Source organism: Arachis stenosperma, chromosome 10 (assembly GCF_014773155.1).
Source record: "Arachis stenosperma cultivar V10309 chromosome 10, arast.V10309.gnm1.PFL2, whole genome shotgun sequence".
Taxonomy (NCBI): Eukaryota; Viridiplantae; Streptophyta; class Magnoliopsida; order Fabales; family Fabaceae; genus Arachis; species Arachis stenosperma.
The window spans coordinates 11,392,658-11,464,746 of record NC_080386.1 but is presented as its reverse complement, the minus strand read 5'-3'; the positions used below and the strand labels follow the sequence as shown (position 1 = coordinate 11,464,746).

General features: G+C 36.1%; 5 protein-coding genes across 5 annotated transcripts; 4 read left to right on the top strand and 1 right to left on the bottom strand.

Annotated features, from left to right (window-relative positions):
- Positions 1–33,798: 33,798 nt before the first annotated feature.
- On the top strand, positions 33,799–35,131 carry LOC130956758 (uncharacterized). Its single transcript, XM_057883751.1, has 3 exons — positions 33,799–33,862; positions 34,102–34,242; positions 34,473–35,131. The coding sequence occupies exons 1-3, from the start codon at positions 33,799–33,801 to the stop codon at positions 35,129–35,131; spliced, it is 864 nt and encodes a 287-aa protein (XP_057739734.1).
- A 120-nt stretch (positions 35,132–35,251) lies between these two features.
- Positions 35,252–36,151, top strand: LOC130956757 (uncharacterized). The gene is made up of 2 exons (XM_057883750.1): positions 35,252–35,682; positions 35,887–36,151. Exons 1-2 carry the CDS (start codon positions 35,252–35,254, stop codon positions 36,149–36,151), a joined length of 696 nt encoding a protein of 231 aa, XP_057739733.1.
- Positions 36,152–46,487: 10,336 nt separating this feature from the next.
- Positions 46,488–50,290, top strand: LOC130957969 (glycosyl hydrolase 5 family protein-like). Its single transcript, XM_057884839.1, has 4 exons — positions 46,488–46,965; positions 47,423–47,670; positions 48,653–49,173; positions 49,771–50,290. The coding sequence occupies exons 1-4, from the start codon at positions 46,546–46,548 to the stop codon at positions 50,265–50,267; spliced, it is 1,686 nt and encodes a 561-aa protein (XP_057740822.1). The 5' UTR covers positions 46,488–46,545; the 3' UTR covers positions 50,268–50,290.
- Positions 50,291–62,070: 11,780 nt separating this feature from the next.
- LOC130956755 (uncharacterized) lies at positions 62,071–63,497 on the bottom strand. Its single transcript, XM_057883747.1, has 2 exons — positions 62,552–63,497; positions 62,071–62,447 (listed from the first exon to the last, which is right to left on the bottom strand). The coding sequence occupies exons 1-2, from the start codon at positions 63,495–63,497 to the stop codon at positions 62,071–62,073; spliced, it is 1,323 nt and encodes a 440-aa protein (XP_057739730.1).
- A 1,038-nt stretch (positions 63,498–64,535) lies between these two features.
- On the top strand, positions 64,536–67,568 carry LOC130956068 (prohibitin-1, mitochondrial-like). Its single transcript, XM_057883093.1, has 6 exons — positions 64,536–64,612; positions 64,891–65,127; positions 65,431–65,547; positions 66,004–66,174; positions 66,599–66,811; positions 67,147–67,568. Exons 2-6 carry the CDS (start codon positions 64,942–64,944, stop codon positions 67,336–67,338), a joined length of 879 nt encoding a protein of 292 aa, XP_057739076.1. The 5' UTR covers positions 64,536–64,612; positions 64,891–64,941; the 3' UTR covers positions 67,339–67,568.
- Positions 67,569–72,089: the final 4,521 nt, after the last annotated feature.

Below are 72,089 nucleotides of genomic sequence, written 5' to 3'. Positions count from 1 at the left end.
ATCCATCTCAACATCTTCATCTCTGCCACACTCAGCTTATGTTCGTGCTCCCCTTTAGCCGCCCAACACTCCGTACCATACAGCATAGCCGGTCTTATAGCGGTGTGATAGAATTTACCTTTAAGTTTTAAAGGCACTTTTTTGTCGCATATAAAACCAGATGCACTCCGCCATTTTGACCAACCTGCTTGGATCCTATGATTTACATCCTGTTCAATCTCTCCATTATCCTGTATGATACACCCAAGATACTTAAAACTTTTAATTTTTTCTAGGATATTTTCTCCAATCTTCACCTCTATATTGGGGTTTTTCCTTCTCAGACTGAACTTACATTCCATATATTTCGTCTTGCTACGGCTTATGCGCAGACCATACACTTCTAAAGCTTCTCTCCATAACTTCAACTTCTTATTTAGGTCTTTCCTTGACTCTCCCATAAGGACGATATCATCGGCAAAAAGCATGCACCATGGCACAGGCTCTTGGATGTGCTCTGTGAATACTTTCAAGACTAATATGAAAAGGTATGGACTTAAGGATGATCCCTGGTGTAATCCTATACCAATAGGAAATTCCTCCGTCACACCATCTTGAGTCTTCACACTAGTTGTGGCCCCATCATATATGTCTTTAGTTGTCCGAATATACGCGATCCTTACTCTCCTCTTTTCTAAAACCTTCCATAAGACCCTCCTTGGTACCTTATCATACGTTTTTTCCAAATCAATAAACAACATATGTAGATCCCTTTTATTACTACGATACCTCTCCATCATCCTTCTTAATAGGTATATCGCTTCAGTGGTAGATCTTCTTGGCATAAATCCAAATTGGTTCTCTGTTACTTGTGTCTCTTTTTTCAACCTCCGTTCTATCACCCTTTCCCATAACTTCATAGTATGACTCATAAGCTTAATCCCTCTATAGTTTTTGCAACTTTGTATATCTCCCTTATTCTTGTAGATAGGTAGCAAGGTGCTATTTCTCCACTCATCAGGCATCTTCTTTGACATATATATATATAAATTTTTTAAGTTTGTCTATGCTCTCTCTATATGTTTTTCTGAGACGAGTTTCAGTCCCCGGTCCGTTTTATCGTGCTTTTTGTCATGAACTTGGTGATTTCATGATGTTTAAGGATAACCATGGAAATGAGTTTCACGTCATGTTAGACAAGGTTGGTAACAATGCTTTTTTTTTCCAAGGGATTTCGTTCCATGGTTGCCGCATACAACATAAGGCATGGAGCTTGGTTGCGCGCCTACTATGAAGGTGATGGCACTCTATGCACCTCTATAAGGAACCTTGACGTATCCCGCATTGTGTATCCAAGGCCACATTCTCAAAGCAACTTCACTGCTTCAGCAGTCAGTAGTGTTAATCATCACCGTACACGCGACCTTTCTCGTGATGTGATCCATACGGGCGACGTTATACCTCCATTTTCCATTGAATACACCCCTCCAACTTCTCTTGTTCGTAGCAATGCCTTCGGCAGTCTACAATACTCAACCAACAGCCTGGGTTGTTCTGTGTATTTTGCCTCGACAACTTCACAAGCGAGTCTGGTGGGCCAAGTTGATCTCGGTTCGCAGAGTCGATCGCTTAGTCCGCCCGTTGCAGGAGGTAACAACCAAATTTTTTTATATTATCGAATGGTGTTGGGATTTTCTCTCTCCCTCAAATTTTTGTTTTTTTTTTAAATCGGTCCAATGGGTATCTAAGCATTAGAAGTTTCTGATCATGTTTTTAGCTGCAGATGCTGGCAACTTCTCCGAGTGGATTCGTCGTTAGATTTGTTTTCGATCTTGCCTTGTGACCGAGGATGCTTCTACCCATGCATAATCCAAGTTTCAAGTTTAAACTCAACTCTTCGCTTTTTCTTCATTCATACTTTGGCATGTTGCCGATCGTCTTTTGTTTCTTTTCTTTTATTAATTTATCCCTGGACGTGTGGGCCAGTACGTTTTAAGCCTTTGTAGTTCCAGTCAGGCTTATGGATAACTATGCTTTATGTTTTATAATTTCTTATATATGTATCTTATCTATCTAATATATATTATATTATATTATATTATTTATAATTATCATACACTTCATACACTATACTATATAAATTAGTATCGTATTAGTTTCATGTGCACCAATTTTGCGTCGACCATCTCGATGCTGATAAACATAAATTTATATGCGTGGATAACAATATTCATATACATCATTGTAGAAATTGTAGAAATATATTTAATAATGCGAATAATGTACGCTCCTAATTTCATTATTAATTCAGCTTACGTCTCCTGATGATACATTGATTGATATTCATTGATAATTGATGTTGATATTGTTAATTGATAAATCATAATTTATAACTTACATTACAACGAAGCTAATCAATAATAAAATCAACATATCTACATTCCATACTATTCAATTATTATTATATTATTATATATTATTATATTATAAAATCATATCATATATGTCATATTCTCTATTCTTTATAATCATTATATACTTTTTTACAATAAACTATTCTATATTCTATATATATATATATATATATATACTATTTTCTATTTTCTATACATATACATGTATACATATATACATATACTATATACTTTATTTCTAAATAACTATTACTATTACTTGATTATATTACTATTAGTATATTAGTATATATTAGTATATATGTAATGTAATATACATACATACATATATATATATATATATATATATATATATATATAATTATAATGAACATTATACATTATACACCATTTTAATCTATTCAACACTATACATTATACACTATACTTAAATTAATTTTATTACCTACACACCTTAACAGCTGTTTTCATTCAATTATTGCATCTACTACTCTGACTTTGTCGTTATTCTCTCTTATTCCCTTTAACCGAAAAAAGAGAACTATCCAATTCCTTCTCCCTTCAAATTTGCTTCTTCATCTGTTAGCTGTTCTAGCTCATTTGCTCGCATGGTGGATATGTTTTAACAAAAGGTGAGTTGGCTAATCATTTGTTTTGCATGTTAAAGATCTTGTCGTGGTTATCATCAGCCAAGCAAGCTTATTTTGTTTTGTTTCCGGTCCTTTCCATTCTTTTTCCCACGAGATTGGTGCTCCTTTTAAAATAGTTTCTTATGCAGTATCCCACAAACATAATTTCAGTCTTGCTGGGTTACTTCTGCTTGCCTGCTTGATACTGGGTATGTTGGTAATCTCTACCTTTGCTTTGAAAGAATTCATTCCTTCATTTTCTTTGTTGTTTGTGACTGACACTATTTTGCTGGCTAATGGAGTCATTGCTCTTTCCGCTGCAGCCTGTTTTATGTTTCAGGGAACATGTCTAACTTATTCCTCTTAGTAGTTGTACGCAAATGTATTTTTTGTTGTGTGGACTCCTGCTTGGTGCGTCTTTTTCTTCCGTCACATAAGCGTATGATTCAGAACTTATGATATGTGATTGATGAAAAAATTATTGTAGTAACCATAAATTTTACTTTCAGGCCACGGTTGCTCTTCCCTGATTTTTTACAGTGAATTTCGGTCTGAACTGCCAGATGAGGTTGATTTGTCAATTTCTTCGGCCGTCGGTTCACCATGCTGCTCCACAAGACTCCTTCTCTTTGCCTAATAGTGGGAGGGTTTCCTCAATTAATTAATGCCTTTACCATTAAGGAAAGATGCTGGTTCTTTATGGCCTATATTGGTGATGCTGAGTTTGTTATTTTCCATGTGCTAAATGCAAATGCACATTTCCCGGATGCCAGAGTATCCTTTGACTACCCTTTTGCTGTAGATGAACTATTAGGAAATATTAGCAATGTTGCCGCTTATTTTGTGCCCGCTTTGCCTGATGACGAGGATTTGTTGCTACTAGATTCAATCCACTCTAATTTGCCTTCAATAATATATCCCAAGGGTGATACATACACCATCCAGTTTGCATCAACCATACAAAATTTGCCCATGCTTTCATTAATTCTGGAAATTTGTTTAACTTTTGTTACTGGTTTTGTTGCCAAACCTCTTGACTATCGCGCCTTTGCTTCAATGCTTGGTCATTATTCAATTGCCTATTGATGCGTGAGCATCTTTTCTAGCTTTTCCTAGTGAATTTGCACTTAAATTGTTGAGTTTAATCAAGAATTAATTATCTTTTAGCCACTATAGATGCTACTTTGAGTCTTGTGCAATTCTGTTTATTTTAGGTAGCATCCAGCTGGATTTGATGGAGTTTCTGCAGCACAAGAATTAAAGGAGAAAACCAGCGAGAAGCGATGCGTGCGCGTACTTGACGCGTACGCGTGATTTGGAGGTTTCCATGGCGACGCGTGAGCGTGGATGACGCGTACGCGTGATTTGAAGATTTGCACGGTGACGCGTACGGTGATTGACACGTACGCGTGACACGCGAAGGAGACCATCGACGCGTACGTATGACTGACGCGTATGCGTGACATGCGCCATGTGCAGAAAATGCTATGGGCGATTTTTGGGCTACTTTTGACCCAGTTTTCAGCCCAGAAAGTACAGATCAGAGGCTGCAGAGTGAAGGAATCAAGTAGTCTCCATCCATCAATTGAAGACTTGTTGATTACCATAATTAATGCTAATTTAAATTTGAATTCTATTTTAAAATAGGAAAAGATATTTTTTAGTTTTAAAAATTAGGATTTAAATTTATTAGGATTAGATATAAAAGGGGGATTCCATTCTGAACTTCTAATTCTACCTGATTCCATTCACATTCCAACAGATTGGAACTCTGTACTTTTACCTGAATCCTTATTTTCTCTCTGAACCATGAGCAACTAAACCTCCTCTGTTAAGGTTAGGAGCTCTGTCTATTGTATGGATTGATACTATTATTTTTCTATCTTAATTCATGGTTTGATTTATATTTCAATAATTGTTTTCGTTCTTTATTTTATGAATTTGGGTGGAACGGAAGTATGACCCATGTTCTAATTGAGTTCTTGTATAACTTGGAAAATCTCTTTACTTGAACAACAGCTTGAAAACATATTATCCTAAATTTCTAATTGTTTGTATTTAACGGGATACATGAGATATAATCTCCTTATTTTGGATAATTAGGATTCTTGTGGCATATAAACTGGAATTTGATCATCACCCTCTAATTGAAATTAACTGACCAAGGAATTGGCAGTTGATAAATTTTAGAGGAGACTAGAAAGGTCTAAGGAATTAGGGTCTAGTCACATATAGTTTGCCATAAATTAAATCTTGCATGATTAAAATAGTTAATAAGAAAAATCAATTAGGAAAATAGATAACTCTGAAGACTTAACTGTTTTCTCCCATATTTTATTTTCAACTTATTTACTTGCGTGCCTACCTTCTGATATTTTCAACTTAAACCTTTTGAACATCCAAACACTCTTTTCTGCTTGCCTAACTAAGTAAATTAATCAACCATTATTGCTTGATCCATCAATCCTCGTGGGATCAACCCTCACTCACCTGAGGTATTACTTGGTACGACCCGGTGCACTTGCCGGTTAGTCTGTGGTTAGAAATTCGCAACCACCTACCCCGGAGCACTTCACAGCTTGCTACCAAACCGTGAGGTTATTATTGTCAACAAAATAATTTCAAAATACCAAGCTGACGAGTATATTCTGGTAAGGATTTATTCAGTCATTTCTTGTCTCCGTGTTTGGTTGATGTGGGTTTTCGTCCTTGATGTTTACATCTACGTCATCACAACATCTTACTCACTCTTAGACCATTTTTTCTCATTTGTTTTGTAGACCCTTCCGATCAGTTTTGTTCAAAGGGCTTTTGGGATTAAACCTGATCAAGTCGACGTTGTCGATGATGCTGGTGTGTGTTACAAGATCGATGTTCGCTCCAAGCTAAGTCGGCCCCGAGAGTGCTATTTTGGTAGGGGCTGGTGGCCTTTTAGTCAGCACCACATGCTGCTAATGGGAAGCACCATTAGGCTAATGATTTATTCGCTTAAGAACTGGCGTGTGCATTGTCATGTCCTATGTATTTGATGCTTTGTTCCCTGAAGCCGAAAACTATGCTTCCACCATCAAATATCGAACTTGGTGTTTCAGCAATGTGTCATATTTATTTTCAGATGTGCTGCTGGTTAACTCATTAACTTAGACAACTTTAGATTTAGTGACCGGATATAGCTAAGATCAATTTTATTCATATCTAGTCAAAAGTGCTTTCATTCTTTAATATACTCTTGGACAATGCTATCTATATAATCGGATGTGATTCTGCTGCGTTAATCGTGGGAAAAATTTGACTTTTTGTTACACAGTCATAAAATAGGCATCGTGTTGTATCTATATATAGCCTTTAGGGTCGCACTATTACACTTTTTGGTTTATCAGAAACGCCTCCCCATTATGGTTTCGGAAAAATTAGGTCTATAATACTCTTCACAACTTTTGATTCCTTTAAGTAATATATATCCATCTTGCATTAAAGAAATTTTTTTCATAAAATCACTTATGACAAGTCATATGCTAGTTTTACAAGCATCTTTCATTAGTTTCATTAGGTTTTATGCACTTTCTTACACAATAAGTAAGTGATTGTAGTGGAATTTCATGGTTATTTTGAATCAATCAAACATCATTTATTTTACACAAAATCATAAGATTTATAATAGAATTAATTGATTTCATGAATGATGCAAAGATCTTGTAATTTTAGTGACACTTTGATTGGTTGTTTGGTTGCTTGTAGGTGAAGAAATGAGGAAAAAAGGGGAGCAATCAGGGAAGCGTTACGTTCACAAAGAGAACGCCACGCTCACTAGCAAACATGGCTAGCGTTCACTTTGGAAGTGAACGTGGCATTCACTTTCTCACCTTTCTCGTGTTTTTCAGCTTGGAGAGGGGAAGCTCGTGCCATCCAGCTCTCAAGGAACAAACGTAGCGCTCAACCAAGGGAGCGCTAGGCAGCACTTAGCAAGTGAACTTAGCGTTCACTAAGGCAGCGCCAAGGGAAAATGCACCAAAGGGGGGTGCTTGAAGAATGAACTCAGCGCTCAGTAAGGGAGTGCTAGAGGAGTGCGCACCAAAGCGCTCAACCAAAGAGCTAGCGTTCATCAAGGAAGCATGGCATTCAATAAGTGAACGCTAGGAAGGCAATTGGTGCACGTGAAGGGAGCACCCAAGGAGTGAACGCACCGTTCACTAAGCCAACTGAATGCTCCACTGGGAGTGTCACTGATGAGCAGATATTTTATACACTTTTTGGTAGTATTTTTATATAGTTTTTAGCATGTTTTATTCACTTTTTGTTATATTTTTTTTCATTTTTATTCAAAAATCACATTTCTGGACTTCACTATGAGTTTGGGTATTTTTCTGTAATTTTAGATATTTTCTGGATGAAATTGAGGGACCTGAGCAAAAATCTGATTCAGAGGCTGAGAAAGGACTGCAGATGCTGTTGGATTTTGACCCTCCTGCACTCGGAATAAATTTTCTGGAGCTAAAGAAGCCCAATTGGCACGCCCTCAATTTCGTTGAAAATTAGATATCTTGGGCTTTCCAGCAATGTATAATAGTCCATACTTTGCTCGAGATTTGATGGCCCAAACTGGCGTTTAAACGCCCACCAGAGACCCTTTTCTGGAGTAAAACGCCAGAACTGGCACAAAAGCTGGAGTTAAACTCCCAAACTGGCACCAAAGCTGGCATTTAACTCCAAGAACGTCCTATGCACGTGAAAGCTTCAAAGCTCAGCCCAAACACTCACCACGTGGGCCTTGGAAGTGAATTTCTGCACTATCTGCACTTAGTTACTCATTTTCTGTAAACCTAGGTTACTAGTCTAGTATAAAAACTACTTTTAGAGATTCAATTTGCACCTTATGACATTTTTACATTCCTTATTGTACCTTTGACGGCATGAGCCTCTAAACCCCATGGTTGGGGGTGAGGAGCTCTGTTGTGTCTCGATGAATTAATGTAATTGCTACTGTTTCTATTCAATCACGCTTGTTTCTGTTCTAAGATATTCACTCGTACTTCAATATGATGAATGTGATGATTTGTGACACTCATAATCATTCTCACAATTATGAACGTGTGCCTGACAACCACTTCCGTTCTATCTGAGCTCAACGTAGTCATTGGGTGACAGCTTGAGTGTGTATCTTTTGAACTCCTGATTCACGAGTTTGATTGCCTCTCCTGACAACAGAGCATTCAAATCCATGAGACCAGAATCTTCGTGGTAAAGGCTAGAATTAATTGGCGGCATTCTTGAGATCAGGAAAGTCTAAACCTTGTCTGTGGTATTCCGAGTAGGATCTGGTAAGGGATGATTGTGATGAGATTCAAACTCACGAATGTTGGGCGCAGTGACAGTGTGCAAAAGGATGAAGGCATCCTATTCCGACACAAGTGAGAACCGACAGATGATTAGCCCCGCGGTGAAAGCCGTAGCCGGACCTTTTTCACTGCGAGGACGGATGGTAGCCATTGACAACGGTGATCCACCAACATAAAGCTCACCATAGGAGGAGCCAGGCGTGTTTGAAGAAGATAGCAGTAGGAACGCCGAAATTCAGAGGGCAGAGCATCTACGAAACCTCAACCTGTTCTCCATTATCACTGAATAACAAGTATCATTTATTTCATGTTCTTTTATTTTATTACAAACAAAACTCTTTTTATTATTAATCTCCTGACTAGGAGTTACAAGATAACCATAGCTTGCTTCAAGCTGGCAATCTCCGTGGGATCGACCCTTACTCACGTAAGGTATTACTTGGACGACCCAGTGCACTTGCTGGTTAGTTGTACGAGTTGTGAAAAGTATGATTCACAATTCCGTGCACCAAGTTTTTGGCGCTGTTGCCGGGGATTGTTCGAGTTTGGACAACTGAAAGTTCATCCTGTTACTTAGATTAGGAAAAATTTATATTTTTGGTTTAGAGTCACTAGAATTGCATCTTATATTTTCCTTTCAAAAATCTTTCAAAAATATTATTTTTCTTTATTAATTTTTAATTTTTTCTTTGAGTCTTTTATTTGAGTTTAGTTTCATATTTTACGTTTGGTGTCAATTGCATGTTTTTATTTTCCTTCAAATTTTCGAATTGCATGTTCTTATCTTTCTTCATATTTTTCATTACTTGTTCTTGTTTATTTTTCTTGTTTGATCTTTAGTTCTTCTTGTTCTGTGTCTTTTCTTATTTTTCTTGTGCATTTTCAAATTATCAGTATTCAAAATATTATATATATCAAAGTCCTTTTTCAAAAACACATTAAATTTCTAACTTAGTTGGTTAGAGCGTTGTGCTTATGTTCTTGGTAATTTGGTATATTCCTTTCAAAAATTTTTCAAAAATAATTTTTCTTTGATTAAATTTTGTATCAAACTTTTAAGTTTGGTGTTCTCTTGTTAATTTTCTTTAATTTTCGAAAATTTATTTTTAGTTTTCTAAAAATTTTAAGTTTGGTGTTCCTTTTTACGTTCTTGAGTCTTCTTTGGGTTTTGATCTTAAAAATTTTAAGTTTGGTGTTCCTTGGTGTTTTTCCCTCCAAATTTTCGAAAACAAGGAGCATTAGATCTAAAAATTTTAAGTCTTGTGTCTTCTGTGTATTTTTCCCTTTCCTCATTAAATTCAAAAATATCTTTTCTCTTTATTTTAATTGAATTTTCGGATTTTTTTAAATTCAAATTTTTATTTTAAAATTTTTACTCTATCTTATCTTAGTTTTTAAAATTTCAAAATTCAAATCTTTTTCAAAACCTTATCTTATCTTTTCTAATCTCAATTTTTAAAATCATACCTTTTTCAAATCTTTTATTTTATTTTATTTTATTTTATTTTATTTTCTTACAAGTATCTTTAATTTTAAGACATATCTTTTTCAAAACTTTCTAACCACTTTCTCTCTCCTCAATTTTCGAAAATCATATCCAAAATTTTTCAAATCTTTTTAATTGATTAATCATTTCAGTTTTCGAATTTATTTTCCTTCTCTTTTAGTTTTTGAAACTTATATTCTGTTTTCCAATTATTTTATTTTATTTCCCTTTAATTCGATTTATCATAAAAAAATAACAAACAAAAATATATTTTATTTGCAATCCACATCATCTCCCTTTCTCCATCATGGACCTAAGTTAAGATGAACAGTCCAGAAGGACTCTGGGGTCATATGCTAACCCCACTACTGCTTCATATGGGGGTAGTATCTGTATACCCCCAATCAAAGCTAGCAACTTTGAGCTAAACCCCAGCTCATTATCATGGTGCAGCAAAATTGTCAGTATTTCGGTCTTCCACAAGAAGAACCTACTGAGTTTCTGGCACAGTTCTTACAAATTGCTGACACAATACGTGATAAGGAAGTAGATCAGGATGTTTATAGATTATTACTGTTTCCATTTGCAGTAAAAGATCAAGTCAAGAGGTGGTTAAATAACCAACCTAAAGCAAGCATACGTACATGGAAACTGTTATCAGACAAATTCATGAATCAATATTTTCCTCCAAAAAGGATGACACAGCTAAGGCTGGACATCCAAGGCTTTAAACAAGAGGATAATGAATCTCTTTATGATGCCTGGGAGAGGTACAGAGAGATGCTAAGGAAATGCCCCTCTGAAATATTTTCAGAATGGGTGCAATTAGACATCCTCTACTATGGGCTTACAGAAAAAGCCCAAATATCTCTAGACCACTCAACTGGTGGATCTATACACATGAGAAAGACAATTGAAGAGGCTCAAGATCTCATAGATACAGTTGCTAGAAATCAACATCTGTATTTAAGTAATGAGTCCTCCATGAAAGAAGAGGCTAAAGTAGTATCCACTGACCTTAGTCCTCCAGAACAAGTTGCTGAACTCAATCAGCAAATACTTCTACTAACAAAACAGTTAGCAGAGTTCAAAGAAATGTTACAAGATACTAAAAATGCTAACAAGAATATAGAAGCACAATTGGATCAGACAAGGCAGTAATTATCTAAACAAATAACAGAAGAGTGCCAAGCTGTTCATTTAAGGAGTGGAAAGACATTGAATGCCTCAACTCAGAAAAGCAGAAATCCAAGAAAAGAACAACTGACAGAAGATGACCAAGCCACTGCCTAAAATCCCTCTGAGGATAGTAAGAGCCCAGAGAGGAATGATTCTGGCGTTCAAACGCCAGAAAAGGATGCAAAATTGGCGTTAAACGCCCAGTGGATGGCCAATTCTGGCGTCCAAACACCAGAAAAGGGTGGAAAAGTGGCGTTAAACGCCTAGGCAGCCCCCACTCCTGGCGTTCAAATGCCAATAAAGGATCAGAAACCTACAAGTGCTGATAACAGCCCCCTTAAGCAGGCTTCTCCAACCACTTCTGTAGGAAATAAACCTGCAGCAACCAAGGTTGAAGAATACAAAACCAAGATGCCTTATCCTCAAAAACTCTGCCAAGCAAAACAGGATAAACAATTTGCTCGCTTTGTAGACTATCTCAGGACTCTTGAAATAAAGATTCCGTTTACAGAGGCACTTGAGCAAATACCCTCTTATGCTAAGTTCATGAAAGAGATCTTAAGTCATAAGAAGGATTAGAGGAAAATTGAAAAAGTCTTCCTCACTGAAGAATGCAGTACAGTCATTTTAAAGAGCCTACTAGAGAAACTTAAAGACCCTGGAAGCTTTATGATACCATGCACATTAGAGGGTACTTGTACCAAGACAGCTCTATGTGATCTTGGGGTAAGTATCAACCTAATACCTGCATCTACTATCAGAAAGCTTGGCTTGACTGAAGAAGTCAAACCAACCCGAATATGTCTCCAACTTGCTGATGGTTCCATTAAATATATATCCATCAGGCGTGATTGAGGACATGATTGCCATAGTTAGGCCATTTGCCTTTCCCACTGACTTTGTAGTGCTGGAGATGGACGAGCACAAGAGTGCAACTCTCATTCTAGGAAGACCTTTCCTAGCAACTGAACGAACCCTCATTGACGTCCAAAAAGGGGAGGTGACCCTGAGAGTCAATGAGGATGAGTTTAAGTTGAATGATGTTGAAGCAATGAAGCATCTAGACACATCAAAAGACTGTATGAGCGTTGATATTATTGACTCCTTGGTGGAAGAGGTCAATATGACTGAGAGTCTTGAATTAGAGCTAGAGGACATTTTTAAAGATGTTCAGCATGATCTGGAGGAACCAGAGAAAATAGAAGAACCTCTGAAAACTCCTCAGGAAGAGGAGAAGTCTCCTAAACCCGAGCTCAAACCACTACCACCATCCCTGAAATATGCATTTCTGGGAGAAGATGACACCTTTTTGATGATCATAAGCTCTACTCTAGAGCCACAGGAAGAGAAAGCACTAATTCAGGTGCTAAGGACACACGAGACAGCTCTTGGAGGATGATGCCAAGCCAGTGGTTCAACCACAGAGGCAGCTGAATCTAGCCATGAAGGAGGTGGTGCAGAAAGAAGTCACTAAGTTATTAGAGGCTGGAATTATTTATCCTATTTCTGATAGCCGTTGGATGAGCCATGTCCAAGTTGTCCCCATGAAGAGAGGTATGACAGTGGTTCATAATGAAAAGAATGAATTGGTTCCTACAAGAACAGTTACAGGGTGGCGTATGTGTATTGACTACAGAAGACTCAATACAGCCACCAGAAAAGATCATTCTCCTTTACCATTCATAGACCAGATGCTAGAGAGACTAGCAGGTCATGATTACTACTGCTTTTTGGATGGATATTCAGGTTACAACCAAATTGCAGTAGATCCACAGGACCAAGAGAAAATAGTATTCACATGCCCATCTGGAGTATTTGCCTACAGAAGGATGTCTTTTGGTCTATGCAATGCACCTGCAACCTTTCAGAGGTGCATGCTCTCTATCTTATCTGATATGGTAGAGAAATTTCTAGAAGTCTTCATGGATGACTTCTCAGTATTTGAAGACTCATTCAGCTCATGTCTTGACCATCTAGCACTTGTTCTGAAAAGGTGCCAAGAGACCAACCTGGTTTTAAACTAGGAGAAATGTCACTTTATGGTGACTGAAGGAATTGTCCTTGGGCACAAAATTTTGAACAAGGGAATAGAGGTGGATCAAGCTAAGGTAGAAGTAATTAAAAAATTACCACTACCTACCAATGTTAAGGCAATCAGAAGCTTTTTGGGGCATGCAGGATTCTATAGGAGGTTTATAAAGGATTTTTCAAAAATTGCAAAACCTTTAAGTAACCTACTAGCTACTGATATGCCATTTGTCTTTGACACAGAGTGTCTGCAGGCGTTTGAGACTCTAAAAGCTAAGTTGGTCACAGCACCAATCATTTCTGCACCAGACTGGACATTACCATTCGAACTGATGTGTGATATCAGTGACCATGCCATTGGTGCAGTATTGGGACAGTGGCATGACAAGGTTCTGCATGTCATTTATTATGCTAGTCGTGTTTTAAATGATGCACAGAAGAATTACACAACCACAGAAAAGGAATTGCTTGCAGTGGTTTATGCCATTGACAAGTTCAGATCTTATTTAGTAGGATCAAAAATGATTGTGTACATTGACCATGCTGCTCTAAAATATCTCCTCACAAAGCAGGATTCAAAACCCAGACTCATAAGATGAGTTTTGCTTCTGCAAGAGTTTGATATAGAAATAAGAGACAGAAAAAGGATAGAGAACCAAGTAGCAGATCACCTGTCCCGGATAGAGCCAGTAGCAGGAGCATCCCTCCCTCCTACTGAAATCTCTGAATCCTTTCCGGATGAGCAATTATTTTCTATTCAGGAAGCACCATGGTTTGCAGACATTGCAAACTATAAAGTTGTGAGATTCATACCCAAAGAGTACAGCAGGCAGCAAACAAAAAAATTAGTTTCTGATGCCAAGTACTACTTGTGGGATGAACCATATCTCTTCAAAAGGTGTACAGATGGAATAATCCGTAGATGCGTGCCTAGAGAGGAGGCACAGAAGATCCTATGGCATTGCCATGGATCACAATATAGAGGACATTTTGGAAGTGAGCGAACAGCCACAAGGGTTCTCCAATGTGGCTTCTACTGGCCTACTCTCAACAAGGTGCCAGAGAGCTGGTAATCTGCCTCATGGTTACGCCATACCTCAACAAGGGATCTTAGAGATTGAGTTGTTTGACATATGGGGTATTAACTTCATGGGGCCTTTCCAACCATCATACTCAAACACTTGTATTTTGGTGGCAATAGACTATGTATCTAACTGGGTAGAGGCAATTACAACACCCACTAATGATACTAAGATAGTGCTGAAGTTCCTCCAGAAGCATATCTTCAGCAGGTTTGGTGTCCCTAGAGTACTAATCAGTGATGGGAGCACTCATTTCTGTAATAAACAGCTTTACTCTGCTCTGGTCCGATATGGAATTACCCACAAGGTAGCGACTCCATATCATCCACAGACAAATGGGCAGGATGAAGTCTCTAATAGAGAACTAAAAAGAATCCTGGAACGGACTGTAAGTGCCCGTAGAAGGGATTGGGCAAGAAGTCTGGATGATGCTCTGTGGGCATACAGAACTGCATTCAAGACCCCTATAGGGACCTCTCCATACCAGCTTGTGTATGGAAAAGCCTGTCATCTACCAGTGGAACTGGAACACAAGGCTTACTGGGCGACCAGGTTCTTAAACCTTGATGCTAAGACAGCTAGAGAAAAAAGATTGCTCCAGCTGAATGAGCTAGAGGAGTTCAGACTCAATGCTTTCGAAAATGCTAAAATTTATAAGGAGAAAGCAAAAAGGTGGCATGACAGAAAGCTGTCATCTAGAGTCTTTGAGCCAGGACAGAAGGTCCTACTGTTCAACTCTAGGCTCAGATTGTTCCCTGGGAAATTAAAATCCCGGTGGAAAGGTCCATATGTGATTACAGGTGTGTCACCATATGGATATGTAGAGCTTCATGATAAAAAGTTCATTGTTAATGGACAGAGAGTCAAGCATTATCTTGAAGGCAATGTTGAGCAAGAATGCTCAAAACTGGGACTAGATTAAAGCTCAGTAAGGTCCAGCTAAAGACAGTAAAGAAGCGCTTGCTGGGAGGCAACCCAGCCATTAGTAAAGGTTTTGTTATTTAAATAATAATTATATGAGTTTAATATAATTTATTTTTTTAGGTTTATGGTCAATTACAGAGGTTTAGAGAGTAACAAAAGAGTTTGGAACAGAAAACAGAGAAGCCAATGAAAAAAGAGCACAATGGCGTAAAAACGCCAGTAAAGAAGCATTTTGCGCGTTAAATGCCAAAATTCGTATCATTCTGGGTGTTTAACGCCAGTAATGGTAGCATTCTGGGCGTTAAAACGCCAGAATGGGCAGCATTCTGGGCGTTTAAACGCCAGAATGAGCAACGTCCTGGGCGTTCAGAAAAACACCCAGTGATAAAGGGTTTTTGGCGTTTAACGCCAGCTATGGTACCTGGCTGGGCGTTAAATGCCCATATTGGCCAGCAGATGGGTGTTAAATGCCAGAACAGCAAGGGGAGGGGAATTTCATTCCCAGTTCAAAAATTATTAATCCTATAAATTTTTCTTAATTCTTTTTCAATCCTTTTCAATTCTTTTTCAAAAATGTTTTTAAATCTCATTTATCTTTTCAATTTCTTTCTAAATCTTTTTAAATCATCCATATTATCTTTTAAATCTTAGATGCATCAACAAAAATTCAGATTTCAACTCCTCATATCTTTTAATTTTTAAAATCTATCTTTTTCATATCATGTTTATCTTTTATCAATCATATCTTTCTATCTTTTTTTCTTCTAAAATTTCGGACCCATCCCCCCTCCCTTTTAAATGCTTGTTTGGCCACCACCCTTGAGCCATCTTTCGAATCCTTCTCTCTATCTTTTCCTCTTCTTTCTTTTCTTTTGCTTGGGGACAAGCAAACCTCTAAGTTTGATGTGATTTTTCATGCTCACTGACCAAGATCATGGCCCCTAAAGGAAAATAAACCACTCCAAGAGGCAAGAAAGAAAACAATCCAAAACCGCAATGGATGCATGAGAGGTTCTACACCAAAGAACATGCAGATCACTACCTCAAAATTATGTGCAGAAGACAAGTGATCCCGAAAGTTAAATTCGATCTGAAAGAAGACGAATATCTGGAGATCCAAGAGCAGATTCGAAACAGAGGCTGGGAAGTCCTAGCTAATTCGGAGATAAACGTGGGAAGAAACATGGTCCTGGAATTCTATACAAATCTGTGGCTGACAGATAAGAAAGAATGGAGGGAACTACCTTCCACACCTTTCAGACTATGGTCAGAGGGAAGATTATTTACTTCTACCTTGATAAAGTGAGAGAAGTCCTTAAACTTCCTCAATTGCAAGATGATCCAGAATCCTTTAATAAGAGAATGGCTAAAGATAAAAAGCTGGATCAAGTTCTAGAGGATATATGCATCCCTGGATCTAAGTGGATAACCAACACAAAAGGTGTCCCAAACCAACTGATAAGAGGAGACCTCAAACTAGTTGCTAGGGGCTGGCTGGATTTCATTGGGCATTCTATACTTCCCACTAGTAACCGCTCTGAAGTCACTGTCAAAAGGGCAATGATGATTCACTGTATTATGTTGGGAAAAGAGGTGGAGGTTCATCAGCTAATTCCTTGTGAGATTTATACATTTGCAAACAAGAAATCCACTGAGGCTAGATTGGCTTACCCAAGCTTGATTAGTCTGCTACGTAAAGATGCTGGGGTAAGGATGGGGGTGGACGAGTTCATCCTAGTTGAATCCCCAATCACCAAAAAGGTAATGGATGGACCTCAAATTCAAGACAGCTCTATCAAGAAAATGGCGCATGAACTCCTTCCAAAACTTCCCTAATTTGACTATTGGGCCCGCATAGAAGCATCTGTCACCTAGCTACAAGAAGCTATGGATCAACTCAAAGAAGAGCAGTAGAATCAGAACAGCATGCTTTGCAAATTGCTCAAGGATCAAGAGCAGCAAGGGCGTGAGCTACAGGAGCTGAAGCGCCAGAAGCTATCCCTTGAAGCACCAGGCGTCCCACAGATTGAAGGAGCACCTACCTCCAAAAATCAAGGTTGTTGAGTTCTAACTCTGTGATAACTTCTGTTATTAGAGACCTATTTTAATAGTTACATGAGCATTATTATTAGAGTAGTTTATTTTTATAAGTATTAGTAGCATTTTAATTTTCATTTTAATTTTCTGCTATAAAATTTAAATTGCATGAGTAATACTTTATCTTATATTAAATTGGCTATAATTTAATCCTCTTATCATCATCAAACATGAATAAAATAGTAGGTTTTTTTTAGAAGCACAAGAAGTACATGAATTTCAAATTTTATCTTGAAAATAGTTTAATTATTCTGATGTGGTGGCAATACTTTTTGTTTTCTGAATGAATGCTTGAATAGTGCATATTTTTTATAGTGAAGTTTATGAATGTTAAAATTTTTGGCTCTTGAAAGAATAATGAAAAAAGAGAAATGTTATTGATAATCTGAAAAATCATAAAATTGATTCTTGAAGCAAGAAAAAGCAGTGAAAAAAATATAAAGCTTGCGAAAAAAAATATTTTGAAAAAAAAAATTAAAGAAAAAGAAAGAAAAAGAAAAAGCAAGCAGAAAAAGCCAATAGCCCTTTAAACTAAAAGGCAAGGGTAAAAAGGATCCAAGGCTTTGAGCATTAATGGATAGGAGGGTCCAAAGGAATAAAATCCTGGCCTAAGCGGCTAAACCAAGCTGTCCCTAAACATGTGCTTGTGTCATGAAAGTCCAAGTGAAAAGCTTGAGATTGAGTGGTTAAAGTCATGATCCAAGGAAAAAAGAGTATGCTTAAGAACTTTGGGCACCTCTAATTGGAGACTCTAGCAAAGCTGAGTCACAATCTGAAAAGGTTCACTCAGTTATGTGTCTGTGGAATTTATGTATCCAGTGGTAATACTAGAAAACAAGATGCTTAGGGTCATGGCCATGACTCATAAGTAGCTGTGTTCAAGAATAAACATACTAAACTAGGAGAATCAATGACACGATCTAATTTCTGAGTTCCTAAAGATGCCAATCATTCTGAACTTTAAAGGATAAAGTGAGATGCCAAAACTATTCAGAAGCAAAAAGCTACTAGTCCCGCTCATTTAATTAGAACTAAGCTTCATTGATATTTTGGAATTTATTGTATATTCTCTTCTTTTTATCCTATTTTATTTGACTAGTTGCTTGAGGACAAGCAACAGTTTAAGTTTGGTGTTGTGATGAGCGGATATTTTATATGCTTTTTGGTAGTATTTTTATATAGTTTTTAGCATGTTTTATTCACTTTTTGTTATATTTTTTATTTTTATTCAAAAATCACATTTCTGGACTTCACTATGAGTTTGAGTGTTTCTCTGTAATTTCAGGTATTTTCTAGCTGAAATTGAAGGACTGCAGATGCTGTTGGATTCTGACCCTCCTGCATTCAAAATGGATTTTCTAGAGCTACAGAAGCCCAATTGGAGCGCCCTTAATTGCTTTGGAAAGTAGATATCTTGGGATTTCTAGCAATGTATAATAGTCCATACTTTGCTCGAGATTTGATGGCCCAAACTGGCGTTTAAATACCCACCAGAGACCATTTTCTGGAGTAAAATGCCAGAACTGGCACAAAAGCTGGAGTTAAACGCCCAAACTAGCACCAAAGCTGGCGTTTAACTCCAAGAACGTCCTATGCACGTGAAAGGTTCAAAGCTTAGCCCAAACACTCACCAAGTGGGTCCTGGAGGTGAATTTCTGCACTATCTGCACTTAGTTACTCATTTTCTGTAAACCTAGGTTACTAGTCTAGTATAAAAACTACTTTTGGAGATTCAATTTGCACCTCATGACATTTTTACATTCCTTATTGTACCTTTGACGGCATGAGTCTCTAAACCCCATGGTTGGGGGTGAAGAGCTCTGCTGTGTCTCGATGAATTAATGCAATTACTACTGTTTCTATTCAATCACGCTTGTTTCTGTTCTAAAATATTCACTCGTACTTCAATATAATGAATGTGATGATTCGTGACACTCATCATCATTCTCACAATTATGAACATGTGCCTGACAACCACTTCCGTTCTATCTGAGCTCAACGTAGTCATTGGGAGACAGCTTGAGTGTGTATCTCTTGGACTCCTGATTCACGAGTTTGATTGCCTCTCCTGACAACAGAGCATTCAAATCCGTGAGACCAGAATCTTCGTGGTAAAGCTAGAATTAATTGGCGATTTCTGAGATCCAGAAAGTCTAAACCTTGTCTGTGGTATTCCGAGTAGGATTTGGGAAGGGATAACTGTGACGAGCTTAAAACTCATGAATGTTGGGCGCAGTGACAGTGTGCAAAAGGATGAAGGTATCTTATTCCGACATAAGTGAGAACCGACAGATGATTAGCCCTACGGTGAAAGCTGTAGCCAGATCTTTTTCACTAAGAGGACGGATGGTAGCGATTGACAACGGTGATCCACCAACACAAAGCTCGCCATAGGAGGAGCCAGGCGTGTTTGAAGAAGATAGCAGTAGGAACGCAGAAATTTAGAGGGCAGAGCATCTCCGAAACCTCAACCTGTTATCCATCATTGAATAACAATTATCATTTATTTCATGTTCTTTTATTTTATTGCAAACAAAACTCTTTTTATTATTGATCTCCTGACTAAGAGTTACAAGATAACCATAGCTTGCTTCAAGCCGGCAATCTCCGTGGGATCGACCCTTACTCACGTAAGGTATTACTTGGACGACCCAGTGCACTTGCTGGTTAGTTGTACGAGTTGTGAAAAATGTGATTCACAATTCCGTGCACCAGTCACCAAGCCACTCCTGACCCATTCATTCAAGGCCAAAATTAAAAAACCCATTTCAATTGCTTAGTGATGGAAATAGAAAGTGTATAAATAGGAGCAATTTTGATTTGAGAAAGAACCTGGGACTTTTACCTTTAGCTCACTTTTAGTTTTCTTTTAATTTTCCTTTTGAAAATTTGAAAATTGGGATTATATCGAAGCTTGTTTTCTTTGTTCATTTTCTTTCTTCTGCAACTTCTATTTTCTATTTTGGGTTTTTAACTCAGATTGAAGAACTCCACTGTAATTCTTCATCTGAGAATCATCTTCTACTTTTCCTCTTTATAGTTCTAAGAATTAGAATCTGGATCTGAACTTTCTTTGCTGTTTTCATTTCATTTCTTCTGCAATTTCTTCTTTTCTGTTTCGACAAGAAAACAATTGAGCTCTAGACTCTCTTTTTGATTTTGTTACTTTACTAAAATTGTCAATTTCTCCTTAGGATTTCAAGGTGGATCTAAGTTTCCTTGCTGATTTGATTCTTCTGCAATTTTCCATCTCTAATTTGCTACTGAGATCCTGATCTGAATTCAAGTCTTTAATTTACTGCACTTTGCATTTTCTAGCTTTGTTTTGAATCCCATTACCCAAATCCCTTTATTCTTCATGCAATTTAAGTTTTCGAGCAATTTAGATTTAGCAATTTACATTTCTTGCACTTTAAGTTTCAGTCATTTACCTTTCTTGCTGTTTAAGTTTCATCTTGTTTACTTTCTTGCACTTTAAGTTTCTGCAATTTACCTCTTCTGCACTTTAAGATTTTGTCAATTTACCTTCTCCCTTTCATTTTCTTGCAATTTTACATCTGTTAATCAAGTTTCACTCAAATCATCAAATATTCGCTTAACTAAATTCATCACCTAACTAAAGTTGCTCAATCCATCAATCCCTGTGGGATCGACCTCACTCTTGTGAGTTATTACTACTTGATGCGACCCGGTACACTTGCCGGTGAGTTTGTGTGGAATTGTTTTTCCATCATCAATCACCCATTACCCAAAGTTTTATTCTTTTTATATTAAACATTGCCTTCAAAAAACCATTTAACTAATTATTTATTTATTACATTCCATTTTTATACACCATTCAATAGTTATTATATTTTGTTCTTAAAAACCCTTCAATAATTTGTAAATTATTAACTTAATATCTTGAAAAATTCTGTTTTTCAAAAATGGTTATTTTCGTGGTTTGTATGTATTATTGTTACATGACATCAAAAAGCCTTCACCATTATTTTTTCCCATAACAGCATCTATACATTAATTCTTCTATACATTAACAGAGGTCAGATCATTTTATTTCAATGTTATAATAACATTTATCGATATCATCGAATGAGTTGTATAATGGTCGAAAAGAAATTCCACACAACTTGGCTAAATGTCAATTTATCAAATATTTCTTTCTTATAATTCTATCCACACAATGTTATTGTCATTACTATTTAATTCCCGTGTTGCCACATGGGTCAGCCATTTTTGACTAACTCACTAAGTTTTCATCCCGTCCTCCCTTTCACCTAGAACAGTGAAGTGCTTTTTCGTTGTGACCTTTGCTCTCTCTAGATTAATTCTTTTCATCTTTGGCCTATTACCTCAGCCTTATAATCGAGAATATCTTGGAGCCTTTTGTTGGATTTTGTTAAACAATACACCTTATGCGAAAAACCTTAGGCTACTGTCTAACGACGTTCACACAAATCCCCATTCGCGACCATTCCAACTCAATGCCAAGTCTTTCTGCTTAGTCTGCATTCATCGCTCTGAGTCAGTAGCTGTGTTGCTAATTCATATATTCAATGTATACATCGGTGGGGTTTGACCGCCATCTCCCAATTCTGCAAGGTTTGTCCTAGCCTCACCTGCTTCACCTACTTTCCGACTCCTTCCTCAGTCCAACGAAAACATCAAACACGAACTTTGATTATTCCTTGGCGTTACCCCTTTCCCACAAGGTCTTCAGACCCAAACTTATTTATTAGTTATTTAATTATTTATTTAATATTTAATTTAACTAGTTATTTAATTATTAGTCATTTAATTTAATATTTAATTATTTATTATTTAATTTAATATTTAATTAATTCTTTATTAGTTATTTAATTAGTAATTAGTTATATTAGTTATAGTTATAGTTCTGCACATGCTTGTGAATATATTTGTTTTGGCCTTGAAGCCGCTTCAAGCATGGTTATCGAGATGGAGAGTATATTAGTATATATGTGTATATGCGTATTAATAATACCCATATTATAATAAGTAATAACAACCATCTAATAGAATATAAAATATAGTATAATAATTTAATATTTTACATAGTATAATAATATAATATTTCACATATACTAAATAATATTTATAATATCTTTAAAATATATAAATATCTAATATATATAATATATATAAATAATATATTTAATATTAATCTAATATTAATATAATATATAATATATAAAAATATACAAATATAAATAATATACAATATATTACAATATATAACATATGATAATAATAAAATAAAATACAATGTAATTGCTCGGTCAAATTAAATGGCTACCGTTCAACTTGTATCTCAAGTAAGTTTTCTCAGTAGCGTCAGACGGTCCGGACGGCAGTCCAGTTTCCAGTATGGTAAATTGTCCTTGGTTAATGTTGGGACCTGGTGCCCTATAAAGTCTTCTCTTCCTTTCAACATGCTTGCACACTGACTTGCTATGAATCTTTTATACTGGTGCGTTTTAAGATGTCGTTCTCTCATGTCACTGATGTTTTTTTATTGTGATTGCTATTGCTACTGCTATAGGCACATGTGTTAAAGCTTTGTCTTAACTTCCTTAGATGTAATCATAACCATGCATGACATAATTTTACCATTAATTCTTCTGACTTCGGCCTATTTTTTGTCTCCCATGCTCTTATGCCGCCATTTTCACTAGATTGCTTAGTATTGTTTTGTTTTTCCTCGTGGCACATTGGTTGCGAATTGAGCTTTTGTACGTGTGCGAATAATGCACACTCGGTAACATGTCTTGAGCGGCTATGTGTTATTATTCACAAATTGTTCATCATCCATTTCATTTTTTGCATGTGATAGGTATAAACAAGTGGCACACTGTTGTTATTGTTGCTTTGTTGACTTGGTGTTGTAATTTCTGCATTTCTTTTACTATCGCACCACACGTGTTTAATATATTTTCATCGGTGTCTTAAGTAAACCCTTCACTGATTAGCATTAAAAACTTTATAGTGTATATTATATACTTAATATACTTAATATACTTATATACTATACACGTAATACTTAATATACTTAATATACTAATATAGTTATATGGTTATATACTTAAATACTAATATAGTTATGCACCTATGCTTATACGTATGCCTCTAATTACCACGATCATCATTTTGTGTTCATTTTTCTCCCAATATTGTAATAGATATATCGTTGTGAGGCAAATAATTAACAATTACTTCATAGTTGTTATTACCAAAAAGAAAGTTCATGCATGGCTTCATTCTTATGATATGCATAATTGGTGTTATATTTATTTTTGCTTTTTGTTCTTCCTTCGTTGTGGATAGTGCTGGTTCGTGTGTATTTGTATCTCCTCATCTAGATTTTCTTTAATTAATTTCTAGAATTCTCTACAGTTAATCAGGTACCCAGCTCATTATTTTTTCTAAAGCATATCCGAGATCCAAATCCACTCCATCAGATGGATCAGACATTTGGTTCTGTTAAAGACCTTTCTCTTATTTCTGAAAAGAACTGGCGCATTAAAGTAAGAATTTTGAGGATGTAGAAGGTTCCGTCATATGAAAAGAGTTACTCCCAACCTTCAATGGAGTTGGTTGTACTTGACAAAGAGGTACGTTTCCGCCTTTTGTTACATCATGTATGTTATTCCTTTTGGATGTTTGTCACCTCCGTGATATCAGCCATCTCTTTATTTTTTGTTCCATCATTGTCAGGGATCTCGAATCCATTATCTCATCCGGTCCGTCCATTACCGTCTTTTTGAACCGATCCTTGAGGTGGGCAAGGTGCTTGTTATGGCTAACTTCACAATGGACTCACACACGCAGAAATACAGACCCACCAAGAATAATATGCGGATCATATTTAAGAGGGACACATTGGTCTCGAATGCTGATGACATGGATATTTCAATTGAGTCATTTGATTTCGTGGCAACCAAGGAAATCTTATCTTTGGTTAGGGATGACTTATTTCTTATTGATATGCTCTTTCATGTCCTCATTGTGCCACCCATATCTAGGTCATTTCTCTAGAACATCATTTATTTTTCTCTGCCAACTATTTGTTAATGCCTGCTTATCTTGTGGTTATCTGGCGCAGATTTTGTTGGTCTTCTGTCCGCAAAGAGTGACTTGATTCCGTTCGAAAAAAAATGAAAGTCACATTACATGAAAATCGAGCTTGATGATCTGAGATAAGTCTTTCCATCTTATTGTGCATAAACAGCTAAATACCTCATTCATGCCGCAATCCATACTAACCTCTGATTGTGTTGTTTAATGATTATAACTGTTCTATGTAAACCGCGATAAAAAATATGTGTGGACCCAAAAGTGGCAGTGAGAAGCTTTCATGCACCTTGTAGGAAAAATGCATCTGAATTGGTCACTCTTCTTGATGCCAACAAGGCCACCGAATTTATAATCTTGCTCTAATTTGCCAATATGAAGTTCTACAACGGTATATTTAACATTGCCCCATTATCAAGGAACCTGCTTATATGTAACCAACTATTTGTCTAATCAAATTTAATTTTGTTTCGGGTGTGATGACTATCACCAACACAAACTACACCACAAGGCTCATGGTTAATGCTGACCTTGAAGTGGTTAAGAAACTCCACCAAAAGTCTGGTTCTTTAACAAAGGCTTTAATTTTTTGTTCACCGATCTTTAACATGCAACTTAACGCATTCTTGTATTGGTTGTGATATGGTGATGTTGTTACTTCGTTTGATGCCAGGCTGATTGGACTTGGTAGCAAGCATAGCACCAGCATTGATGTTATAGGCCGGGTAGTGAGGCATTCTCCTTCTAAAGATTTTCTCAGCCTTACACCCTATGCACCCATACATCAGATAAAGCAAACTCTTGAGGTGTGTTCATTCGGTGCTTCGAATTTTATGGTTGTTTTCCAACACCCATTTAAATATATTCTTTCTGGAAAGCATCATCAAACAATTGAATACATGAGTTTCATGTTTTCATGTGATACACTGCTCTTTGCATGAATTCTTTAAAATTTCTGTCCATCATGTGTTTTATTTATTTCATTGTGGTTATTTTTTCCTTATGCGATACACGGCTCTGTGCATGAATTCGTTAAAATTGTTCTCCTGTGTGCATTTTGTTCATTTCATTGTGGTTAATTTTTGCTTCCAGAAATCAACCTACGTGACCTGTGAAATGGTCATCGACATTGACAGAGATCATGCATGGTGGTACAAGGCTTGTAGACAATGCACATAGGGACTGGAGGCACTTACTGACTAGTTTTATTGTGCAAAATGCGATGTTTACTCTATAATTTTTGTCCCAAGGTTGGTATCCATTCGTGTGTGGTTAGTTTGTTCCTGTGTAGTCTCATTATACTCAAGAAATTTAGTTTTATTTTTTTTTCGGTTTCATGCTTTCCCTAGATTTGGGATCGGTAACATCAAACAGCCATGTTGCACTTCTGTGTTTGTTGTTGAATCTGGTCTGAGCATTTGTTGTATCATTAACATGCCCCCTAATTTTTTTGGTGCGTTTTGTATTTGTGCAGGAAGGTTTTGCATTCAAGTTCGTGTTGTTGATGACTCGGATACAGCAACCTTTGTTCTCTTTGAGAATTCTGTATCAAAGTTCTTAGGCCTATTTGCCGCTGACATCCGCACCAGCCTGCTTGCTAGGGTTCATTTTTTGTTGTTTGTTTCCTTTTGGTCTGAGATTTTGTGAACTCTTTGGCTGCCGACTTACTGCCTTCTTGTCTTCAACAAACAGGGTTATGGAAGAGACCGTTTTCCAGAGGAGCTGAATGCACTTATTGGGAAGACACTACTTTTCAAGCTTACTGTTAGGCATGATAGCCTAAATAAGTTTCAGGCGTGTGTGATCACTGTTTCTAGGATATGTTCTGATCCAGAAATTATAGCTTCACTTGCTTTAGAAAAGAACATTAAATTGGTATGGGTCTTTGATTACTCCACAAAGGTCGTTCAATTAGCATTGCGTATTCAGCTGTTGCTGCATTTTGTGTTCCTTAACATTTTACAATCTGACCATCATCTGTTCCAGGATGCATTTCAGAAGATGACCACTGTAACAGGTGTTCGAAGCGGTGATTTGATTGAGACTGGGAGCATAGGGGTTGCTGGTTCCACCACCCCTCTGAGCACCAAAACCGTAACTGTTTTTGAGCTTGAGGCTAACCACGTGGTTACACATACTCCTGTAAAGTGGGTGTGCATTAGATCCGACGATGACCTCTCCTCCCGTGCCACACTCTCTGCCTCCAAGAGTCTTCTGTCTGCATTTGAGAGGTGCATCCCAGGGAATGCCACCGATCTTGATGCAGAGGATATGTGAGCCCGTCATCCCTCCGTACCAGAGCATCAAATAAAAATATAGCCAACCCAACTGCTTGGCATTAAATAAACCGCTCTGACTCTTTTGTTTTATCAACTTGATAACGACTTACTTAACATTCCTAATGTTACATTCAAATTTGGCAATTATTTTTACATGTTCACATTAGCAATGTCTCTCGCACATTGACATGCTGCTCCATCGTGTCATTGTCATCATTGTTATTTAGTTTGCTCGATCATAGTGTTAGATCTAATGGCCGATCTCGGTTGGGTTTCTCGCTTGGTCTGGATTGAGATGCCACGTATTGATGCTACCGTTGGTTTATAGGCTGTTGTGTTTATGCTTTCATGAGGTTTTGTAATGTTCTTCACGTCTTATGTCACTACTTCACTTGGTTATCAAAATCTTACTGGAGTGGTTAAAATCTTAGAGCTCCCTTTTTTTTTCTCTACTGTTTCTGTCTACTCCTATCAATGCAACCTGATGATTGTATGTCGTTAAACATGGAATTTGATGGGCTGGATATACTTATTCACACTGCTTTCTTATGCCATTGGGGGGGCTTTCAATTGGGGTTCTATTGGAGGTGAAGCTCTTTTATTTCAAAAATAGTTATGCGGTAACCGCGTTCAGTTACCTAGTTAGTGGAGCTCTGTATTAGGCATGGGACTTGTGTTTGAATCAATGTGCTCATTACCATACACTCTTTGTTAATTATTTTCTAAGAACTATTGATATTGTTTGGTTTGTTGGAGTTTCTTGAATACATCATGAACGACAAGCCATTTCAGTTGCGCCCCACACTTTCCCAGCTTGATGTATCTATTCTGTGCATAATGATGTATTTATCACCGACCGGTTCCTTGCAATGCGTTCCCCTGGGCTTAATGCAAATTGGTTGGATGCATGGGTTTCTTCTTCCATCCTTCAAAACATCATTAACATTATTCATACGCAATCAATAACGAAGGAGCATAACACATGATAGAGTTGGGTTTGCCAAGTACTTTGCCTTTAATTGCTGCTGTATAAAAAAATGTATCTCCTTAAATAGACTGCCATCCGCCAATAAATTCACCTTAATTGAATAATTGAATTATTCTATCTGGATAAGCCTCTAGTGATTCATACACATACTTCGCAATATGATTTACGCGATCCTCCTTAATTTGTGAAGACACACCATATTTATAAGTAATTACATTTTTCCAATAGTGCCAGCGAATTTATCTTTGAATAGAAACCCCATTTTTTCCTATATTGTTTGTGTACATTGTATGCTTCCACATACGAGCATTGTCAACATTTTCTACATACTTCCGTGGGTTAAATAGACCAAGCGGTTTTAAATTTTCACTCATTCCAAGATAAACAACTCTTATTTATATGCAAGGCTATCTTATAACTTTTCAATAGGGGGTTTTATTCTGCTATTGTTTATTTATGCCCTGCCTTCTGCTACGATTTTGATTTTCAAGTCAGATTACTACCAATTTATGAACGTGCTAATAAATTGTAATTAGGCACAAAAGATCAGTGAAAATTTTCATTTACCTAAACGCATCAAGGATCTTTGCATGCATCAGCACTCCAAATTATTGCCCAACAGTTGATTGTCATATTAAACGAGGTACAAAAAATTAGTTTGGATACAAATGAATGTCTTATATCGAACAATCATTCCTAATCAATTAAAATATGATTATTTCAACCAAACAGATTTTCCCTTATGTTGACATATGGCTAAAATTTTCTTACCACATATTTTATATCAACAATGCACATTTCATGCTATTCCTTTTGAGCCTGCATAATAAGTTGCAAGGCCGTTTTAGAGATTAAGTTAAAACATGTTGCGTTACTTCTTTTCTCTTAAAAAAACCTCTATAATTCTTTCCATGTTCCACTACTCCTTTTTTATGTTACAAGTAAGTGTAACTATGATTCTGCAATTACCATTTTCCCCTATCAGCTAACTTCCTTTTCTCTTTCTTTTGGTCATGTTAAGGTGATCACTTGACTATGTTTCGAGTTCATCGTATTTTCAATTTGATTTAGTCGCGGGATGCCAGATTGTTCCGTTTCCTTTGTGAAGTGGTCTCTTTTCCTTAATGGTCAAAGACTAACCAAGTGAGTGAGCACATGTGCCTTTCATAGTCCAACTTTGACATCATTCCTAATGCAGATATTTCGGTCTTCTTCCTTCTTCCCATTTTTTGTTGACTTTTGTCATTGCGTGTTGCCTTTCCTATCTTGCTGAGCGGGGTCCTATTTTGAAATTGTCTGAAATCAGTTTAGGTGCCTGTAATAAAATTATTCCACACACTTTGGCAAACGGTTTGGCTTCCTGGATTCCATAGAACACCAAGCTAAGCTCGCACGGCAACGACAGATAAAATTGCTGGGTCATAAGAGGCGTCGGGTCAACGTGTTGCTGAGTCCAATCGGCCCCGAGAATGGTTTGTTAGTCGTTGTCCACTGCATAGTTTGCTCCATGCTCGTCGTCAATTTTTCATTATACTTTTTCTTTTTTGTCATAGTCCATTCTTTCCCCTGTGAGGGAACATGTCAATTTTTGCTGGTAATCTTGCGTGATCCTAAGCTTGCTTCTCTCCTGGTTTGTTTATGGATGATTTATAAACTTTCATCTATGCATTTCCGTTGTTGTAGTTGATCCTAATAGATATATGTATGAGTCCTTCCAACCCGATATCGGCCTGCTCCAAAAATCACCCGCCACTGTTGTCACATGCCAAGGTTAGCTTTAATTTGTCAATCTAAGTTGGGTCTTTTTTCTAATTTATTGTTTGCTAATTGGCTCTCTGCAGAACGGAATGATATTCCGCCCATGTGCGATACTCATCACTGGTATTGGTTAGATGTTGTGATCAATTGTGATGCTTCGTTTCATTTTTTACATTTTGATCCTTTTTTAAATCCTGCACCGCACCAAGGTATTGCCTTCTCCCTCCGCGGATAACCCTCGTTTTCCCCTTGTAAGTTCCTCACCATGCAACGTACGTAGATCTGGTGACAAACAAAAGCGTTCTGTAACACGTACCACGTAAGTAATGCCTAAAATTGCCATTTCTCTTAAAACTCTGGAGCTAGGAATTATGCTGGAATTAAATAATTAAATAATTCCTCCGTATAAGCTAGTGCGATTTTTTCATCATTAGCATGGGACCTTTTGCCGAGCCTTACCCATAGCCACGATTGAACATGGGTCATTTACCAAAATGTTTCGCCCATTAAATCACAATCGTCTAAAATTTTTGAATTTATCTCCGACAATTGATAACTTGTTTTCATCAAATATGCAGTCTGGTTGGCTATTCCTCTTTGTCCCGGTCAGCACATTTTTATCTGCCTCAGGCTAGCGACGTCCAAGTTGAAGCTTTTATTGCATCTTCTACTGAACCAGGTGTTATTCTCAATGACTATGATTATGAGTTTATAGATATTTTGACCTATTATCGCTCTCCTGGAAAACTTGATTTTGTTTTATTTCATATGTTCACTAGATGTTTAGTCTATTGGGCAACCCACGCAAATATGTGTTTTTTGTGGGGGAACATGTGGATGCACGAGCGCCTTACGAAAGGTGGAGCCAATAACACTATATTATTTGCTATTTGTTGTATGAGTGGAAAGGTCACTCTCCCTTTGTTGCCGGTTCTGCCACCATTGTTGGGGGTGTTGTTGGATGGTGATGATGAACGAGCTTTGCATTATCAGAAACATATCAGGGCCTTTAATGGTATGTTTTCGTTCACATCTATGGCTGGAAAGATTCAGTACACACTAAACAAGGGTTCTGCTCCCCCCATGTTTGTTATTAGTGGCCAACATTACCATTCAATTGGAAGTTTGATGCCACAGTAGTCTAGCAAGCCCAAGTTTGCTCAGCTTTATTTTTATGATACGAAAAATGAAGTCCAGAATCGGATTGATGCAATTGGGTGAGTTGGTGGTACTGATGGGGTGTTGATATTTTAATATGTGTATTATATGATTACTGTGTGACCTGGATTTATCTTGATGTATTTTATTTTTGGGTTAATGTAGCCTGCCTAATCAACACAAATCTATATATTGTACCATTGTGGCCGACCTCAGCAGCATGCTTGATTCCCATAATTCTCTTGCTAAGTCTTTCCGATATGCTAGGCAAAGGTTCGCTGAAGATTCAACCACTTCGCTACAGCTTCTTCTTATTAAGAAGAGGAATACTGATGGTAGAAGATATAATCTACCATCAGTATCTGAAGTTGCTGCTCTTATTGTAGGTGATTTTGATATGGATAACCTTTCGAGGGACGTTGTACTTCAGACGCTGAAGAACTGAAGATTGATGATTTAGAAGTTATAATAAATTCTCGTTGCAAGTATAGTTTCTAAACCAAGCAATCAACCTTTTTTACAAATGTTTTGGTTGTCACAAGTAACAAACCCAATAAAATTTATAAACCGAAGTATTCAAATATCGGGTCGTCTTCTCAAGGAATTGCAGGGAAGTATGAATTATTATTGGTTATGCAAAACAGTGTTTTTGGGTTTGAAAAGGTTTTGAACAAGAGAAATAAATTGCATGAATTAATAAATTAATAATTAATAAAACTCTTGGCAAGGTATTAAAATTGGAAGTCCTATCCTAGCTATCCTTATCAATGGTGATGAGAATTATACTGTTGCTTCCACTAAGTCAACCTCTAACTATGAAGGTCAGTTAAGTGGACAAATTAATTTAATACCTAAAGTCCTATTCAACTCCTTAAGGAAAGACTAGAGTTATAGGAATCTAAATTAATCAGCAAGAATAATAATTATCAATCGCAATGAGTTTGATAACTCAAGAGTCACCAATTAATCAACCAAAGCCAATAGTAAATAATCTAAATTAAAAATAAGGAAAAGCAATCACGAGTCTGAAATACCTCAAATTATATTTAAATAAAGATGTCAATTCTAACATGGACAAGTTCATAAATCAAATTGGAAAGACAAATAAAAAGGAAATTGAACCTGTAATTGAAGAAGATGAAAATATTCCTAAGTCCTTTAAGAGGAGTCCTAATCCTAAGAGAGAGGAGAGAACCTCTCTCACTAAAAACTACATCTAAATCCTAAAAAGTGTGTATGAATCCAATATTCAGTCTCTAATCTCCCTCTCTCATGAATGGATGGATTCCTCCATTTATAATCCTTCAATCTGTGTTTTTTGGGCTTGATCTGGGCCAAAAGGGGCCCAGAAATTGCTGAGGACGACTTCTGCAAATTCTACAGATCGCGTACGTCACGCGTCTGCGTGGGTCACGCGGTTGCGTCATTTGGAGTTTAGCTCTTCCACGCGGTCGTGTCATTCATGCGTCTGCGTCAGTTGTGTTTCGCACGCCACGTGTTCGCGTCGTCCATGTGCTCGCGTCGATGCTAATTTATGCAAAGCACGCGTTCGCGTCGTCCATGCGGACGCGTCGCTGCCAGTTTCTCCAAAACTCCAATTTTGTGATTTCCTTCCATTTTTGTATGTTTCCTTTCCATCCTTTAAGTCATTCCTGCCCTATAAAACCTGAAAGTACTCAACACACAAATCATGGCATCGAATGGTAATAAAGGATAATTAAATTTGATTATTTTAAAGCATAAGAAACATGTTTCCTCACGTGTCATATCATAAGGAAGGAATTGTAAAACCATGTAAATTCATATGAATAAGTAGGTGAAGGGTTGAATAAATCACTTAAATTGAGCACAATATATATAATAAAATATGGGTTTATCAAACGCATTCAAATCAGTTGAAACGCATTGATGTTAATCATCCCCAGTACCTTGCACTACAGTTTCCCTTGCTTTTTCCGTATGGAGAAGATGGGTTTCGGAGTGATATCTTAATATCCGATGAAAGATCTAAGCAACAGTTACATAAGCGAGAAAAAATTAGCATGAGGGAGTTTCTGTCTTTTCGAATCCAAATGAGATCGCATAAGTCGCAAGTTCTTCTCAAATCAAGACGTTTGTTCCAACAATTTTTGGTTGATAGTTATACTATGGTAGAAGCTGAAAGATTACAATACCATAGGTTCCACCAGAGCAAGTTTTGCTCCCATCAATTGCAAGGCCTACACGAGTGTCTAATTCAGGGTGAGACACAGGCTGCAAGAACTGGAAAACGAGTTATCATGCCGTCTTCATTTGTCGACGGTCCCCGATATATGTACAACAATTGCAAAGATGCATTTGCTATTTGCAGGTATGCCGGTTACCCTAGTTATTTCATTACTATCACATGTAACCTAGATTGGAACGAGATTAAAGATTATGTTGCGGACTATTCATTAAAGCCAAGTGACAAGCCTGATATCATATCAAGGGTTTTCAAGATCAAGTTAAATGCCTTGCTAAAAGACTTAAAGGATGGGTCCATATTCGAAAAGCCCAAAAGAAGTAAGTTTTTTCATTCAGTGTCTTCAAGGTCACGCTAACACATTTGTTTTTTTTTTTCATCAATGGTTATTTGTCCCCTAACATATTCTTTTCTTTTTACCATTTTTTTTTGTTTAAGTTGTGTACACAGTTGAATTCCAGAACCGTGGTCTTCCCCACTGTCACATTTTATTATTTGTTCAGCCCACCGAGAAGCCTAGATCATCCGATGATATTGACCATCATATATCGGCCAAGATACCCGATGAACACACCCAACCTAAGCTGTACAGCTTAGTCCAGAAATTCATGGTTCATGGACCCTGTGGGGTTTTGAACACGAGTAGCCTGTGTATGGTTAATGGGAGGTGTTCCAAATTTTATCCGATGCCTTTTTGTGAGAAAACATCCATAGACAGTGTAGGTTTTCCCAAGTATAAACGGTCAGATAATGGTCGTTCAACAAGTAAGAGGAATGTGAACCTCGATAATCAGTTTATTGTCCCGTACAATGCAACATTGCTCCTTAAGTATAGGTGCCACATAAATGTCGAGTATACTTGCCAGACGTCTGCTATTAAGTATTTGTTCAAGTACGTCCATAAAGGTAATGACCGCGTCACAGCTTCATTCTTCCGATTACATGATTCAGCTGATTCTGTTGTCACTGTGGATGAAATCCAAAATTACTATGATTGCCGGTATAGATCTACTTGTCAGGCATCCTGGCAGCTATTCGGGTTTGAGATTCAGTTCAAAGAGCCTAACGTCATCCGCCTTCCATTCCATCTGCCAAATGAACCGAATGTTTTGTACGAAGATCATTAGCTTATTAAGAATGTTATCGAGGCCATGGTCTCAAAGGATAGTATGTTTATTGGCTGGTTTAAGGCTAACAAAGATTTTGATCTGGCCCGTACACTAACTTAAGCGGAGATGCCATCATTTTTTGTTTAGGATAAGCAGGGGCATATGTGGAGGCCACGGAAGCAAGGGAATATGATTGGTCATCTCACACATATTCCTCACTAGCATGGAGAGGAATACTACCTTCGTTTGCTATTGAATTATCAAAAAGGGTGCCAGACATTTACTGATGTCGTTCTGTTGGTGGCATTGTGTACGATACATTCAAAGAGGCCTGTTATGCGCTAGGGATATTGCAGGATGATGGGGAATTTATCAATGTACTTAATGAAGCCAGTGTGTGGGCATCACCGAATTATATCAGGAGGTTGTTTGCAATGCTTTTGATGTTAAACAACATTGTGCGCCCTGACATGGTGTGGGAGCAATGTTGGCAACATTGTGTAGACAACTCGATGCTTTCTGGAAGACATAAATTGGGTAAACATTCTACATTATTTTTGCTATCGTGTTACTGTTTTGCCAAAACTTCAGACCAATCCATTTAATAACTTCCCTTCTTCTCCACCTCTTGCAGTTTGTTATGCATTTATTTTATTTTCCCTTCATCATCATGTCGAATTTGTTTCTGATGTAACTATCTTGCATTTTGATTTTAGGTTTCCACTGTTCCGTTCATGAGATTAAGTCCATCACGCTTGCCAAAATTGAAAAACTTTTGCAGCCGAATGGTAGGAGCCTAAAAGAAATTACTGACATGTTATTTTTTGATTCTGTTGATTCAACTGAACCTTCCGACACAGTCTTTTTTTATGAGCTCAATTTCGACAGGACAGAGTTGGCAAGTATTCCCGTTGATTTGGTTTCCCAGTTGAATCGAGACCAGCGCATTGCGTTCGACACAATAGCGAATGCAATTAGTCGTGGCGCTGGTGGTTTTTTCTTTGTCTGTGGATACGGTGGAACTGGTAAAACTTTTCTATGGAATGCATTGTCTGCTTCAATAAAGTCGAAGGGTGATATTGTTCTCAACGTGGCATCCAGTGGCACTGTAGCGCTGTTGTTGCCTAATGGGCGAACTGCTCATTCATGCTTTAAGGTTCCACTCAGTGTTAACCAGGACTCTATTTGTAATATAAGGCAAGGCACACCCCTTGCGCGTCTTATTTTATCTGCAAAATTAATTATATGGGATGAGGCACATATGTTAAATAAATTTTGCTTCGAAGCACTCGACAAGTGCCTTAAGGATGTTCTTCGTTTTGATTGTGGATATAATCCTGATGCTCCATTTGGTGGAAAAATTGTTGTTCTATGAGGTAATTTTCGTCAGATATTGCCTGTGATTCCTCGTAGTTCCCAGGAAGAGATCGTTCATTCGTGTATTAATACTTCGAACCTGTGGCAATCTTGCCAAGTGTTGCAGTTAACTGAAAACATGAGGCTGTGTTGTGGTTTGCGAGATATTCACGGTGTACAATTAGAGGAATTTGCTAAATGGCTGCTTCAAATTGGTGACGGGTTACTCGGAGACAGCACCGGTGGCGAATCAGTAATTAGAATACCCAACAACTTGCTACTGGATATTGAGTATCCATGTCTACATGATTTGGTGTTGTTCATTTATCCTAACGTTTTACTCCATTCTTCCAGTGTGAATTATTTTAAGGGTAGGAGTATATTAGCACCAACACTTGATGTTGTAATTGAAGTAAACAATCATGTGATGTCTTTGATCCCTGGCAACGAGAGGATTTACTTGAGCTCTGATACACTAATTAATGAAGATGGTCACATGGAATCTGAATTATACACATTGAGCACAGAGTCATTGAATACGTTGAATTGTTCAGAAATTACCCAACACCGGTTAGTACTTAAAATCGGTGTTCCTGTGATGTTTTTTCGCAATATTGACCAATCCAATGGATTATGCAACGGTACGCGAATGTAGGTAAGACATCTTGGCGGCCACGTCATTGAGTGCATCATATTAGTAGGCCGTAATACTGGTGAGGTTGTCTTTATTCCCAAGATGAACATGTCACCTAATAATGATACATTACCGATCAGGTTTACTCGACGACAGTTTCTGGTTGCGCTTTACTTTGCGATGACCATAAACAAGTCCCAAGGTCAAACGCTGTCAACCATTGGCGTGTATCTTCCAAGGCCTGTTTTTACTCATGGCCAGCTATATATTGTGCTCTCTCGGGTCAGCACGCATTCTGGATTGAAGATATTATCTGTTGGTTCTAACAGCACAATTTCAGATCATATTATTAATGTTATCTATAGAAAAGTTTTTGCTGGCTTGCTACCTAACATTCTGCCTTGAGCGGTATGTATGTCATATAGTCCTTTCGCATCTTCTCGGTAAGCAGTTCTTTTATTTTCCCGTGCTTGCCACGGGTCTTAAAACTAGTAAACTTTTAAATTCAAGTACGCTGCATCCCAGTGAACCTTATTATTTTTGTAAGGTTCTTGGCACTCCGACGAACTTCTATATTTTTATGGAGTTCGCCATATTTTTTAATGAACTTGACTATGCATCCGGCATCTCCATAAATACCAAGTTTAGTAAACAAAAAAATTGAAACAGAGTTTGTCGAAAAAATACAGCGAACTTGACCTAAAAAAGACATATTTTAGAATTTAAAGTTGGAATAATTTATTTTTGAAAATAATGATTTTATTTAATTTATTTCAAAAAAAATCTCCAACTTATCATTGCTAGCCAAACACGTCTCCACTGACCTGCCAGCGGTAAAAAAAAATGTATAATTCGTAATTTCACCTTTCCATTAAGGGTAAAAATGTATTTTCAACCATTCATTTTTTTTATTTAGATATCTTAGCTTTGGAATTTTTCTCTATGATAAAATAAAAAAATTTATTTTTCGAAACAAATTATTCGACCTTTAAATCCCAAAATACATTTTTCTTTTGAAATTTCAGCTGCATCCTGGATGAACCTTATTATTTTTGTAAGGTTCGTCGCACCGTCGGCAAACTTCTATATTTTTATAGAGTTTGCCATATCTTCCGACGAATTTCATTATGCATCTCCATAAATACCAGATTGGGTGAGAAGAAAAGTTAGAAAGATAACAATGACAACTATTATCATCATCTCCAAGAGTATTTAAAAGTACACAGGAATAATCTGTATTTAACAATGGCGTAGTAAAAAAGGGTGCTCCCCAAGCTTTTAATTTTTAAAAAAATCTAGTTTGGTTTAATTTGGATGATAATGGTTATTTACAATATTCAAAAAGACATGCTTGTTGTCTGTTCAACATTTAACTTCCCAACTTTTCTTTTCACACAAAATAAACCAAATAAGGTTTTTTCAAAATTAATAGTTTTGATCATAGTATATATATTTTTTCAAATTAGAAGCACAGAAATAATTAAAGAGTATATATTTTTTTCTAAATTAGAAGAAAAGGGAGGATGCGACCAACTTTATAAATTTTATAGAGTTCGCCGGAGGGTGAGACAAACTTGACTCCACCAAATAATAATTTGTTTTCGAGAATAATAATTTTTTATTTTATTTCAAAAAAAAATCCAATAATTTTAGGATGTGGTTACTAATAATATATGACATAATAATTTTATGTATGACCATAAATTGTAAAATAATAGGGAGTATGTTGTTTTTGAATAAGTAAATTCAATTAAACTATTATTTTCTCATGGGCAAATTATATTACTTTATCATAAAGTAATATATACTCTATTTTTGGCTATTTTTTCAACTTCAATATAAGTGATTAAATTATAATATTAAAATTATTATACATATTCATAAATATACTAGTAAAACAAAAAATAAGATATTAAATTTTGTTAAAATTAAAAGTACAAAAATCATAATCAATTCTATTGTAAAATCATATACAACATAATTATAAATTCATTATCAAGTCCTTGTTTAATAATAATTTTTAATAACATAACTAATAAACCAAAGGTGCTGGTAGAATTATCTAAGGTTTTAAAAATCCAATTAGTGATTGAGCCAACAAAGCTTGTGAAAGTTCTAAAAGGCTTAGAGAATGGAGTTGAATCTGTGGCCAATTTTAACTTTAATTAATTAAGCTTTAAACTCAGAACTTTAAACTTGATTTTTGTTTGGTCTGCGCTGCGAATAATTTAGGAGATAATTTTGTTTTGTCTCATAAAAACCAGAAAAGAGAACTAAAGCAGAGAAGAAGATGATGACATAGCTATATATTCTGGTTCAGTTACCTTGTGCAATGCAACCTACATCCAGTCCCCACCACAACGTTAGTGAAATTTTCACTATAATCTAAGTATTACATACACCAATTTTCTAGGACTCAACGTAATCCTATCTAGGCACACAAGTTTCAACATAAACTTGACTTGGCTATGCTAATACCTAGACTCACCACACTAAGTGCTTACCCAACTTAGCAAGGAATACTTCTCAGGTACATAACTCAAGACAAGTAAAGTATCTTTTGTGGCTAGCTAATGTGGTCCTGGTGAAGACATGGAACAGAAAATAGATAATGTGTGTTAATTATACCGACCTCAATAAAACTTGTCCCAAAGATCCATACCCTTTTTCCAGCATTGATGCCTTAGCAGACTCAGCTTCGGATATAGGTACCTATTTTGTGTATGGATGTATACTCGGGTTTACAACCAAATCCTAAGGTACAAGCCGTATCAAGAGAAGACCTCTTTCATCATTCCAAAAGCTAACTATTGTTATGTAGTAATAATGCCTTTTGGATTGAAAATACTGGAGTCACATACCAACGATTAATGAACAAGGTGTTCTCACCTCACCTTGGAAAATTAATGGAAGTGTATTTGGATGACATGCCTGTCAAGATCAAAGAAGATGTCAATCTCTTGTCTGGTTTAACTGAAGTATTTAACACAATCATGAAGTACGGATGAGACTAAATCCCTCAAAATGTACCTTCGCAGTGGAAGCCAAGAAGTTCTTAGGCTTTATACTCATCCAAAAGGGATATTGAAGCCAACCCGGACAAATACAAAGCAATATTGGAGATAAAGAGCCCGACCTGTCTTAAAGAAGTCCAACAGTTAAATGGAAGGTTGGCAGCCTTATCCATATTCTTGGCAAGATCAGCTCTAAAGTCTCTATCCCTGTTCTCAATACTCAAGAAAGGGAGCCGATTTGAGTGGACTCATAGATGTGAACAAGCCTTTCAAGACTTCAAAAATTTCCTGAATCAACCACCAATCCTCATCCGACCTATCTCAGGAGAAGAACTAGTTTATACTTAGCAGTTGCAAACAGAGTCATAGGCTCAATCCTAGTCCGAGAAGATGATAATGGACGACAACTAATCTATTTTGTTAGCAAGGCTCTACAGGGGGGCAAAGCTAAACTATCAAAAGATAGAAAAATTTTGCATATGCATTTGTTATCACTCGAGAAGGCTCTGACCTTATTTTCAAACTCACACTATAGAGGTCCGAACTAATCAGCCTACAAAGCACGTCTTACAAAAAATGGACACTGCAGATTGGATGCTACAATAAGCAATAAAGCTATCCAAGTTCGACTTAAGGTATGAAAGTCGGACAGTAATTAAATCCCAATATCTAGCTGATTTTGTGGCCGAATATACTAAAACTCGGGAAAGTCTTGCAATCTAGAACTTATACGTAGATGGATAATCTAATAAAGAGGTCAGGGAACTTAGTCCATAACTTTCATTGAAATTTGAGTTTCCATCCTCCAATAATCAAGCCGAGTATGAGACTTACTTGTTGGCTTGAAGCTAGCCAAAAAAGTCGGGGAAGTAAAGTTAATTGTGTTTAGTGATTCTCAAGTAATAACCTCTCAAGATAATGGGACTTATCAAGCTAAAGATCCCTACATGAAGAAGTACTTAGAAGAAACACAGAAACAATTAGCTCAATTTGTAGAAATAGAAATCCGATATATAGCTCGAAAATCTAATATCTGAGACGATGCTCTCTCCAAGTTGGCCAGCACCAAGTCAGGGAGCAACACTAGAAACTTGATCTAAAAGACTTTCCACACACTATCAGTAACCAAGAAAGTTGACAAGTCAGGCACAATGGCTATATCCAATATAAGTTTAGGTTGAATGACTCCCATCATCGAATATCTCGGGCTCGATATCATTCCTAAAGAAGAAAGGAAAGCAAGGAAGGTCATAAGGGAAGCACAAAACTACACCTTGGTTTACAACATTATCTATAGAAGAGGAATATCCATGCCTCTACTAAAATGCATCCCGACCTCCAAGAGTAATGAAGTTTTAGAGGAGGTCCACAACGGCATATGTGAAAACCACCTAGGAGCGCAGTCACTAGCTAAAAAAGTTATCCGAGATGGCTTCTTTTGGCTGACCTTACAAAAGGAAGCAGCCGACTTCATTAAAAGGTGTCCGCCCTGCCAAAGTATGCTAACTTTCACGTGGCACTGCCAGAAGAGTTCGTCAATATCACTTCGCCTTGGCCATTTGCAAAATGGGGCATAGACCTCCTTGGGCCGTTCCCATAGGCCCCCGGACAAGTAAAGTACCTCATAGTGAGAATTGACTATTTCACTAAGTGGATCGAGACAGAACCTTTGGCAACCATCACTGCTCAAAGAAGTCAGAAGTTCCATTACAAGAACATTATCACCCGATTCGGAGTTCCATACTCCATTACTACAGACAATGGAACTCAGTTCACCAACTCAACCTTCAAAAGCTTGGTGGCAAGTCTCAAGATTAAGCACCAATTCACGTTGGTAGAACACCCCCAAGCCAATGGACAAGCAGAACCTGCGAATAAAGTTGTGTTGGCCGAGTTAAAGCGCTAACTACAAGATGCAATGGAGCATGGGCAGACAAGCTTTCTCAAGTTTTGTGGGCATATCGGACGACCTCACACTCAACAATAAGGGAATTTCTTTTCCGACTTGCTTACGTCATAAAGGTCATGATACCTATAGAAGTCAATGAAGAATCTCCAAGAGTTAGATTCTACGATGAGGTAAGAAACATTCAAGCTCAAAAGGAAGAACTTTACCTCCTCCCAGAAATTCTAGAACAAGCTCGGATAAAGGAAGAAGCCTTGAACCGAAGAATGGCCTTAAGATACAACAAGAAGGTTGTCAAAAGAGCTTCTTCACAAATGACCTTATATTGATCCGAAATAACATCAGAACATAGAAGTCGGATGAAGAAAAGCTGGATGCGAACTAGAAAGGACCTTATAAGATCATTGAGGTTCTAGGAAAGGGTTACTATACTGTGTCCGACCTAAAGGGAAACGAGCTTCCAAGATCATGGCACGCATGTAACTTAAAACGCTACTACAATTAAAAAGTGCACCTTGCTCCTTGGTGTACTCTTTTTTCCGATTTTATGATTTTATTCTGAGAAGGATTTTTTTGAAGGGGTTTTAATGAGGCACCATAGCAAGAGCTAAGGGTTAATAAAAGAACTCTTAGTAACAAAGCTTATGTAAATCATTTTTTCTCATTAATGATAATTCATTTTTATCATAAAATTTTTCATTTCAAACGTACTAATTTAAGCTCGAAAAATTGTAAAAATTATTGTCCGACCTAGATGGTCGGCAAGATGAAGTGACGAGGTACAAATTAGTGTAAGGTTATGTAAGCAGATCGTGGTCCGACCTCGTTAGAAACTTAAAGAAAAGGGAGTTGGATCTAAAACTAATAGCAAAAGTAACTTGCCAAAACCGACTACTTAAAGTTGGAATAAACCTTAGGGAAGTATGTAACCCCGATCTTATGAAAAGATCGAATAAGTACTGACTTACTTTGACCGACATCTTTTGCAACCTAACAAAATTATTATCAAAAGCTACCAAGTGACTTAGATCTTTAGTCACTAAAAGCTAAAACAATAGTTACGCCAAGCAATGTTCAAAATGACATTCATACCAAACTGCTCCGTACGAGAAAAGTAGGGAGAAGGTTTTTAAGAGCAACAAAAATAAAAAGGAAAATTATTCCAAACTATTACAAAAACCCAATTTGTTCATAAAAATCCACAAGTCGGACCATCCAAATACTTTGAAATTAAAAAGCTAAGAAGGAGGGTAAGAAGGAAAGTTGAGTTCGCCGGAGGTCATGTTCACATCTTCAAGATGATCAGAGTTGGTTGGGAGACTTTCTGGCCAAGAAGAAGTAGGCTCATCGTCCACTTGAGAAGCTCCCTCAGCTCGGGCTTCGAAAGCCTTTGGGTCGGGCATAAGAGTGTCCTCCTCATCCTCTGACACATTAACAATTTTTTCATTCACCACAATGTTATTAGGACTAATTAAGGAGAGGTCCACCTTGGGGACTACAACTCGGAACTAGGACTTCAAATTTTCAACAAGCTCATCCATTCCTTGAGCTATAGTCTCCTCCAATCTTGCATACCTCTTCTTTGACTCGGTAACCTCATCTAGTCATCCACCAAATCCAGCCTCTCCCCGAAGACTCTAGTATAACTCTCCTTATCCTTCTTCTTTATACCCTCCACCATGGCACATGTAGCTTCGGACTGCTTTATCCTCTCCCAAGCCTTGGCAAGGTCGGACACAAGAGCCTCCTTTTCACTCTCAAACTCCTTTTTAGAATCCCTCAAGGATGCCACTTCAGCTTGAAGGCCCGTCAGAGTACGTCGAGTGGCACCAACATGAGTTTTCTCCAACTCTCTCAACAAAGCAAAAGCTACCCCAGCAGTTTGAATTCCACCTCGGGCAAGAATTTGTAGATGGTTCTTTAAAGAGACATCATCCATACTAATAAAACTATGCGAAAGGATGTGTTTTTCACAAAATTCTACACCATCAAACCTGGATCATAGACACTGGTAGACTTCAAAGTCTTATATTGTTTTGCCTTGGGCTCGGGAGGAGGACGTGCCAGGGGAATTTTTTATTGCCAAGAAGAGTAGGCGGAGGAAGAGTTGGATCTGGAGTAATATTAAGAGAAGCAGAACGATTTGGAGGGAGAAGGGATATTGCCTGGTTAGCCGGTTTTGTTTTAATTGGATAGTTCGGGCCACGACATTTTTTTAGCAGAACGGAGGGTTTTCATAGCAGCCGACTTGGGAGTAATCTTTTTTGCATGACTTCAAAGTTGGACTACATTAGCTAACAAAGGAATCAAACAAAAATTATATCTACAAATGAAAAGAATGCTACCTAGCTCGGGTTGAATTTGGCTCAGATTTTCTACAAATTTCTTGGTAACCATATAAGGAGCTCGACCCTAGTACTCGTGGAATAAGGCGATTACACGCTCCTCAACCTCATCTAAGTCATCCAAATCATACTTAATAATTACATGGTGTTCTTTCCAGTATGAGCTGAAGAAGGGCTCATCCCTCTCATCAAGAAAGAAAGGATGGACATCATCAACAACTCTTACTTTAAAAAATTAGTTTTTAAAATCATGAAAAGAGTCATAAAAAAATGGTAAAGACTTTTCTTTCTTGCACAGCTCAAAAAGAGACCCAACCTTACTTTTTCGAGCTAAAAGGTTTGGTAAGAACAAAAGGATAAAAGAAAACCTTCGAAGAAGGAGGGACGTCAAGTTCACGATAAAGAAGTTGGTAAATTTTAAAAAAATTCCAAGAGTTAGGGTGAAATTGGGAAGGAGCAACATTACAGAGTTTGAGAATCTTGACTTCAAAGTCAGTGAAAGATAGGCTAACTACCAATTTAGTGAAAAAATACTCATACACATCCATGAAGTGACGCTCCAACTTCTCAAGTCGAGGAAAGCAAATCATCTCTTCAAAATCAAAAACTACAATTTCGTACTTTCTCTCATCCTCCCAATTTACACATAACTTATGATATCTACGAAAGGTCTCAACATACTTATTATCAATAACAGGAATGACAGAACGTACGAATATATACCCAGGTTAGGTCGGAGGGACTTTAGATGACATGTCGAGAATTATCGAACGTGACACAAAAGCTATATCTACAATAGAACAAAAGAAAAATCATCATTACAAGTCAGAAGGCTAGGCAAAACAATGTAAACGTATAAAGCTGTAAAAGGTCAGGTCATCCTCAACAAACACCAAAGAACATTATCGTTCTCATAACCTCTTATGCACACAGAAAATAATTACACTCCAATATTGAGATGGTACCATCTCTAAAAGCAAGAAACAGCACCATTTAGGGCACCATAAAGCAAAACTCCTACGCTCAGATAAACAGTAAAATAAAATACTATAGAACAGGGAAAAGCAGTAACAAATGGCATACCCACAAAAAATTGTTATCATTTACAATAAAAGGAGGGTACTAGAAGCATATGATCAAAGAACACAGTTACAGAAGATAAAATTCAAAAGTAAAGAACCAACCTTAAAGAAACATGACGTGGAAGAATGCGCGAAAAATAGCAAATACACGTACGTTCCAAACCCCCCTGAGGAATCTTATAGGATTGCAACAAAGAAGATGAAAAGCTTGAAGAAAGGAGAATGATAAAGAAAAAATGTTTTCAGAAAGAAGCAAAAAAAGAGAAAGCGAAAGGAATTTGGGTATTTATAAGATACTAGGAGCAATAAAGTAATTTGGCATCATCTCATTTATGGCGTGCACAGTTACCAACGTAACCGCAGAATAACCTGCACAGAGCTACGGAAAGACGTACCATCTTTTAATTTAAAAACACGTCGAATACTCGACGTGATCTCGAAAAGGCGGGCTGTCCGACCTAATGAACTAATCTACAAAGGAATCGGTTTGGCCACAAAATGCTTGAGTCCAATTTTGGAAGGATCGGACTCAAGCAAGGGGCATTGTTCATACCTTGGCACAAAGACATAGTCAGGTCCAACAAGAATAGAGACCCACACAAGAGATCATGCCTCTTTTACGCCTACCCAACCTCAAAGTGGTCGGGCTCGACGACGACGGTCCAACCTTATTTATCTAAAGACGCAACTAACTCCTAAGATGTCTCACATTTATCTAGAAGGGAGATCTCAACAACTTCCCAAGAAAAAAGAAATGGTCATCCACCATCAAAGGTAAAAATACTCTAAAAGGTGATTATTTATTCTACTATAAATGCATTGATACACTCAAATATATTTAGGATTCAATCTACTAAAAAACTGTTTAAAATCTTTGTTAACTTAAGTATCGGACTCCCATGCAGGTACCATCCCCACCTCTTCACGAAGAATGCGAACGACGGCATATCGATACCAAAAGAAGTCAAATGCTATCTTAAAAGGAGTTTAGATCTCACATTTAAATCCAAAAACAATTTAATTTCAAATAACCATCAAAATACCTGTATAAACGAATTAGATCGAATTAGATAGAGAAACTAGTTAGTGTTGCAAACCAGGAAAATAATATCTAGAGACATGAGTTAAAAGAAATTATTATATGTTTACATAATTACATTATATAAATTTTCTTTTACTTTGTGAAAGTTTGTGTATCATTATTTCTACTTTCATAACTAAATAAATTTCTATATTTAAAATTTTTATCTATGTCTTAAAAATAATATGTAAACGTAAAATTTAGTTATTTTGCCAATCTCTATAATTTTATTAAATTTATAACTAAGTATTTATATTTTATTAATTTTTATCATTTTTACGAAAATAATTTTATTACAAAGTAAAAAATACAAAAATTCAACTAAAAACTTTTAAAATATATAAATTTAATTATAAATTTGATTAAATTTTAAAGACAGTCGGAATTAATTAAGCCTAAACATAACCCTAAACATCGTCTAAATATTTTTGAGTTCGTCTTTTCTTTGTGTGATAGTACAAAACAAACCCCTCCCCCTCTTCTTCACAATATTATAGTTACTATATATAATGAAATTAGAAAGTGGTTTGACGATATACCATTTTTTTAAATACTATTTATTGTATATAATTTTAGAAATATGAACCCGAGAACTCATTTTAATTATAACATAATTCTAACTAATTTCATATTTATTATTATATATATTTAATTTATAAAAAAATAAATTAATGGACACATGACATAAATTATAAAAAATAATATATGCTTTATGAAAAAAAATTATTTTTGATTAATATATGATCAATGTTAAATATTAAAAATTAAAATTTTAATAATTAATAACATAAAAATAAAATATTAATTTAAATATTAGATAATATTAATTTAACTTAACAATTATATTACATATATATTAAAATTAATTATTAAATTTATTATATATATCTATATAAAATTATATGAGGACTGATTTTAGTATCTAAATAATAATTTATTATAAATATGCTTCCGGAGTCTACCGAAAAAAATAAATATACTTCCGGTGATTAATATGGCTCGTGACTCGTGAGTGTGCCGTGTGTAAATCTCAAATGAGCATGGGCGGTTGGGTCATGGGTGTTTACTCCGTCCCAATAATCCCAATAATATAAATAGAAGAGTGTTAAAAGTTTTCAGATTTTGTAATTTATAATTATTAATTAATTATTGTTAATATTTTTAATAATATATAATTATATTTAATAATATAAAATTATTTATTTTTTTATATTAATTAAATATTACTAAATTTTAATAAAAATACTAATTCTTACACTTTCTCCTATAAATATGCTTCTATGGTTCCTTGCAAGGCTAGTGAGTCTGCAAAACTCACGAGACTTTAGACATAGTCACAAACAATAAAGCATCAAAGAATCCTGCTGAAATATGAGTCTCATCACCAACAATATTGGTATTGTCTATACTACCCTCTTCCTTCTCTCTTGTTCTTCCACACTCCAGAACACAAAAGCAGTGCCTCTTCACACCAACGGAAGGTGGATAGTAGACGAAGAAGAAGGAGAGCAAAGAGTGAAGCTTGCATGTCTCAACTGGGTCTCCCATTTGGAAGCATCAGTTCCTGAGGGACTAAACAAACAGCCCCTTGATGAAATCTCAAAGAGAATCAAGTCATTGGGTTTTAACTGCGTTAGGCTCACTTGGCCACTTCAATTGGTCACCAATGCTTCCCTTTCTTCACTCTCTGTTAGACAGTCCCTCAATAATCTTGGCCTTCTTGATTCCATCGCCGGTGTGCAATCCAATAATCCCAACTTCATTGACCTTCCCCTCATCGAATGTTTCCAGGTATATTTATGTTCATTAATAATGTTTATCTAAAATATGAAATTAAAATTATAATCCCTCCGTAGACGATTTTGGAGTATCAACTATTAATAGTATTCTTGAGAGGCTTTTTAAACAGGGTTATGGTAGGTAACTAATCTTTTTTTTAAATAACATGAATAATAATCTCTAAACAGATATAATAGTTGTTTAATTTTAAAATTGCAATTTAATTTTAAATTTAAGAATATATTTATAAAATTAGATGATCTTATTTCTTTTATCGAAATAAATTCTGATTTCTTAACCTATCAATTTTATTGTAAATCTTAAAATAAAACTATTATAAAGTTGTTTAACTATGAGAATCTACCTTGTTTCTGGAATTAAATTTCCTTCATCACAAGTTATACCATGACAAATATTTTTAGTTAGCATAAGTATTTTTACTTTTTCGGTCTAATAGAATTCCAATTAGGCGGTGGTGAAAAGCTTGGGAGAGAACGATGTGATGGTGATTTTGGACAATCACGTGACCCAACCCAGTTGGTGCTGCAGTGCCATGGACGGCAACGGCTTCTTTGGTGACACGTTTCTTGATCCAGACATATGGATTATGGGCCTTACTAAAATGGCTACCCTTTTCAATGGAGTGACTAATGTTGTTGGATTCAGTTTAAGAAATGAGCTAAGAGGCCCCAAACAGAATGTCAATGATTGGTATAGGTAACTTGCTATGAGTCTTTCTCATTTTCTTGAAAATTTTTTGGTAAAGAATTATTTTAGTCCTTAAACGTTTTATTTTTGTCTTAAATAATTTAATTTTTTATTTTAGTCTTTTAATCGAAATTAAAATTTTTTATTTTTAAAAATGTAATTTTTTATTTATTATTATTATTTTTTTATTTTTTTATTTTTTTTGCTACTTTTATTTTCAAATCATTAGAACTACCACTATATCTATTACAATTACGATTTTCGCAAGTACTTAGAAAAAATCATAATACAAAACGGATATTTTTAGAAAAAAAAATTAATTTTGACCAGAAGACTAAAATAAATAAAATGAAATAAGAAATTTGTGATAAAAATATCACGTTTTAAAAGGACGATTAAGACTTAGTCTAAACATTAAGGAGTAAATCAATACTTTATCCTTAATATGAGTCAAGATAAAAATATATGTTTTCCATCAACTTTTATAAGTTTCCATAATATGAGTCGTTAGATTTGTGAGCATTTAATAATTTCTTGTATTTTGGAAATTTTATTATTCTAGCAGACCAAGAAAAATATGGTGCTCCCATGTTTAATGCTAACAATAGTTTCATTGTACAAGATATTATTGTTTAGTAGTTAACATAAAAAAAAAAAATACTTGGTTGGGTTAAACTAAGATGAAGGAAGAAAAAAATCAGTTGGTATTGAAACAATCTAACCAATCTTTTTTTTAATCTTAATTTAATATAACTAGTTTTTTTTTTCTTTTGTGAATCAACTACATGATACATTGACACATCAATATTTAAACTTATTAATATCTTTATGCGATGACAACTTTCGGCATCTTCATTCATGTGCATTTTCACATTATTTGTTTTCCATTTTAACTACTAAGCAATAATCACTACATTATTAATGGAATTGTTAATTGTTCACACCATTAACATTCAAATTAAATGACACATATATTGTGGTCGGATACAAGGTACATGCCTAAAGGAGCAGAAGCAGTACATGCTGCGAATCCAGATGTTCTAGTAATTTTCTCTGGCCTAAATTTTGACACAGATTTATCATTACTTCAAAATCAGTCAGTGAAACTCACTTTCAACGGGAAGCTAGTATTTGAGGTGCATAGGTATAGCTTCAGTAATGGTCAAGCATGGGAGTTGGGGAATCCAAACCAAGTGTGTGGACAAGTCACCTTAGATTTTATGAGAAATTGTGGGTTTTTATTGGACCAAGGGATGCCATTATTTTTGAGTGAGTTTGGTGTAAATATGAGAGGAACAAGTGTTAATGACAATAGGTACTTTAATTGCTTTATGGGTTTGTTAGCTGAGCTTGATTTGGATTGGGCCTTATGGACACTTGTTGGGAGTTACTACCTTAGAGAAGGGGTGGTTGGAGCAAGTGAGGATTATGGTGTTCTTAATTCAGATTGGAGCCAAGTTAGCAATTCAAGTTTCTTGCAAAGGGTCTCATCCATTCAACAACCTTTTCAAGGTAAGAAGACCTAATTAAAAACAAATCATGGTAATTATGCTTTTCTATGAACATTGTTTAGGGTGCATTAGACAATTATATACATGACACTTTAATATTTGTACAAAGTATAATTTAACATCTTTTAAGATTTAATTTATAGTTTTATACTAACACTTGATATCCCAGAATGTAACACTTCTTTTATAAATATAATATGATTTTCTCTCTCAATATGATATTAATCAGAGTATAATGTTTTCTAATTGCGAGAGATACGTATAATTTACCATATTTATTATTTCATTTTAAAATATTGATATTTTCGAATTTCACTTGAATTGAGATGAGATATCATTGGTAGATAAATATTCTTCAAGATTTTGAGCTACCTTTAACAATGAGAAATGCGAACATGTGAATAACGGACCGTATTTTAGGTTCACTAACAAATATCATATCTAATTAATTCAAAATTTGATTTTTAAAATTAATCTATTGTTTAGGTTGTTCAAAAAAAGCGTTGTTCCCTTATACTTTCTCTTCTAATAAATGTGATTCCATCAATTTGAAGTGAAGTGACAAATAACACATAATTATTGCTTTCTTGACATGCAGGGCCAACATTACTAGAAATTAAACCACACAAAGTGATCTTTCATCCACTGACAGGTCTATGTATCATAAGGAAGTCAACGGTTGACCCGTTGACTTTGGGACCTTGCTCTAATTCTGATGGGTGGGACTACACACCAGAAGATAAAACACTATCCATAAAGGGCACAAATTTGTGTTTACAAGCAGAGAGAGAAAGGATGGCAGCAAAACTTGGAACATGTTTAGGTTCAAACTCATCAATATGGGAAATGATCTCTGATTCAAAGATGCATCTCTCATCAAGAGTAAACAACAACAACAATGGTAGTGTTTGTTTGGATGTGGACACCAACAACATCATTGTTACAAATGCTTGCAAATGTTTGAGTCAAGATACTCAATGTGATCCTGTAAGTCAATGGTTCAAACTTATTGATAGCTCAAGGAGGTCAACTACAAGATTATCGATTGACTCAATGCTGAGTTTATCAGAAATTGACATTTCTAGGAATTATTGAACTCAACATTATTTCAATTTATTTCATTTTTTGGGTGTGAAAGTGGGATTCCCCATTTTAGACTAGTCAAATTTGTAGATAATTCACTTTAATAAACCAACCCAAACAAAAAAATTTTCCAATCATCCAAATGTAAAATCGTTAGTCCCGTTTGTTTCTATATAAATCGAAACACTATATCGATTTACAAGAAATAATAGTAAATCGAATCCAAGACAATAGATTTAGTAAGGTGGAGTGTAAATTGAATAAGGGTGGTTCAAATTATCCATAGTTTCGAACGTGCCCATAGTAAATCGATACAACTACAAGCTGTATCGATTTAGTATATGGTTTGCATGGCCCATAGTTAATCGAATGTGAGTAATTCGATTTATATAAAAGTCTCCATCCATACTAAATCTACAACACCCAATTCGATTTATTCTCATTCCCTCTATATATACAATTGGAACTCCCTCAATTCGAATTACATTTTTCTTACAATTGGAACTCCCTCAATTCGAATTACATTTTTCAATCCACGTATCTTGCCACACCAAAAATAAAAAGAAATTAAGCCATTGTACATATCGATTTATTCACATTCCCTCTCTATATATAATTGGAACTCCCTCAATTTGAATTACATTTTTCAACCCACTTATCTTACCACACCAAAAATCAAAAGAAATTAAGCCATTGTACAAATAGATTTCTGACACTATAAAAATGGAAGACGACCCAAATCGCATTTATGGGTTGGATAGAGTCGTCCATATTGTTAGCGACGTGCACGAAGAGATTAGTGACTGATATTTAATTATTTAATTTATTTTTTTAGAAAATAAATACATGTTAGTGATATTAAATATCTTACATAGATCTTTATTATTAATATGAGAATTAGAAGATTCCTTAAACTTAAAAAAATAGTTAGAGTTAGGATTTAGTGTGTTAGACAATTGTATTCAGAAATGCATGTTGGACAATTGTAGATTTAAGGTGTTTGATCAGAGTTTCTAAGCTTTTATTGTTAGAAATCTATGGTGGACGGAAATTTTGGTGATATTTTGGTTATTTTAGTTAAAATTAATTTAATTTAAATTGAATTGGATTTTAAGTATCGGATTAATTTGGCAGTAGAAGGTTAGTGAGAATGTAGAATGATTTAATTTATTTTAGAGATGGATATATAAGCTCGTAACTTTTTTCCGTGCCAATGAGTTATATCTCAAATGGCATAATCTCACATACTCATTTAAGAGGTCGCGGGTTCGAATCTCCATATTTTTGGCAAAAAAAAAAAAAACTTTCCGTAAAAAATACACTAGATTGACTATGTTTTGATATATATTAATTTGATATTGGTTAATCTATATTTTTTATTAGAATTTTCTGCTTTAGGTTTATTTTTCTTCCTAAAGTGTTATGGTTCTAAGACAATTATTTTATTGTCATGTAGCCCCGACGATGTATCTCGAGTATGCGGAGGCAGCATGAAATGCCGTTAGACGAGAGGATCATGCTTTACCTACAGATGGCTGGCCTTGCCCATCTTGCAAGGTTCAACGATTATTGGTTTAGGTTGGATGAGTTTCTTGTGAGCACATTTGTTGAGCGATAGTGTTCAGAGACGCATACATTCCACATGCCATTCGGGGAGTGCTGTAGCGTACCAGCTAGGACTCCCGATCGACGGCCAGTACGTCAGCGGATGTCTAATGGATTTCGAGCGGTACATCGATGGTGGTCGTCCGGCATGGACATGGTTCGAGGAGTTATTGGGTGTGTTGCCACCGGCGGACTACGTCGACAAGTTCACAGTGAAGTGCACTTGGATGTAGGAGACATTCAGTCACCTTTCCGAGGGGGCCTATGAGAAAACTGTTTGGAGGTACGCGAGAGTGTATATTATGATGCTACTGTCGACGCAACTCTTTGGTAACAAGTTCGGCACACGCATGCACATTAGGTGGCTGCCGTAGGTTGCGAGGTTATAGGACATGGGCGGTTATAGTTTGGGATCTATCGCTTTATTATGGTTATACAAGTGCTTATGTCGTGTGGCTAACAGGCACGTGGTTGAGTTCAATTGATATAAGTAGCTACTGATATGCTGATGTTTTGTTATTGTTATGTAATCTGAGTTGTTGAGTTCAATTGATATAATCTAATTTTTTTGCTATTGCTCTGAATCTTATATTGTTTGATGTCATTGTCATGCAATCTAATGTTAAATTCTTTAACATTATGTAAGCTAATTTAAATTATTTGAGATCCTGTACACTGAAGCAAGCAGTTTGGTTGCTGATTTTTTGTTATTGTCATATTTGCTTAATTTTTATTCTGCTTTGATATCGGCTTTGATATTTTTATACGACCCTTTCATTGTTTCACTTAGATTTCCTGTATTTATATATATATAAAGAGAGAATAGAAATGCTATTCTTAATTAATATACGGCCTTTCTATATTACAAACTCCAAAACTTTATATAATAATATCTTTGTGCAACTGTGTCGGTTGTAAGTAACAATAATAATATTATTATTAAATTAATACATGAAATATGTATGTATATATAGAAATTCAAAATGTCAGAACCTTATAAGGTAGTAATGCAGGTGTTCTGTATTGTATGATGTGTTTACAATTTTCATTATTATTTATTTTGGTTTTGTCTGATATGACTAAAAAAAAGGGAATTATTTTCTGTTTTTGCTTTTTTCTCAAATACATCAGGGTCTAAAGTAACTTAGTGGATGATAATTAATTAATAAATTACTTTCTCTTGTGTTAAATGCTTTGTAAGGATTGTCATTAATTTTAAAGGATGTATATTTGAGAGCTCACCACATAAACGGTGTTTTATACATGTGAAAAAATTTTATTAAATACTTTAAAGATGAAGAGACAAAATAACTAGTGTGAAAGTGTGTAAAATGTATCGCTCACAATGAATTGAGTGCTGTAATGGAAAAATTGAGGCAAGTATACATTTTAGTACGAAAATATCTCCAAAAATTTGAGTCAGCTATTTGGTGTAAGGCACATTTTAGCCATATTCCTAAGGTGAACAATATAACTAATAACATGTGTGAAGTGTAGAATGTTAAAATAGTACAGTATAGAAAAAAGTCAATTCTGACTATGTGTGAAAAATTACAGTGTTGCATAATAAGAAAGATCACAATGCATAAAAAGAAGTTAGAATTTCACATTGGATCCTTTGTTCCAGTACAACATAAAAGATTAAATGACTTCATCAAGCCTAAAAGCCATAAATGAAGAGCTATTTGAGCTGGTAATTCACAAAGAGTTCTATTTGAGATTCATTGTCAAAATCATAAAGTGGCTGTTAATTTACAGGAGAGGACATGCACATGCAATATTTGGCAGCTGACTGATAAGAGTTTCTTAAGCACATTTATCTAATTTTTTAATAACATTTTCAATCTATTTGATAATAAAATTTGCTAAAATATTTTCTTTATATTTATTGTGAGATTCTAAATAATATTTTTTCTGTTTTATATTGTGTACATGCATACTTTGTAGACATGCAGTTGCTGCAATGGCTAAAATAGGCCTTAAAGCTGAGGACTTTGTTCATAAATGACTAACCATGGCTACCATCAGGACAACATATGCAAACTGCATTAAGCCTGTTAATAGTAAAAGGTACTGAATACCTACTGAAGCTCCAAGGTTACTGCCTCCCACAATCAAGAGAGCTACTCACAGGCCAAAGCTGAAGAAAAGAACTGACCCAGTTGAGAGAGAGTTGAGCACAACCAAAGTGAAGAAAACATTTATTGTTACTTGCTCTAAATATGGACAGAAAGGCCATTACTACAAAACATGCACAAATGCACCTCAAGACCCTAACTAAAAGCCAATGCTAAAAAAGAAAGAAGAGTACAAAAGGGCACAACAAACTAAAACTCATCCACCACTCAAGCAACAAACATTGATTAGGTACTATTTAAAAATTTATATGTCCTTATTATGTTTGTATGAGGGTTTAATTGTACATTTTTTTTTCATATTGATGAGTAGGTCCAAAAAGGTGACAGTAGCACTCAAGTCAATGATAACCCAACAGGTGGTAGGACAATCTCAAATTTTGTGGTGAGTTTACCCCGTAAGATCATTTTTTAAAGGTAGCTGTGTTGATTGCTGTTTGTAACTCGTTATTTTGATACAGACCAAGGAAAAAAAGCTATAAAAAAACTTCTTAAGTTGTCTACAAGACCTAAAATAGCAGCCCAAACTCAGAGTAAAGAAATTCTATTATCACAATCTGCACCCCAGGTTGAGGAGGTAGCATATTCAATATTTTGGTTATTAAAGAATTAATATTCTATGCAGATCAATTAGCGGTTGACACACTGTCTTGTCAATTTTCAGCACTTGTAACAAGTTGCAACATATAATTCTAACAACAATCCTACAATATTTAGAGAAAAGCAACAAATTATTCAACCTACAGCTCCATGTTATGTACCCTCATCTATACCAGTTTCAGGACCAACTTTATGGTTCAAATCTCAGCCCTCACAAGCTCAACAATCTAGGCCTCACAACTTACAGAATCAATGCACTGGGCTAGTAGTTGGTATAACATCTCCAAGAACCATAAGAAACATAATATCTACCGAGACGATGGCTGCTGCAAGTTCAACAACTGCATCAAGGCTTCTAAAATTTGTGCCAACACCAGATTTTAAGCCTCCAAAAAAGCTGTGATAATGATATAGGAATTAAAAAAGTGTGTTTTTATTCTTTTGGTATTTTGGCTACTTATTTTAGTTTTTTGGCTGCTTATTTACCTTCTTCAAAACTATATTTAAGTCTTTTGATTTAGGAATAAATGTTTGAGTCTTTTAGTTTAGGGACAAATATTTTGGTCTTTTGATTTAGTGCTATGTTACTGTCTATGCAACGCTATCTAAACTATGAATCTATGGATTGTTTGTGCAATATCAGCATGAGTATAATATGAATTTCTATGCTTTATTTGATATTAATGAACCTATGGATTACTACACAACCAGCAGATTACATTTACAAATATTTTTGCACAAATTTTTTGCATAATTAACTCATGGAATAAACTATTAAAAAGGATCACAAGTCATTTTCATTCATCTTTAATAGTGTTTAGATATATGATTTCATCTCAAATTATAAACAACCTTAATTAACTAAAGTTAGGACATCAATTTTTTTTACAAAGTTGACCTGAACAAGCAGGCAATCACAACTCCACCAAAAAATACAAAAAAACTACATTCAAAATCCAGACATGTACTTCCACCCATTTTTAATCTATACTTCTCCAATTCATTCTTTAATCTAATCAACCTATCCTCTAGCTCTTTCACTTTGTCATTCACTGCATTACTCTGTCCTTCAAACGGATTCTACTTTTGCAGCAATATTCCCTTTGACATTGTCTTCCCAGCATACTCATTAAATGAAGCTACATATCATCTAGACATGCAAAGAATGAGCAATAAACTTCTGCAGTGTACAATATAAATTAAGTTTGTGAAATTGATACAGAAATAAAAGGATAAACAAGACAAGAATTGAAACTGAATAAAAAAAATACATTGAAATTAAAATAGAAACAAAAATGATAGATTGAAATTGAATACAAAGAGAATCACTCTACTTTCTACCCAATTTCTTAACGCAATAAGAGAGGGACTCCTCAACCTAACTTGTCAACACCATAGTTTGGAAATTGAATCGAAGGGACTCCTCAACCTTCTACTCAATTGCCCGATGTAACAAGAGAGGGACTCCTCAACCTCAATTGTCCACACCATGGTTTCATCACGAAACCAAAAAGGGGTTTTTAAAACCTCTAAAAATTCTATGCTACGACTACAATAGCTAAGGAGGTATTTATAACCTCTTATTATGTTAAAACAAAGAAAAACCCTAAAACCCATAAATATAAGGTCCAATTTAGTAATTAAATAAAAAATCAAAATACATTAAATAAAATATTCTAAAATGAAACTAAAATATCTTCTAAATAACTCTTGAACTCTTCATATCACGAACATTTAAAGCACGTATCAGAAATTAACAGTGAATACAAAATTAAACTTGGACATTATTAAACCTATCTGGAATCAACACATTATTAAACTTAAGATACCTTAAAATAAGGATAACATAAGAATAATATATTTGGATTGTTTTCAGTCCTAGACATAAATATAATAGCATGAGACCGCAATAGCACTTTGGGGAGAACTATCTCTTCTTTCTCCGAATTTCAATGCTCTCACTTGAGTTCATATTGCAACTCGAATTATCACCTCCAATTCTCAAGTTCATTTTGTCCTAGGGTTTGTCTTTAATTTTGCAGATCAGAGAATAAGGAGAGGCTTAGGGTGCAATCACCCACTAAAATTAGGTTTTGCTTTTGGACAGATTCAGAAACGACGTCGTTTTTTGGAGAATGGAGGGAGACAAATCGATTCCTATCCATTCTCTCTAAGCTAACATGACACTTAATTCTGAGTAACCCTTCACATTAGCGTTGGTGAATGCCACGTCAAATTTTTCTGTGTCCAATTTTAAGAAAATAAAAATAAATTAGTCTTTAATTTTTTAAATATTATACATATTAAACTACTGTAAAATAAAACAATAATTTAGTCTATAATATTTTTGAGAAATTGAAATTTTAATCAATTATATTTAGAAAATAATTTTATAAATAGATTAATTTATTTAAAAAATTCTAGACATGCTATACCAATTTATATATTTATTGTATTAGAATTGTTTGATGTTTAAAAAGATTTGATTAGATAGTGGTAATGAGAAAGAAAATTATTAAATAACACATATAATATTTAACCTAATATAAATAAATACAATTCGTAAAATATTGAATTGAAATTGCCATTTCATTCAATTTAATACACTAGTTATAGTTATGTAAAAATTTGAAATTTCTCCTGTTTTATATTCAAATTCTCGTAAACTGCTTCTTATATGTGTTTCAATGAAACCTATTGCTTTGATTTCATTTTCCCGTACTTTTCTAACACCTTTTTTTTTTGGTTTTCTGTAGCAAAATGACGAGATGTTCCAAGTTGAGTTGCTTTATGAAGTTGTGAATTTGAAGGAAGAATAAAGGTGATTAATTTTTAACTTATGAAGCTTGCTTGTACTGTTACTTTATTGAAAGTTAGGGAGGGTTATAATAATGGAAGAAGGATTATGTCAAAACTCATCAGATTCTGTTTATAAGTTAGGGATTGTATATGTTAAACCCTTGCGTAGTTTGGCTCCAGTGTTCCCGGAATCTACCCTAGGTTCTACATCTGCCCAGCCCCCATATGGATTTTCTCCATTTTTGCCCGTGGGTGTAAATCAAGAATCTCGAGCATCCCCTGCGCCAGTAAGGTCATTTAGGAGTTCAGTAGTTGAAAAAGCAGCCCCGCGTAGAGCTGATGGTGATGGGTCTTCATCAATGGAGGGGCTTAGTGGTGCTGCTAATGACCGAAACCATGCAGCACCAGATATGTGTGGAAGCAAACCACCTCCTGGTTCTATTCCAGCTCCGGTTCCATTAAGGTCCTTTAGGAGTCCTCTGGTTGAAGAAGAAACCCTGCACGGAGGAAATGGTAATGGTTCTTCGCCCATGGATGGGCTCAATGGTGTTGTTAATGACCAGAATTGTATGGCACCACATATGCGTGGCTGCAAGTCATCTAACACATCCATACCGGCTCCAACTCCATTACGGCTCTATAGGAGCCCCCTAGTTGAAGAAGTAAACCTACGCGGACCTAATGTGGATGCTGGTTCATCATTTGAAGGGTTCAATGGTGTTGCTAATGCCCAAAAGCGTTTAGCCTCAAATTCACAAGGCAACAAATCATCCCAAAAGAGGAGCAGGGTAAATCAAGATTCAAATTTTGTATTGTCTTCGTCGATCAGTCTTACTCTAGAAAAAAGGAGTGACGCTGACCGTGAGATAGTTAATTTTGTACTCATGACATTTGATGCTCTTCGAAGAAGCTATTGCAACTTGAAGAAGCCAAGGAATTGAACACACATGAACTTTGTCATAGTGGAAAATTATTTTGTCTCTCACTAGTCTTTGTTAGAGACATTTTAAAATCATTCGGAAACTATTTTGTCAATAACAAAAATTAGGTAGTATTTTATCAGTATCAGAATTAGATACCAATTTGATATTTATCTTTTAATAAAATTCTTTATCTTTAATAAAAAAATATAAATATAAATTTTTTTTAAGATAAGACATAAAAAATATTATTTTTAATTTTTTGATAAATTATAATAAGAGTAAATAGCCAAATTGGTCCCCGAAAGATAGCCCATTCTTCAAACGAGTCCCCGTAAGAAAAAGATAATAAAATTTGTCCCCGAAAAATTTAAAATTGGTAACGTTAGTCCTTCCGTCAAATTTCCGTCAATTCCGTCAGTGACGCCGTTAACTGTTGCTTAGGTGGCTGTCAGTGTGGCATATGAGCATGCCAGCTTGGCGCAGAGTGGCTGGTGACAAGATATGTTTCCATATGTATGTCAAATTAGTCCTAGGTCCCTAAACCCTAATCCCCTCTTCGTTTTAAATTGCCATTGTTGCTGCAGCTTGAGCTTGATTCTGCAGAGGCCGAAAATTCATGAGCGGTTGCACGATGGGTAAAGTAGGTGGGGGTCGCAGTGGACATGTGTCGCAATCACACGGAAGCCATGCCTCGAGCTCTTCGCTGCGGTGGTGGAGGAAGAACTCTGACCAAGTTTGCTTTTGTGGGCTGAAGACAGTGATTAAGAAGTCTGGGACAAGAGAAAATTCTGATAGATTGTTCCATGCTTGTCCAAGATACCGGGTGAGTTATCAATGTAGTCTTCTTGAAGCTTCAAATGATTTTAGTTGGATTTTGAAAATTTGGTTCCCTGAGGTTGTGCAGAAGGGCAGCCACTGCAATTACTTTAGGTGGGCTGAGGACGACGACTATAAAGGATTAGAGAACTTAGGAGAAGTTAAAACTGATGCACAAATGGAGAGTGATGCTGCTTTGTTAAACCATAACATATCTTGGAGAATGATGACCTTAGAAGCTGAAGTAAAAGCACTTAGGATGCAACTGTATTTTGGATTAATAGTTGTGATTGTGGTTTTTATGATTATGTGTATGTTCTTTAGTGGGAAGTGAAGCAGTTACTGTGAAAAGGTGAAAAGGATGATGCTGTGAACCTTGACAGTTTTCTGTTGTTGTGAAAACCATGTATGTTGATGTTTCTTTACTAGTAAAAAGGTTATTTACATGCAATTTTGTTTTTTATCATAACATAATATAAGCAAATCAGTCATAGCAGAATTAAAATTAAGTGAAGTAGAAATAGAAAAACATGATAACATCACCAATGGTGAACTAGTTTCCATTGTCTCAGATTCAAATAAGAACATTGTTTTAACATGATAATAATCCAAAAGGTTGTAGCTGACAGTTCAAAGCAGTATACCATAAAGGGCTATACAAAAAACAGGGCTATTGAAGATACCACAACTCCCACATTGTTTATAAAAACTAAAATTTAGCCCCGACAAAATAACAGATACTAAATGCCCTATATCTTATGTCTTCAAGTCTTGAAATCATTCCATGTCTTTTTTACTGGGAGGTTTGAAACCCGGAGTTGGAACAAATGTCATGAAGATGGCAAGTTTCTTGGCTGTTGTGGAGCTGCTACCCTTGATGGTTTTAGCAGATACAGCAACTGCTCCTGGAGAGGCATTTCCCTTTGCCCTGGCCCTGGTTACATGGAGTTTTGGAGGCCTTCCTCTTTTTCTAGTCTGCATCAAACAGTTTTCATCATCATTGTCTGAAATCAAAAATAGCTACAAGTAACCAATGCTAAAATTAAAATTTTTTACAACATTACCTGAGTGACATTGCTTGAGGTTTGGGACTGTTGTGTCAGTGGAAGCTGAGCATGCTGAGTAACAGAAATTTCAGTTTGTTCATCTGGAGCAGCTACTGTTACTGCAGGTGGTGTTTGTATAGTCTGAGTGTGATCTTTCTTTTCTGCTACTGGACTAGGTGCAGGTTGTGGTTGTTGAACAACTGCAAGCTGCAATTGCATCATCCTTGCTTTCTCCTGAGCATCGTCTTGCTTTTTCTTGCTGCAAGTTCTCTTGTTGTGGCCCACCTCTCCACAGTACATGCACCGAATTGGAGCATACTTCCTTTTTATTTTTGTATTCGTGCCAGTGGGTCCTTCATCCTTGTCCTTCCTTCTATTTGTTGTTGGTCTGCCTGGTTTGGGTTTGATAGGAGGTGGAACAGGTGCAGGAGAACCAGTTTCTCCATAGATCTTGTCCCTTGACAAGATTAACATTGAATTGGTATGTTCTTCTGTAAGCATCCATGCTCAACCATTCGGCAATACTCTTCAGGACTCTTATCATTTTTTTTGGATGGCTGATATGCGTGCATACAAGGCATGCCTATATTTTTAGAAAAAAAGGCATTCAGTTAAGATGAATCATGGTATGCATATGAAAGATGAAATAAGTTATGAATTCAACCTGTCAACTGCCAAAACCTGCAGAAGCAAGTATCTTCTCCAGATCTACCACCATATTAGTAGGCATCCTTGGACTTCATAGACTTCCTCTTTCGCATCACCCGACCAGTAGGGAGCCAGTTTCTGGATATTAATAAGAGATTCCAGCCTACTCTGCTGAACTGGAGCAAGTTTTCCTTGATAACTCAAAAGCTTCAGTCTATTATCAGACATGCTTTTCATAACCATTCTTCGTACCTCCTCTGCCAGACTCAGAATAGGCTTACCTCTGTCATGCTTCGTCTTTGCATTGAAGGATTCACAAGCGTTGTTGCAAATATTGTCGACCTTTGGCCCTTCACTGAAATGGGCTTTGGTCCAAGCTTCCTTCGGCCACTTGGCTAAGTATTCCCAAGCTTTTTGATTAATCCTTTTGACTCTATTCATACTCCTTTCGAACTCAACCGGGGTCCTCGATCTTGCACACTCCCAAACCAAGTTCTTAAGTTCGACGCTGCCCCACTGTTTGGAGAAGTTCCTCCATAAATGCCACACACAAAATCTGTGTGGAATAGTTGGGACGAGTTCCTTGACTGCTGGTATTAACCCCTGCAAAAAAAGTCAAGCCCGACAAGATTTACAGTCATAACAGTCCTCAAAGAAGCATCATTAAATCAAAAGAGTCCTTAAAAATCAAATCGTGATTTAAATTAGTCCTCACCTTTTGCATGTCTGATAGTGGCAGCTCCAAGAACCATTTCCAGTTCTCTTTGTTCTCAACATCAACAATTGCGTATGCAATCACAAAAATGTGATTGTTTGCATCCTGTCCGCATGCAGTGAGAAGCTGTCCTCCGTGTAATGTTTTCAGGAATGCCCCATCTAGACCTATCAATGGCCTACAGCCTGCTTTGAAACCCTTCTTACAAGCATCTAGACAGACATAAAATCTCTCGAATTGAGGCGGATTATCAGTTATGGGAATCACACCCACCTGAACTGTCGAACCTGGGTTGGCAGTGAGCAATTCATGTGCATAATTCCATATCAACCCGTATTGAGCAATCTCATCCCCTTCAACTATCTTCCTAGATGCCTTAAGAGCTCGGGTTATGCATGAACTATTCAGCTTCACGTTGCACTTCCTAACAAACCACTCATACACCTCCCTATGCTTCATCTTAGGGTGCTTCCTAAGTTTTGGGTATAACTTGTTCACAGTCCATTCTAATGTAGCAGCTCTGTTTTTTCACTTTCTTGCGCAAGTGTGATTGTCAACTAGTATTTTTATCTGCCAGGAACCATCACTGGGGTTGTGTCTACAATATACTACCCATGGACAGTCTTCACACTTACAAACCGCCCTCACTCTAACCTTGTCATTCTTACAGAACCTAATATTCCTATCCCATTGTATAGTGTAATCTCTAGTGGCAGCCATAAAATGTTGCTTGGATTTGAAAACCATACTAACCTCAAACTTCAGATCACCAAATTTGGCCTTGTCATTATAATGTGGATACACAGCTGGCCCTTCATCTTTAGAGTCTAACTCATGGGCAGAATCTTCTGACTTCCATTCATCTCCATCTGATGAATCTTCCCAATCAAATTCGTCATCTGAATCTGAAATTACATGAAAATACCATAAGATTTGTGTAGAAAAACTACATTAGTGGAATCAGATCTGTTAAACAAGTAAATTCAATAACAGACACACAATTAAGTACCTCCATTAGAGCATTCATCAGATTTGATGTCCTCATAGCTCGAGTCATCAGTGTCAATAGCTTTCTCCCTTCTTCTGTGAGCAGCAGGCCTATGTTTCTCTCTGTTATCTACTTTCTTGGCCGAAGAAGACTCTACTCTATCAACTCCACTATCACTCTCACTACTACTGTATATGGAATCTCCTGCACCTTTTGGAGGCTTGTACAAACTGTCTTCAGCACTATCATATGAATCTGAATCATGAGATTGACTATCATCTGCAACTGGAGTTGCCTTAGCCTGCCTTCCAGATCTTGTACTGGTTGTGGCTTTCACCTTCTTGCTGATCTTGTCGGCTGCTGTAGTCTTGCTACTCCCTTTAGCAGCCTGGGGTTTAGTCCAAGGTTTGGGTTGCTGGACGGGCTTTTGCATGGGCTTGGTTTTGGGCTTTGGAGTGGGCTTAGGTGTGGGCGTACATGTGGGTTGGGGGTTAGGCTTAGGTATGGGCTCAGGAGTGGGCTGAGGTGTGGGCTGAGGTGTGGGCTCAGGTGTAGCTTTAAGTGTGGGCTTATGTGTGGGCTGAGGAGTGGGCTCAGGTGTGGGCTGAGGAGTTAGCTTAGGTATGGGCTGAGGAGTAGCATTAGGAGTGGGTTGAGTTTTGGCTCTTTTTGGCTGAGGTGATTTTTTTGTTGTCTTACAGTAATCTTGGGACATTGCATCACTGTGGTCCTTCTTTGGTTTCTCTGCTTCTTCAGGGATGGTTGGCAAACAAAGTGTTTCATCATCATCCTCACTCATGCAGTCAACCACGTGTGGCTTAGACACAACATGCTCAAAATAGATGTTGATGAGGTGATGATTCCTCCTGCAATCCTTAACCAATTCCAACAGATCCGTGTCATTTTCTAGCTTCCTCAACCCATTTTCCAGCAGCGTTCCAGGAACTTTCCACAAGCAGTTGTTCATCTCAACATATCCAGCTCCTTGTAGTATCCCTTCACAAAGAAAACGTCTAGAGTGTCTAAATCTACACCCATTAATACTTCAGTATTATCTGGTTCATAACACAGATAGCCTGATTCATCTGTTTGGAACTTCCCACCATGGTGAAATACAAAGGTCATTGGGGGACCTTCCATCTGTAACCAAAACAGCAACAACTGATGCAAATTTATTTCATGGAGAGGCAAAGCATATTCAACATCAACTCCCAAAATGTATCTAACACACACACATGCACATACACATAGCACAAACAACGTTCTCAACAATCCAAAAACAGGGTCATATCATGGCTAATCACCAAAGCCCTAAGCCTGTACACATTCTCCTAAACCCTAACATTACAAACAGTAACAATGGAAGTCCAACGATAACACAACCACATTGATCAGGAGATAAAACCAGAATCACTCTCACAAAATAAGAAAAGCTAGCTAACCTACCTCTCACGCAAGGCGATGGAGTGCCCTTTTCGGTTGACCAACGTCGTCGCAAACTGCTCACCAACAACTCCAACACACTGTCGTCGTCGGTCAAGCTTGGTCGTCGTCGTTCAATGCTTCGTCTTCCTGGAGGAAACAACTAAGATGAAGGGATTGCAGGGGTTCTTTCTTTTCAGAAGAAGGATGCAACTTGAGAGAGAATACGAAACAGGGATGAAAACCAAGCGTTGTAAAGGAGCAACTAAGAAAACGACGCCGTTTCATCCTTCGCCTACGTGTCACACTAACGGCCAGGTCAGCATATCTTCACGCCGTTACTGAAACATTTGACGGAAGGACTAACGTTACCAATTTTAAATTTTTCGGGGACAAATTTTATTATCTTTTTCTTACGGGGACTCGTTTGAAGAATGGGCTATCTTTCGGGGACCAATTTGGCTATTTACTCATTATAATAATATGTTGATATTTTTTATATTGAAATATTTTTTAAATTTTTATTTAATTTCATTTTATATATAAATTACATATTTCAGTTGATTGAATTTAAATATTTCCATGCATGGCACAGTCTGTTTTAAAACCCTAAACCCCACAAAACCCTTCTCCCCATCGTCCTCGATCACAATTCGGAAGGTAGTTCCTCATCTTCTGCTAGTTTTTCTTACAAAAATTATTCGATCTTGAAATGCAGATTTGCTCGCTTTCTTTCTCAATCACCGACATTTTTTTTTCATTTCTACTATATTCAGAAATTTCGCAAAAAGAAACAAGCATTTCTCCCTTTCAATCTCTATACATTGGTTTCCTCATTAACTTGATTGATTGCATTTGATCATTAGAATATCTTGCCTTTGAATTATTTCTCTGCGTGTGTTTTGATATGATACCATTTGAATAATCGCATATTTCAGGGGTGAAATTCCGCTGGTGACTGAGCTTTGTTTTCTGTTGTGTGAGGGAAAATGAATCTGAAGAACATGAAGGTTCCGAACGTTCCCGGAGGTGCTGGTGGTGGCGCAGCGTCGGCGCTGTTGAAGCTGAGTGTGATCGGTGGGATTGGTTTGTATGCTGCTGCCAACAGTCTCTACAATGTTGAGGGAGGACACCGAGCTATTGTTTTCAACCGTTTAATTGGTGTCAAAGACAAGGTCTCTTTTAGTAAATTGTTTTCGTGTTTGTGGTATGATTGTTGGGAAGAAAAAATGGGGAGGAAATCTTCATGGATGAGAAAATTTTCATGAATATCCATATCATTTAATTATCTTTGCAGTGCTTTTGATGTTGTTGTGATTGCTCGTATAAGATTTTTGCTCTTCTTTGATCATAGGTTGTTATCTTTCAAGGGATCTAGTTATTTGTCAGGGTTGTTTGGAAGTGTTATCAATAGCAATTGCAAAACAATTGTGTTCCCTTTATGTTTTAAAAAATATGATGTCATCTGTAATCTGTAGGTCTATCCGGAAGGGACACACTTCGTTGTTCCATGGTTTGAGAGGCCTGTCATATATGATGTTCGAACACGACCGCATCTAGTTGAGAGTACCTCAGGAAGTCGTGATCTCCAGATGGTAAATATACTTTTTTCTAAGAGTTGTTTTTATTTTTTTCATGATGATTCTATTTCATAATGCTCTGCATAAAGTGGATATGCTATATAACCTTAACAACTTTAGAACCTAACAGGTGTTCCTTAAATGCATTTCAATATTGGAATGATGTAGACCAAGTCTATCACCTTGCATATTTTGTTTTAAAATGATTTCATTTTGAATTTGCAAGCTGCTTTAAGTTTGAATATCTTTTGGCAGACACATTAGTATTCGATTTTCAAAGCTTCAATTCTCCTTGTCAACTCAACTATCTGCATGATGTTTTTATTTGTATTCTTCTTGCTGTCTTTTTTAGCTATCTAGATTGTTCAATGATAGTGTTTTGAGAAAATTATCATGAAACAGTTCATATTTTTAATTATTCAACCTTGTGAAATGTTTACCTTATTAAAATTGCATATAAATGTCATACAGGTGAAAATTGGGCTTCGAGTCCTTACTCGTCCTTTGCCAAGCGAGTTACCTACAATTTATCGGACCCTTGGTGAGAACTTCAATGAAAGGGTTTTACCTTCAATTATACATGAAACCTTGAAAGCTGTTGTCGCCCAATACAATGCCAGCCAGCTTATTACTCAGCGCGAGGTAATCAGTAATCCTTGCGTATATAATGTTTCTGAAAGGTTGTGTATGAACGTGTATGAAAAAACTCAACCATTCCAACGAAGTTTCCAGTTGCTGAGATGTCTTTTATAGAATCGCAGTTTCAAATTGTTAAAATAATTTTTTGGTTTGTATTATTGTTATGGTAAGCACAATGGGTACATCCAAGTGAATTAATTCTGCTGAACTAAGTTATCATTACCATTTACGCACTACCGAAGTGCATTTTGTGTAACTATCCACATGAGGAGATTTACTGTGTTAACTAGGGGAATTGCTTTGGTTGTTTTGTACATATCCCTTCTAGTTTCTTGCATTCCATGCATTGTTTTCCTTGTCAAGTTGAAAGGTCCAGTTCTAACATGAAGGAAGTATGTTTTAATTTTAATTGACTTATTATTTGTAGGCTGTTAGTAGGGAAATCTGGAAGGTTCTGACTGAGAGGGCTGTTAACTTCAATATCGCCCTTGATGATGTGTCAATTACCACTCTAACGTTTGGCAAGGAGTTTACTGCTGCAATTGAAGCCAAACAGGTGGCTGCACAAGAAGCTGAGAGGGCTAAATTTGTTGTGGAGAAAGCTGAACAAGACAAGAGAAGTGCCGTAATTAGAGCACAGGTGAGAATAAATTATGAATTCATATTTATCATTACGAACTAGTGCATAGTACAAATTGCTGCATTTATTTCTTGTTTCCTTTTACAATGCACCGGCTTATGTACATGCTAGTGGTGTTACTTGCTGGTTAGACTATTACAACTTCATTTTCATTAGTTCTTGTTCTGGAAATCCAACCTGAAAAACTCACTGAAAAACATTGGTCTGGATGCCGAGTTCTGTTTTTTTATTTTGGGTGAATATGTTGGGTTATTTCATTAAACCACTGCTAATTAATCTTGCTTTCATAATATTTAGTTTCCCCTGATCTTCGTTACACCTCCTTTACTCATCAGGGAGAAGCAAAAAGTGCCCAACTTATTGGACAAGCTATTGCCAACAATCCAGCTTTTATCACACTGAGGAAGATCGAAGCCGCAAGAGAGATTGCGAATACCGTATCCAACGCAGCAAACAAGGTTTACCTGAACTCAGATGATCTGTTGCTGAATCTTCAGGAGATGAAGTTGGAGCCAAGCAAGAAGTGATCTGCTGAACTTGTTTGTGATGATCGTTTTCATTCTCTCATTAGAAAGTACGAAACCTATTCAATTTCATGATGTATATGTTGAGAGTAGTCTTTACATAGTTGAATGGTAACCTTTTTCAAACTTTAGTCAAAGGATTATTTGAGATCCAAATGATCCGGATTACATAAAATGATGATTAATTGATTATGATTATTCCCCCAGGGATTTAAATTTGAAATAACTTCCAAAACTTTAAACAGCCAGCAGCATGGCCTTTGCTATGAAATAGTAAGAAACTAAGAATCCAAGGAATAAAAATAACATTGAGAATAATTTTCTTGTGAATATTCTGTTTTGGATCATTAGCTGTTATTTTTGCAAGAGGAATTGCTAGCCAAAATAAAGAAAAAGAAGTGTCTAATATTGAATACTACTTGGTATAAAACAAAGTCAACTAATTGGATATTGAGCACTTAGAGAAGTTTATAAATTCAATTACAAATTCTAGTTTGTACTTAGAAACCGCTCACTCCCATCTAAATTATAGTTCCAAACCAAAAAAAGAAAAAAAAAAAGCAAAACAAAATAAATAAATAAAAATGACAATTATGTATACATGTTTTTGTAATGTATTAAAGACTACTATATGTATGAGTATGTTGTGAGCGTATTTATGTTTATCTTCATTTAGTATTGACTGCAAATATTGTATGAACATAATGTTTACCATCAAGCCAAATTATAGACCCAAAATTGTATCCACTTTGTGCATCATTGTTGTAGAATGAGACTTGATAAGATCTCTTTTGAATACCCCCATGGCCCCATAAAACAAAAGCTTATTGGGGATAACCTTGATAACCATTCCCTTTTGGTGCTTGCACTTTTGCAATGTGGAATTAGTGGGTCCCACATTTGTGACTGTTCTTGTGACTACTTTTGCTTTTTGATGCCTACCAAGTGTTTTTACTTTTTATAGATATTGATAGGTAATTGATGTTGGATATAAGATCTTGAGAGGAGTTCCTTGGGCAGTTGAAGTTAGTCTTAGACATTGATCTTATGCTTTTCTTTGAATAGCCATAATAACAAAGAAATTTGAGATAGTCTTCTAATTCCGTTTTGAAGACTAAGCCAGGGTTGAGAGCTCTAAGTGGATCAATTTCCCCAACTCCCATTTCATGTGGGGAGGAAAACAAGTTTGAGTTATTGGTCACATGCTTCCTCAAGTTATTGTATGTTGTAGCCGAAAATATTGAACAACGGAGAGTTCTTCGGTGGTGAAAGTATAATATGGATCTTGAAAGACCAAGTAAAAAAAATTAAATTTGCTTAAAAAAGAGAGACCGATTTGTAAATAACATTTTGTAGCAAAAAAAAAAAAAAAATAGAGAAAATTAATATCTATTCTAAGCCTCCACACCACACATGTCAAATCCTCCCCCCTTCTTGCATAATTTTTAAAACTCCAGTCACCTAAACGAACTATATGTATTAACTACGTCTTCCCATCATTATAATTAATTTTTTTCTTTTTTCTTAAAATAATTAACTTTTTACATATTTTTTAATTTAATTTTAATATAATATCAGATTAAATATTTTATACATATATTTAATTAGGCTTAATTACTATGTTGCTCCCTATAGTTTCGCAAAATTTTCAATTAGGTCTCTATACTTTTTTTTCCTTTTAATTGAGTCCTTACACTAAATTTTTTTTTAATTGGGTCCCTACACTTTTTTTTCCTTTTATTTAGGTCCCTATACCAATTCTTTTTTTTTTTAGTTGGATCCCTATAAAATTAAGCCAATTACTACTAAGAAGAATTTAATTGAAAAAAAAAATTAGTGCAGAAACTCAATTAAAAAGAAAAAAAGTATAGAGACCTAATTGAAAATTTCACGAAACTATAGGGACCAACAGAGTTGCCACCTCTGCTTCTTCCTTTGAGTCTCATTCATCCTTCTAAGTTTCTTAGCAAAAAATACAAACTTGTCATCTGGTAAACAGTCACTGGATAAATCATCCAATGATTCAGTGCAAGATTTAAGAGCCACTCTCCTTTTTTTTTCCTTCTTTTTTTTGTATCATTTTTTTTGTGAGTGATTTCATATGCTGGTAACTTTTCATTTAATTCATTACATGTTATTTTACTTTCCACTCTCTTGTCAAGCTTCTCAAGATTTTTCTCACTAACATCTGTTCGGAATGAGTAATCCCCATAACTTCCAAGCTATTACTGATGATAAAGAATATCTCGAACATGTCATCAATTGATTATCCTTCCTTAATAGAGAACATCTCATACTCTTTGCTCAGCATGTCAATTCTGGTTTCTCTTACTTGTGTGGTACCCTCATGTGTGGCTTGAAGATTATCCCAATTTTTCTTTGCTGTTTTGCATCTTGAAACCTTTAGGTATTCCTCGAAACTGATTGCACAGTTCAGTATGTTTACACTATTGGCATTTAGTTTTCCTTTTCTTTTGTCATCTTCATTCCATTCTGCTTTGGCTTTGGGAGAGACAACACCACCAGCGCCATCCTTTGTAGGGACTTGAGGACCATTTATGATTATCTTCCATATGATGTAATCCACTGACTGAGAAAAGATCTTCATTCTTTCCTTCTAATAGTTGAATTTTTTTTGAAGAATGGAGATCTGTCGTTGGACTGTCCTTCTGTCAGAATATAAGCCACTGTGTTTGAACCCATGTAGTTCGTGATAAACCCCATTTTTAGGGTTCATCTTGTATTAAATTTAGAGTATTTTGATAACCTTTTCTCGCATTTAACCTATGAATTGGCATGGTTTTGTAATCTCTCCCGTATTTGTGCTTAAGTGTAAAAACATGCTTTTTTAAGCCTTATTTTGATGAATTCTAGTTCCTCTTTGATTCCATAAGATGCCTTGATGTGTTTGTTAGTAATCTCAGGATGAAATAGGTTAGGCATGGATCAAGGGAGCGAGGAAGAAAGCATGCAAGTGGAGAGAAGCACAAAGAGCCAAAGAATTGATCTAGGCCATGCACGCGCACGCGCACAAGGCGCTCGCGCGCACATTGCGAAACAAGCCAGGGACGCGCACGCGTACCGTGCGCGCACGCGTCGATGACAGCACATGACCTCATTAATGCAACACGTGCCTGGCGATTTGAGAGGGTTTCTAAACCCATTTTTGGCGCCAATTGCTAAGAAAAAGGAATAAAAGGATGAAGGATTAAGGGGAAGGCATCAATTAATCAATGAAGGAATCAATCATCTAAGTCATATATAGAATATACTTAGGATTAGTTTAGAGTTTTAGAGAGAGAAGCTCTCACTTCTCTCTAGAATTAGGATTAGGTTTAGTTCTTAGATCTAGGTTTTTATCTTAGTCTCCTTCTACTTCTACTTCCCAATTCATTGTTGTTACATTCATCATTCTTCTACTCCTTTGTTGTAATTTCCTTTATATTGCTCTTATACTTTGTTGTAGATCTACTATTGCTACTTCCATTTTCTTCCAATTCAATAAGAGGTAATTCATAATAATTGTTCTTCATTACTTTTCTATTGTTGATCTCTTGTTTTTGTAGTTGTAGATTCCTTTAATTCTTGCATTTAATAATGTTTACTTGTGTTGCACTCTATGTGTTTGATGGAATGTCTCTTCTAGATATAGTGTAGGTTTTGTCCCTCTTGGCCTAGGGAGAGTAATTAGTGACTCTTGAGTTATCTAATTCTTTTGTTGATTGATAATTAGAAGTTGCTAATTAATTTGAATATCTCTAAAGCTAGTCATTTCTTTAGGAGATGACTAGGGCTTGAGGAATCAAATTGATTCATCCACTTGACTTCCCTCCATAGTTAGAGGTTAACTAAGTGGTAGCAATGAACAATTCTCATCACAATTGAGAAAGGTAACTAGGATAGGATTTCTAGTTTTCACATCTTGCCAAGAGCTTTGTTAGTTGTTAGTTTATTTTCATTGCCATTTACTTTTCATGCTTCTTATCCAAAACCCCAAAATAACTCATAACCAATAACAAGATACTTTATTGTAATTCCTAGGGAGAACGACCCGAGGTTTGAATACTTCGGTTTATAAATTTTAGGGGTTTGTACTAGTGACAAACAACTTTTTGTATGAAAGGATTATTGTTTGGTTTAGAAACTATACTTTACAACGAGATTTTATTAGTGAAATTCTAAACCGTCAAAAATCCAATCATCAAAATGGCGCCGTTGCCGGAGAATTGCAATGGTGTTATGTTATTGGTTACTGTATATATGTGAATATTGTGAATATGTTTGATTTTTGCTTCTTTGTTAGTTTTTAGTTTGTTCTCTTTATTTGTTACTATTTTTTTGTTTTTGCCCTCTCTTGCTATCATGAATTCTCACTTTGGCTATGAGTGTGATTACAATTATGTTGTAGGTAATGAGGACTATAATGAAGATGTACATCAAGGATGGGACAATCAAAGGTGGGAGGAGCCATACGCATATGATCAATCTTCATGGCAACAACCTCCACCAATGCACTATGAAGAAGAGCCATTCTATGATGCATATCAATCCAATGGCTATGGTGAATCACCTTGTGACCTTCAAGAACCACCACCATATGCCTATGAACCATATCCTCAACATAACTCTCAACCATGCTCACAAGCCTATTTTCACCAAACGCTCCCATATGAACCTAATCCATATTCACCACACCATCCCACTTTTGAACCATATGAGCCATACATGGAACCAAAATTCCAAGATTACTACTA

What these genes read in the sequence shown, in the direction of transcription:
- LOC130956758 (XM_057883751.1), top strand. Translation starts at nt 33,799, where the DNA reads ATGGTCTCAAAGGATAGTATGTTTATTGGCTGGTTTAAGGCTAACAAA. An exon ending in CAAAGATTTTGATCTGGCCC is followed by an intron (nt 33,863 to 34,101) that starts GTACACTAACTT and finishes GTTATGCGCTAG; the next exon opens with GGATATTGCAGGATGATGGG. An exon ending in TGACATGGTGTGGGAGCAAT is followed by an intron (nt 34,243 to 34,472) that starts GTTGGCAACATT and finishes TTTTGATTTTAG; the next exon opens with GTTTCCACTGTTCCGTTCAT.
- LOC130956757 (XM_057883750.1), top strand. Translation starts at nt 35,252, where the DNA reads ATGAGGCTGTGTTGTGGTTTGCGAGATATTCACGGTGTACAATTAGAG. An exon ending in TCAGAAATTACCCAACACCG is followed by an intron (nt 35,683 to 35,886) that starts GTTAGTACTTAA and finishes ATTACCGATCAG; the next exon opens with GTTTACTCGACGACAGTTTC.
- LOC130957969 (XM_057884839.1), top strand. Translation starts at nt 46,546, where the DNA reads ATGAGTCTCATCACCAACAATATTGGTATTGTCTATACTACCCTCTTC. An exon ending in CCCTCATCGAATGTTTCCAG is followed by an intron (nt 46,966 to 47,422) that starts GTATATTTATGT and finishes AATTCCAATTAG; the next exon opens with GCGGTGGTGAAAAGCTTGGG. An exon ending in AATGTCAATGATTGGTATAG is followed by an intron (nt 47,671 to 48,652) that starts GTAACTTGCTAT and finishes GTCGGATACAAG; the next exon opens with GTACATGCCTAAAGGAGCAG.
- LOC130956755 (XM_057883747.1), bottom strand. Translation starts at nt 63,497, where the DNA reads ATGAACAACTGCTTGTGGAAAGTTCCTGGAACGCTGCTGGAAAATGGG. An exon ending in TGATGAATGCTCTAATGGAG is followed by an intron (nt 62,448 to 62,551) that starts GTACTTAATTGT and finishes ATGTAATTTCAG; the next exon opens with ATTCAGATGACGAATTTGAT.
- LOC130956068 (XM_057883093.1), top strand. Translation starts at nt 64,942, where the DNA reads ATGAATCTGAAGAACATGAAGGTTCCGAACGTTCCCGGAGGTGCTGGT. An exon ending in TAATTGGTGTCAAAGACAAG is followed by an intron (nt 65,128 to 65,430) that starts GTCTCTTTTAGT and finishes TGTAATCTGTAG; the next exon opens with GTCTATCCGGAAGGGACACA. An exon ending in GTGCCGTAATTAGAGCACAG is followed by an intron (nt 66,812 to 67,146) that starts GTGAGAATAAAT and finishes TTTACTCATCAG; the next exon opens with GGAGAAGCAAAAAGTGCCCA.